This window comes from Cyclopterus lumpus, chromosome 6 (assembly GCF_009769545.1).
Source record: "Cyclopterus lumpus isolate fCycLum1 chromosome 6, fCycLum1.pri, whole genome shotgun sequence".
Lineage (NCBI taxonomy): Eukaryota > Metazoa > Chordata > Actinopteri > Perciformes > Cyclopteridae > Cyclopterus > Cyclopterus lumpus.
In genome coordinates, this window is record NC_046971.1 from 21,892,594 (window position 1) to 21,960,373 (window position 67,780).

At 43.9% G+C, this 67,780-nt stretch overlaps 7 protein-coding genes across 7 annotated transcripts; 3 read left to right on the forward strand and 4 right to left on the reverse strand.

Annotated features, from left to right (window-relative positions):
* The first annotated feature begins 1,745 nt into the window (after positions 1-1,745).
* On the forward strand, positions 1,746-12,412 carry LOC117732058 (oocyte zinc finger protein XlCOF6-like). Its single transcript, XM_034534669.1, has 4 exons — positions 1,746-2,469; positions 9,786-9,935; positions 10,185-11,328; positions 11,413-12,412. The coding sequence occupies exons 1-4, from the start codon at positions 2,103-2,105 to the stop codon at positions 11,801-11,803; spliced, it is 2,052 nt and encodes a 683-aa protein (XP_034390560.1). The 5' UTR covers positions 1,746-2,102; the 3' UTR covers positions 11,804-12,412.
* A 15,292-nt stretch (positions 12,413-27,704) lies between these two features.
* LOC117732394 (rho GTPase-activating protein gacV-like) lies at positions 27,705-45,893 on the forward strand. Its single transcript, XM_034535311.1, has 3 exons — positions 27,705-28,636; positions 31,116-31,270; positions 45,632-45,893. Exons 1-3 carry the CDS (start codon positions 28,444-28,446, stop codon positions 45,779-45,781), a joined length of 498 nt encoding a protein of 165 aa, XP_034391202.1. The 5' UTR covers positions 27,705-28,443; the 3' UTR covers positions 45,782-45,893.
* LOC117732393 (gastrula zinc finger protein XlCGF8.2DB-like) lies at positions 31,447-32,928 on the forward strand. Its single transcript, XM_034535310.1, has one exon. The coding sequence runs from the start codon at positions 31,658-31,660 to the stop codon at positions 32,768-32,770; it is 1,113 nt and encodes a 370-aa protein (XP_034391201.1). The 5' UTR covers positions 31,447-31,657; the 3' UTR covers positions 32,771-32,928.
* Positions 45,894-49,316: 3,423 nt separating the features above from the next.
* On the reverse strand, positions 49,317-50,796 carry LOC117732059 (NAD(P)H dehydrogenase [quinone] 1-like). The gene is made up of 6 exons (XM_034534670.1): positions 50,733-50,796; positions 50,411-50,578; positions 50,200-50,330; positions 50,011-50,124; positions 49,828-49,929; positions 49,317-49,640 (listed from the first exon to the last, which is right to left on the reverse strand). Exons 1-6 carry the CDS (start codon positions 50,734-50,736, stop codon positions 49,317-49,319), a joined length of 843 nt encoding a protein of 280 aa, XP_034390561.1. The 5' UTR covers positions 50,737-50,796.
* A 1,889-nt stretch (positions 50,797-52,685) lies between these two features.
* On the reverse strand, positions 52,686-54,233 carry LOC117732508 (NAD(P)H dehydrogenase [quinone] 1-like). Its single transcript, XM_034535499.1, has 6 exons — positions 54,128-54,233; positions 53,806-53,973; positions 53,595-53,725; positions 53,406-53,519; positions 53,223-53,324; positions 52,686-53,023 (listed from the first exon to the last, which is right to left on the reverse strand). Exons 1-6 carry the CDS (start codon positions 54,129-54,131, stop codon positions 52,724-52,726), a joined length of 819 nt encoding a protein of 272 aa, XP_034391390.1. The 5' UTR covers positions 54,132-54,233; the 3' UTR covers positions 52,686-52,723.
* A 1,838-nt stretch (positions 54,234-56,071) lies between these two features.
* Positions 56,072-57,618, reverse strand: LOC117732511 (NAD(P)H dehydrogenase [quinone] 1-like). The gene is made up of 6 exons (XM_034535502.1): positions 57,513-57,618; positions 57,191-57,358; positions 56,980-57,110; positions 56,791-56,904; positions 56,608-56,709; positions 56,072-56,409 (listed from the first exon to the last, which is right to left on the reverse strand). The coding sequence occupies exons 1-6, from the start codon at positions 57,514-57,516 to the stop codon at positions 56,110-56,112; spliced, it is 819 nt and encodes a 272-aa protein (XP_034391393.1). The 5' UTR covers positions 57,517-57,618; the 3' UTR covers positions 56,072-56,109.
* Positions 57,619-63,426: 5,808 nt separating this feature from the next.
* LOC117732060 (NAD(P)H dehydrogenase [quinone] 1-like) lies at positions 63,427-64,959 on the reverse strand. Its single transcript, XM_034534671.1, has 6 exons — positions 64,854-64,959; positions 64,532-64,699; positions 64,321-64,451; positions 64,132-64,245; positions 63,949-64,050; positions 63,427-63,750 (listed from the first exon to the last, which is right to left on the reverse strand). The coding sequence occupies exons 1-6, from the start codon at positions 64,855-64,857 to the stop codon at positions 63,427-63,429; spliced, it is 843 nt and encodes a 280-aa protein (XP_034390562.1). The 5' UTR covers positions 64,858-64,959.
* Between the last annotated feature and the right edge of the window lie 2,821 nt (positions 64,960-67,780).

Here is a 67,780-nt window from a genome sequence, read left to right on the forward strand (position 1 = left end):
AAAAGAAAAGGAGAAACAAATTGAGGAGCTAAAGCAGGATCTGTCCAGGCCGGCTCCCCGAGAGATGTTGGCGTTGATCCCCAAGCGCCAGTGGGTAAACAGAGAGCCGCGCAACTCCATCAAGGCGCTAACGGCCCAGGTCAGGATGTACCAAGCGAAAGATGAGGAGTACAAGAGCGAGAGAGAGACACTGGCTGACAGGGCGTTGGCAGCAAAAAGGTTGTACCTGGAGGAGAAAATGCTCAACAGTGAGTTGTGGGCAGTCATGGCGACCCAATCGGGCGGCATCCCGCTCCCCCGCAGCACTCATGTGTTGCAGAAGCAGGCCAGAGAAAACCAGCTCGACACCAAGAGGCCAACCCCCAAACCAATTGCTCCCTGCCTCCCGCCCAGCTCCAAAACGTCCCAGCCAACGAAGCCTTGCGTTAATTTGGGTCACACCCGGTCACCCACCGCCCCACAAACGGTTTCGTCTGACAAGAAATCAGACAGAACCGTAACCCAAAAGATCAATGATGAGTCTGCAGGCAAATCGAGGTACAGCGTTCTCCCACCCATCCCCGAGAAGTCTTCCCAGGTGCAGTCCACAGCGGGTCGGAAAAAAGTCTTCATGACTGAACAAGACCAACGCTTTGTGTGAATGTTTAGCGCTCCTGATGAGCAGGTGGCAATTGAAAAAATTAAAATAAATACCCTGTGTTCATGCATTAATTTTCCTGTTAAATATACCTATATATAATATTACCTCTGACTTATTTTTGATGACTCTTAATTCTTTCACCGAGGATAGAGAGTCTGTGATCTCCAAATAAGGTAACTTTCCACGACTGTGTAATATCCTGGTGTTGGTCAGATATAAATATTGTTGTGATGTTTGATTCAACCGTGTCTTTAAATCGGTACATCAAAATATCTCCAAAATCGTATTCTTTCACCGAGGGGCGTCATTAGGCCTATTTTTGGGGGGCTTCATAATAATTTGGTATTATTGGCTTTAAAAGTTGTTGTTTTTGTGATGCCATTAAAATAAACTATTGTTTCTCACATTGACACGTTATTTATAACTCTAACATGCTACATATGTGCGTGTGTTCTGATTTCTCCCCCTTCAAATTACAATCCAATAGCCTATCATCATACTTTAAGAGCCACCTCTGAAGAGCTCCTTCCTCTCTGTTAACCACGTTTTACAATCAAAGGCAATAGATCCATCGCCATGGAAATGTGTTGGCAGCAGCAAGCAATTATACAAGTAAACATGCACATGTTAATGATGAAAAAATGCACAATATATAAAATAGCAGAGCAGGACATAATACATTTAAGACGATTAAATGATAAAGAAAAAATGAAGCTGAACAGTGAAGCTGTGCATGGGTTATTGATGATTCAATTGGAACAGGATCTGGCCAGAGGTGATTTACTATAAAGTAATATTGCAGTGGCAATGTTCTCCTGTATCTGTTGGAGAACGTGCTCCGCTGTCCCTCCAGTAGAGGGGGGTCGGGGTTATCCAATATCGACAATTTCTTCAGTGTCCTCCTCTCCACCACCTGTTCTCAAACGGCAGACAGCCTATCAGGGGGTCTCATCCCACATATCTCAGATGATTGTTCTTCAATACTGTATTCAAACTGTTGAGAATCAATGAACCTGAAGTGGTTATTTAGGTTCTAGAGGACGACTGGACCGGGGGAGAATACATCCTGAAGGGGGCAGTAATGCAACATCGAGGTTGCCAACTGCCGTAAAACCAAAGAAGAAGTCGTCGTACCAGAACCCGTCCACCAAAGACATGCGCAGTCCGCTGGAGTTTCAGTCCAACTCTTTTAGCCACACAGTTCGTCAGATACAACCGGAAGCACCCACCAGAGTCCGGATGTGTGGACACATCACCACCCACCAGAGTCCGGATGTGTGGACACACTTGTTGAAGTGGACTTTGTACAAAGTTAAACCTCAGACTCACGAAGCTAGCGTCGCGTGCTAGGAGGAAGTAGCCGGAGACGGAACTCGGCCACACAGCGCGAGTCGCAGTGACTCTTCATAGAGACTAAACGGTGTGTTTCATCGACCCACAATGTCCACGTGAACCTGTCTGAATGGACTCTGTGTTGTTCCGCTTCATTGAAAACGTCCGGATTGTCTCCTGGTGTCCTGTGGAGCTCATGACGTCAGCGTTTCAGCAGGAGGAAGACGGACCCGAGCGATACCGAGCAGGGCCGAGTGAGCGACGCGTTTTTAACGGAGTTGTCTGGAGGAAACGTTTTCTGAAGATGTCTAAAGTCCGACAGCTGAGATGTTTAGTCAACCAGCGACTAACTGCGGCTGCTGAAGAGATATTTGATCTGTTTGAAAGAACGATAGCAGAATACGAGGAGGAACTTTCTAGTTCAAAAGAGGAGAACGAGCGACACCGGAAACTACTGGACGCTGTGTTCAACCCGGAAGTCCGGATACAAAGAGCAGGTTGGTTCTCTTTGGGTGCGTCCCAAGTCTCTTAATTGCATCCCTGTTTCCCTTACTTGCGCCCCCCCCCCCCCCCCCCCCCCCCCCCCCGGCCAGATTTTAGCTCACATTCGAATAAAATGTCACTTAAAATATTGATTAAAATGATCGCATCACGTTTTCAGCTGATTTAATGGTGTTAAACTAAGCTTTAACTTCTTACCTTTCGAGCTAAATATCGTTTTAATTATTTGAGTTAGCTTTGCCTTTACTAGAGCCAGTAAAAGGACGCTAATGCCGGTAAATTAGCCGTGCGCTGCGCTTGGCCTGATCCGCCATAACTTCTATCGTCGTAGTAAACACACGGCGCTTCTGGTTTTTCGGGGATATTAACATGTTACAGGGTCACCAAAATGCTGTCAACATATCCAGAATCGTTGTTCTGTCCTTCACAATAAGATATCACGCTTAAACAACTCCAAACTATGCAATAAAAGCTCCGTAGTTTCCATTTGAGTCTATACCACCACCTGCTGGATGTTTTGTTAAACTCTTTTCATGTCAGTCAGTTGAAAAACACCAGCTCATGCATGACATTTAACAATTATGCACACACACACATCTTGTATATAACAATTACTATCAACACAGTGCAGAGTAAGAGTTATATTACAACTAAAAGCACAAGTATTCATGATTGAAAAGCTACATTGTTAAAGCAAAAGACAAATGACTTGTGCAAATCTTTGAAAAGATGATATATATTTATTTAAATAACAGACAAAAACAAAATACAAAAGAGACACAAACTAAATTAATCAGGGAACAAATAACATTCAAAATAATCTTCCTCATCCAGCTACTCATCCCAGCCCACACAGGTGGTGTGATACCAGGGTCACACTGGACCCACGACACCAGTCCCCCGGAGCTCTCGGGAGGGTCGGCTTCCCTGCACCGGCCACACTCCCAAACTGTCTCCATGTCTTCAGGAGTGTGACCTATTCACAGAATTAAAAAAAACTTTTAATTAAAGAAAATCATCAGATTTTGGCATACAAAGAAAGTTAACATTAAGTACACTACCGGTGGATGTCGTGGGTCCAGCAGACGAGGACCTGGATGATGACGGTCTCGTCTCTGCAGGTTGGGACGCTGTATGAATAACAGAAAAAGCATAACCATGTTTTGTTTAGTCTTCATCATGACTAATGTCACCATCATGTTATAATAATTTTTTCAGGTTACATAAAGCATTTACAGTGAGAGGAAGAGGAAGGTCTTTCGAGGCCACATCCCAATGCCGATCTTGAAGGCTCTAAAATAATAATCATATTTTATTATAACAATACTAAAATACATACTGCATTCAGATTTATGTGTGAATCCAAATCCAAAATAAGTGTGCGCTGACCAGGAGAGGGGGGAAGGTGGCGGTGTTCCTCAGCAGGCAGGCTCGGGAGCGATGATGTGCTGGCAGGCAGCCGGGGACCGTGGGAGGCACAAGAGGGGACCTCGCAGCTCGGTCCTCCGCTTCCTCAATCACATCAGACATCTCCTGGGCTGTCAGTAACCTGGCCTTGGTGACGTTCCTCCTGACCTTACCGGTGTGGTGGTTATAATTGATTTCGGCCAGGAGGTGGGCCAGGTTAATTGAAATCCGGCCTGATGTCACCAGGGGATGGGTGGTGTAAGGATTGGAAGGGGGAGGAGGAGAGGTAGGTGGAGGTTGGTTCTGGGGATGGGGTATAGGGGGTGGATTCAAAAGATGGGGGAACGGGGATGTTGGGAGGGAAGGGCGACATCAGGCCCAGCCCAGGAAGATGCTTATGGGGGTTGGCGGAGGAGGTGAGGAGGGCACACGCCGTGGCCCGGACGGCATGACCCGTGACCAGTCAATGGCCATTGGGTCCAGAGGGTAGAGGCCACATCTCCTGAACCCAGCCACCACCACTCTCCGATCCTTCACCCTCTGGTAGGAGTCTCTTAGGACCCTTGAAAACTCCTCTTAGAAACCAAGAAGGAGTGGCTCACTGCCGACAGATCTCCTGTAACACCAGAGAAATCTGCCTTCAAGGGTCCAAAGAAACTCACATCCAAAGGCTGAAGGATGTGAGACGTATGTGGTGGCAGGCACAAAACAATGACCCCCTCCCTCTGTGCCGCCCAGACCAGCTCTGGATCCAGGTGAGACTGATGTCCATCCATTAAGAGCAGCAGCGGGCGCTCCGTCATTGCAAACTTCAAGAAGTGCCCAACAAACCACTTCCTAAACAGCTCACTGTCAATATCCCTTCTGGCGACTTCCCGTAGAGGGCATCGGGAACCCCTTCCTTGTTATAGGGGCCCCCTGGATATCCCCCCTTGTAGATGATAAAAGGGGGGACATCCTCCCCAGCCGCGTTGAGGCAGGCCTGGACAGTGATGTGGTCCCTGGTTCCCTGGGCCTGCCTGTAAGCATGTTTAGTCCCCCGGGGCACGATGACCTTCCTTCTGGAGGAGTCCAGCTGAAACGTCATCTCATCGCAGTTGTATATTTGACGGGGTTTCTCTCTCAACCCGTGCTCCTCCAGGGTGGTGGTGAGGAGCCTAAAGTACTCCTCTATTGGCCCCCTCTTGGCACAGGATGCCCTCCCACGGTCAATGGTGTCTGGGGTCCGAGCGGTAAGGCGATGGTGGTGCCGCTCCCGGAAGTTAATCCACCACGTCTGGCCAAGCACGGTCCTGGGTGCTGCCTGATGGCGCTCCATTATAAATGGCCAGAGCGTGGGCCAGGACCTGAGGCTTCGTCAGTGGAAACCTATAACTGGCAGAGTACAAGCAGTACTCCACCAGGGAATTCTCATCTTCAGGGGTGAGGAGGGTCCTCTGACCCAGGACACAGTCGGAGGACACCCTTCCACTGACTTGGTCACTCAGGCTGGACTTCAGGACCCCAAACTGCTAGGCTGCCATAGAGTGAGCCTGCCTGCTTTCACCTCCTGTAGGGCCTGCATTATGGCCTTCTGGGACCACTTCCTTGTCTTCCTCTCCCTCTTCCTCTTCTGGATTTGCCAGATGTTTGTCATCTTCAAAAAAACATTAATTTTGGCAGTCAGAAATTAAATTCAGAATTAGTTTTACATGTCTTAATAAGGTTGATTAATTCTATAAATTGCCAGTTCACCATGTATAGACACATGCATATTTACCACATGCATATACATATATGTATATATATTTACTTTAAACTATTGCAGATTTACAAGATTTTTCTATATCCATCTTTTAATTTCTTGGTCCTCCTGTAAAGGAAAACACTCTCACAGACACACGTTACCTACCTTTCTTCTTACTATCTTTCTTTTCTGCTTCTTTCTACTCTTTTCTGCTTCTTTTCTCCTTGTTGCTTTCTTTTCTTCTTGTTGCGTTTCTGCTTCTTCCAATCTTTCTTTTCTGCTTCTTTCTACTCTTTTCGGCTTCTTCTTTTCTCTTCCTTCGCTCTGTCTTTTCAGGCGGGAACATTACATTACATTACATGTCATTTAGCTGACGCTTTTATCCAAAGCGACTTACAATAAGTGCATAAAACCGTGAGTCCAAACTCAGAACAACAAGAATCAAGCAAGTACAATTTCTTCAATAAAGTTAAACTACAAAGTACTATCCGTAAGTGCCATTTAAGTGCTACTAAAGTGCTATCGGTAAGGGACATTTAAGTGCTACTACGGCATTTAAGTGCTACCTATTCAAGGTATAGTCGAAAAAGATGTGTTTTTAGTTTGCGCCGGAAGATGTAGAGACTTTCTGCTGTCCTGATGTCAATGGGAAGCTCGTTCCACCAATGAGGAGCCAGCACAGCAAACAGTCGTGATTTAGCTCGAAGTGAAGGAGCTACAAGCAGATTGGCAGAAGCCGAGCGAAGTGAACGGGCTGGGGTGTACGGTTTGACCATGTCCTGGATGTAGACCGGACCCGATCTGTTCGCAGCACGGTACGCAGGTACCAATGTTTTGAAGCGGATGCGGGCGGCCACCGGTAACCAGTGAAGGTCGTGGAGTAGTGTGGGTAAATTTCGGTCGGTTGAAGACCAGTCGAGCAGCTGCATTCTGGATGAGCTGTAGAGGTCGAATGGCATTAGCAGGTAGACCTGCCAAGAGGGAGTTGCAATAGTCCAGCCGTGAGATGACCAGAGCCTGGAGCAGAACCTGTGCCGCCTTCTGAGTGACAAGGGGTCGTATTCTCCTGATGTTGTACAGCATGTACCTACAGGAGCGTGTTATTGCGGCAATGTTGGCAGTCAGGGAGAGTTGACTGTCGAGCGTCAGTCCGAGGTTCCTGGCAGTCGGAGTCGGAGCCAGCACTGAGTTGTTGAAGTTAATAGTTAGGTCGTGGTTGGGAGAGCCTTTTCCTGGAAGGAGGAGAAGTTCAGTCTTGTCCGGGTTAATTTTCAGGTGGTGTGCGGACATCCACTGAGAGATGTCGGTCAGACAGGCAGAGATTCGTGCTGCTACCCGTGTTTCAGATTGGGGAAACGAGAGGATCAGTTGGGTGTCGTCAGCATAGCTGTGGTAGGAGAAGCCATGCGAGCCAAGAGAGTTGGTGTACAGAGAGACGAGAAGAGGACCAAGGACTGAACCCCGAGGGACCCCAGTAGTCAGAGGCCAAGGCTCAGACACAGATCCTCTCCAGGTTACCCGGTAAGAGCGGTCGGTGAGGTAGGATGAGAAGAGTGAGAGCGCGGTGCCTGAGATACCCAGGTCCTGGAGGGAGGACAAGAGGATCTGGTGGTTCACTGTGTCAAAGGCAGCGGAAAGGTCTAGAAGGATGAGGACAGAGGAGAGAGAGGCTGCTCTAGCAGTGTGAAGCTGCTCAGAGACAGCAAGGAGGGCACTCTCTGTTGAGTGGCCTGTCTTGAATCCAGACTAGTGGGGGTCTAGAAGGTTGTTACAGTGAAGAAAGGAGGAGACTTGGTTAAAGATAGCTCGCTCTAGAGTTTTGGAGAGGAAGGGAAGGAGAGAGACAGGTCTGTAGTTGTTGACTTCAGATGGGTCGAGAGTGGGTTTCTTCAGGAGAGGGTTGACTCTTGCCTCCTTCAGAGAGTTAGGGAAACAGCCGGTTGAGAGGGAGGTGTTAATAAGATGGGTGAGAAAGGGAAGAAGGTCCGGAGCAATGGACTGGAGAAGGTGAGAAGGGATGGGGTCAAGGGGGCAGGTGGTTGGGCCGGCAGAGGTTACCAAGGTAAGAACTTGATTGGGAGACAGGGGGATAAAAGAGGAAAACAAGGGGGAAGAAGGTGAAGTTACTGGAGGTGTAGTTGAGGAACATGAACCACACAAGAGAGAAATGTACTCAACAATATTACATTTTATGAACTTTATATACAACCTAGCACTGTATTATATTGGAGGTTTATCTACACAGACAACATTTCTAATCATAAGAGCCACTGCTGACTTTTAACAAATGTACAGACCGTCTCTCTCACTCTCAAACACACACACACACACACCAACATTATTTGCATAATTTAATAGTAAGATCATTTTGCATGAATATACTTGATGTAGCCTGGCTTATGAAAAACAAGGAAAAACATGTTATTATGTCTGCCTTTATGTTTTCAGAGCTTTAAACAAACAGCTGCCTCCCTTTTTATAGTGCTGCGATTATGTGTTCGTTTTTTTTTTTCATCCGTCAAACATTTCTGCCAGCCCCCTCCCTCCCCTCGACAACAGTCTACATCACACATGATGGCATATTTTCATTGGCTAGTGTAAAGCTAGTGACAAAATGGATTCACATGCTAGCTCATATTAGCAGTACGTTGAAAATACAGAAATACTTTTAAGAGTCAAAATCGTTGCCCGAGTGTTCTTACTGCTTTCCCTTATCAACGTAACTTTCCTGTATTATTTAGACATGTAAACGTCCATATATCTTAATGAAATTTGACACGTAGATTCTTTGATATGTATAAAATAATTCCACTTACACTTTAATTGTGATCGCCCAAGAAAAATGCCGGGAAAAAGACCGGAAACTGCGTCACGTCGGTTTAGATCGGATCAGGCCAATCATAGCTTTTGCTGTCCAGGTCAGGCCACCGTTACGCTACATCTCTCGGGTACATATTTTACTTTTTACTGTACATCTCAGAGGTACATCTTATACTTTTTACTGTACTACACCGTAGGGCTGCACGATTATGGCCAAAATCATAATCACGATTGTTTTGATCAATATTGATATCACGATTATTCATTAATTTTTGTATTGTGCTTTCACATTTAAATGAACAAGAACGCTGCTTCCACTTCCATTGTTGCTACATTCTGGCTAATATACAAATCTTTGATTGACACCTCCCATCTCGTTGTCCCCCTGGTGGTTGGCTGACTGTTAGTTGAGGAACCGCTTGATTTGATGTGTAGCAGAGCCCAGATTTTAAACGTCAATATTGCTGAAATAATGCTCATTTAAATATGGCAGCCAAAAACGTGATTAAAATTTGATGAATTGTGCAGCCCTAATACACCTCCAGGGGTACATATTGTACTTTTTACTGCAGTACATCTCTCGGGTACATATTGTACTTTTTACTGTACATCTTAGAGTTACATATTGTACTTTTTACTGCAGTACATCTCTCGGGTACATATTGTACTTTTTACTGTACATCTTAGAGTTACATATTGTACTTTTTACTGTACTACATCTCAGAAGTACACATTGTCCCTTTTTGTAAGGTGCATGCGTGTGATCCAGTTTATTGTTCACGGTACTTGTTGTCTTGTACTACATCTCAGGTACTTGTTGTATTTTTCAAATGACAGTTTTTCTTCTTTATGTGTTCTTGTCATTTCAAATCATGACTTATTGATTTCACTGAGTATTCACACCATGTACTGAAGTAGAGTTACAGGTACTGTACTGCAGTATTCAAACATGTTCATACGTTTTACTACGATACATCACAGAGGTACATATTGTACTGTTTGTAAAGTGATGAGTGTGGTCCAGTTTATTGTTCAAGTGAACACCCAGGTACTTTTTACTGCACTACATCTCAGGTACTTGTTGTACTTTTCAAATGACAGTTTTTCTTATTTATGTATTCTTGTCATTTCAAATCATGACTTATTGATTTCACTTCAGACTTTGTTCCTCCTCTCCCTCAAAACCCTGTCCTCACACTCCAATAGTCCCGGCTTGCTCTTGGATTTGTGCTCAAACTGTATTCATGTGCTTCTCTCATTCACAACTAATTCATAATAATGCTTTTTTATTGACGAACCTCTTGAATAATAAACAGTTTAATGTGAGATTTCTAAGACGTATTTTATTATTCTCCACAGATGTCCAGCAACTGTTCGTGGTTCAAGAAGAAGTTCCCCCTGATCGGCAGGTCTGGAGCTCCAGTCTGGACCCAGAGCCCCCACTAATTAAAGAGGAACAGGAGGACCCAGAGCCCCCACACAATAAAGAGGAACAGGAGGACCCAGAGCCCCCACACAATAAAGAGGAACAGGAGGACCCAGAGCCCCCACGCAATAAAGAGGAACAGGAGGACCCAGAGCCCCCACGCAATAAAGAGGAACAGGAGGACCCAGAGCCCCCACACAATAAAGAGGAACAGGAGGACCCAGAGCCCCCACGCAATAAAGAGGAACAGGAGGACCCAGAGCCCCCACGCAATAAAGAGGAACAGGAGGACCCAGAGCCCCCACGCAATAAAGAGGAACAGGAGGACCCAGAGCCCCCACGCAATAAAGAGGAACAGAAGGACCCAGAGCCCCCACACAATAAAGAGGAACAGGAGGACCCAGAGCCCCCACACAATAAAGAGGAACAGGATGAACTGTGGACCAGCCAGGAAGAAGAGCACCTTCAAGGGCTGGAGGAGGCTGGTCTCAAGTTCTCATTCACTCTTGTAATGAGTGAAGATGAGGAAGAGGAAGCTCATTCCTCACAGCTTCATCAAAGAGAAACTGGACATATGGAAACAGATGCTGATGGAGCCGATTGTGGAGGACCAGAACCAGACAGGAACTCAGATCCTGATGAGAAGACTGGAGACTCTTCTGAACCAGATACGGATGATTGGAAGGAGACCAGAGAACCTCAATCATGTCTGAACTCTCTGAATAATGATGACGTTTATGTCAGTGATTCAAAATGTAGTTCTCGTGAGAAACCATTAAGCTGCTCTGAATGTGGGGAAATATTTCACCTCAAGGGAGATTTGAAGAAACACATGAGAATCCACACAAGAGAGAAAATGTTCAATTGCTCAGTTTGTAATAACGGCTTTAAGCTGAAGTCAACTCTGAAGAGTCACATGTTGACTCACACAGGAAAGAAACCTTTCAGCTGCTCAGTCTGTAAAAAATCTTTTCCACGTGGAGGAACTTTAAAGGTTCACATGTTAACTCACACAGGAAAGAAACCTTTTAGCTGCTCAGAGTGTAAGAAATCTTTTTTACATCGTGGAGATTTGAAGAGACACATGATGTCTCACACAGGAGAGAAACCTTTCAGCTGCTCAGAGTGTAAGAAATCTTTTCCACAAAGTGGAGATTTGAAGAGACACATGATGACTCACACAGGAGAGAAACCTTTCAGCTGCTTAGAGTGTAAAAAATCTTTTACACATAGTGGAACTTTAAAGGGTCACATGTTTATTCACAGAGGAGAAAAACCTTTCAGCTGCTCAGCCTGTAAAATATCTTTTACACAGAAAGGTAATTTAAAGAGACACATGTTAACTCACACAGGAGAGAAACCTTTCAGCTACTCAGAGTGTAAGACATCTTTTACACATAGTGGAACTTTAAAGGGTCACATTCACACAGGAGAGAAACCTTTTAGCTGCTCAGTCTGTAAAACATTTTTTACAAGGAAGGACTCTTTAAAGGTTCACATGCTAACTCACACAGTAGAGAAACCTTTTGGCTGCTCAGTCTGTAAAACATTTTTTAAAAGGAAGGACTCTTTAAAGGTTCACATGCTAACTCACACAGGAGAGAAACCTTTCAGCTGCTCAGAGTGTAAGAAATCTTTTACACTTATTGAAACTTTAAATACTCACATGTTAACTCACACAGGAGAGAAACCTTTTAGCTGCTCGGTCTGTAAAACATTTTTTAAAAGGAAGGACTCTTTAAAGTTTCACATGCGAACTCACACAGGAGAGACACCCTTTAGCTGCTCAGTCTGTAAAACATCTTTTAAAAGGAGGGACACTTTAAAGATGCACATGCTAACTCACACAGGAGAGAAACCTTTCAGCTGCTCAGAATGTAAGAAAACCTTTACACATCTTTCATCTTTGCAGAGACACATGAGACGTCACACAGCAGAGAACTCCCTTTAGTTCTAGTTTTGGTAAAGTTTAAATCAATTTCACTTCTCAACAAGACCTTGAGATACTGGACCTCCCTCGCTTGGGGCAGTGACTCACTTCCAACTGAGAGGACTCTATCCACCGATCTCCTTCAGAGAACCATGGCCTCAGACTCTAGGTACTGACTCATACTGACCCCTGCCTTTAAATGACTCTGAAAACGTTCCATTAATATGTTGACTAGTTCCTGCACAAATTTATTTGTAAGTGCCTTTGCATGTTTTTTTGGTCCTTTTTATTTTTAAGTTCTTCCGGTGAGACTGGAAATAGATGTACCTGTCGCAACTTGACATTGCAAAAAGTCTGTGAGTTTTACGGTTTACTGAAGGAGAAGGAGTTAATGATTGTTTACTCTTCAATCCACTTTACGGACTGCTAAGCTCCTAGCTGGAACGGGAAAAAGGTACTTTGTGTTTATTTAGGCTTTAATTACATGTTTAGTGACTTTATTTTAATTAATTTGTGCATTGGTAAGAGCTCATTTCTGTTGTATTTGTTCCATAGCTCTTACGGTGATTTCCGGATCTTTATGGAAAAAGGAACATTTGTGTTAAAAAATAAAAGATTTCTGAAACATCAGTACGCTTCACCATTGTCCGGCTGGGGTCAGCTACACTGCCCACTGGGCTGACAGAGCTATTAGGCTATTATCTGGGCAGAGAGGTCACCTTGTTTGTTTAAGTTTAACTATACTGTTAACTTGTCATTGGGTATTTTACTGACCGCCGAGTCCCGTTCAGTTCTGTGTAACATAACCGTTGTTCTTGTAGCTGCTGTAATAGCGTGCCACGCTGCTGAGCTTTGTTGAGTTTAAATCCTCCGCCAAGAATATGTCAGCAGACTGTATTTCATCAGTCCAGCGGTCCACTGCCGCGGCTTTTGTGTGATACAATTACAGTTACTGTACTTTACTGCTGCGGTGAGGATCTGCCTTGTTTTGAGTGCTTTCGTCGTATTCTGTTTCTTCTTTTTCAAACTAACACACACACCCCGTTATTGCTTAGGGAGTATGCCATATGATACATTTTGTGTAGATCTATAACATTATTGAATTGTATGACTATTGTTACGGTAAATAAACCCTGTTATAGTTTTAAATTTGTTGTGATGATAGCTGGTTGTTATCGTCAGAGCTCAGATTCAAACCTGCCCCTGTGGCTCTCAGCTCCCTAACAGTACAAACTGGCCAACATGGACTCAGCGGACTCCGGTTCCCTCCTTTAGGCTTTCGCCTCACAAAGCGTTCTCGTAGGTTACCACGACTAACTTCTCTGGGACATGATGAAGTCCCTCCGAGCCCTTTCTGCGGACGTGAACCAGCTTGGACAACAGCTCACGCCGGTTCCCGCTGCCGCCTCCGTGCCACGGCCCATGCCGGTTCATTAACACGTAAGTCACTTTTGCTAGTCAGCATATCTATGAAAGAACCAGCTTCTTGCAAACCTTCATCTATTTGTTTACAAAGACTGCTTTATGACATGTCAGATCCGAGATCAGAGATGGTAAATGGACCTGTACTTGTATAGCGCTTTTCCAGTCTTCCGACCACTCAAAGTGCTTCAACACTACATGACATCATTCACCCATCCACACACATACATCCGCTAAGGTTCAGCAGTAACTTAAGATTCACACACATTCATACACCGTAGTCACAGCTACAGGAGCAATTTGGGGTTAAGTGTCTTGCCCAAGGACACATCAACATGGGCTAGCGGAGCTGGGCATCGAACTGCCAATATTTATCTCTATCCAATGCATGTGTGTCTGGATGGTTGTAGTCAGGATGAGGTGGAGTTTCGCATCCCTTGGTTGGTTGCTATATCTCTCATCTCAGAAAGTGTAGCCTGTCTAGCTCCAACCCCTTTGGTGTCTGTGGTCAGAAGGTAGGGATGGGCGGATGAAGCCTTGTGAAGCATTGAGGCTTTCTTCCTATTTGTACGGAAAAGGTTTCAAAGCTTCGGGCCTTCACTTTGAAGAACAGCGACATCTGGTGGCAGACTGAAATCAAAGCAGCCGTTTGACAGTGTGTTGAAGCACTAGCACAACAATGTTTCAATCTCACATTTCTGCAGTAAAAGTTATTTAAAGCTGCGTGTTCATTCACAGATTTGATGTTGTATACAACCGTTATCGATGTTGTTTTCATTGCAATAAAACTAAATGCCGGTAAATCATATGAGATGACGTGTTCGTGATGGGATTTGATCTCCCCCGCCCTCAGAACGGAAGAGGTTATCATGCGCATGTGTTACCCACTAGACTATAGAGGAACACTTGCAATATGGAAATTTTTTCTATATTATTAAGGCCGTAAAGGTTTATGCCAACAAATACTGGTGAACGCAGTTTTCCTCCAATACTCGCCATAACTCACAATTCTCTTTATCAATCTCCTCTTTTAAACCCCACATTGTTGATTGACACTCAGTATGGAGCAGAGTTATATTCGCAACGCTTTTGGTGCGAACACAGCATTCGGCACCGAAAAGTTCAAGCTGTCAAACGTGTCAAACCAATGAAACGCTTCGTGAAGCACCAGTGACGTTCAAAGCTTCGGACGTCATCAGTCACGTGACCGTTTTCATTTGATACAAGCTCCGACACTTGGGAGTCGACACACCGCGGGTCGGTAGACTGACTCAAGCTTCGCAGCTCTGGTATCGTTTGCCCATCTCTACCAGCAGGTCACTGAGCATGTCTTGAATGCACTTATTGTAAGTCGCTTTGGATAAAAGCGTCAGCTAAATGACATGTAATGTAATGTAATGTCTTGGAGGAGGAGAAGTTGGGACATGCCTCAATCTTCCAGGACTAACAACTTATGCAGGTGAAAACAAGAGCCCAACCACACCAGCACTGTTCAATAGGCGGTCCAACGTTGACTCAACAACAGGAAGCGTGAAACAAGCGTCACTTCTGTTGCCCCATGGGATGAACTACACACTGACGACAACCAACAATGGAGCAACCACGCTCAGGGCAACCATTTCCTCAGTTAGGATGATGTGGCCTCAGAAGAACAATGTGTTGTTTAATATTTCTATCCTGCATCAAACCAATTGTGTTTATGACAATACAACTTGAATCAATGTGAATTGTTGAATACAACTTGAAAGCTGATTATGTTGATCAAGAGTATTATCAAAAGGGAGGAATGTAATGGACATGTTATATTCTTAGTTGTATTTTATTATTCTATTACAATTACAACATATTACTTGAACAGCTGTTACAACACTAGTGAATTTAAAGAGAGAATGTTTGGTCAACAAAAGGTAAAATATTCACATCTTAAAACAAAGGAAACCCCTAAATCTCAAAGATCTACTGATCTCCTGATCAGTAGAGGATGATGTTGAAGAAGAAAGAAGACAGACAATTAACCACAATTCTTTTCTCAATTCAGTCATTCTTCAGTTATGGAACAAAATGGCAGTTTCTACAGTAAAACTAAATCAAGGAAGTATTGAGTTTAAACTGAAGAGAAAACATTGCTGAAGAGAAAGAAGGTTACAAATTCTCCTCAGTCTCATCACCTATGATAATTCAGCTCAAACCACAGTGCTGCATAGAGGACATGAAATACTTTGACTATGTAAAACAATTTAAATTCATATATACATGACAATACATAACACATGAAATATAGGACAATACCAGAGAAACTCACACCAAATAATTTAAATTGATGTGTAGCTTAATCTTAGCTGAATACACTAATGTTGAAGTCTGTATCAGCCTGACAGTTTTAAAGTGTTTAACCACGTTTATTTCAGAGACTCTCCTAAATACATTTGAGAAGCTTGTTGAGCAAACTCCACGACTAATTAGTTTCTCTAGTGTGGACAATTACATGTTGTTTCAGATGCTTTAGTGTAAATGCTTTACTACACACTGAACAACTAAATGGTTTCTCTCCTGTGTGGAAAAACATGTGTTTCTTTAGATACTTATTGAACCCAAATCTTTTGTCACAAAGCGAGCATTGAAATAGTTTCACTCCGGTTTTGGAGCTAGTGGGTTTCTCCAGATGTCCCTTGTGGTCAAAGCTTCCAGCATATTCAGGCAAGTTGATTGATGTATTTCCAGTACTACAGTTCACATCACTTACAGGTATTTCTTTGTTTTGCAGAGGGTTCAAATCTGACTGAGGTTCCTGAGTCTCCTCACTATCATCACTGTCCTCAGTCTCATCAGTATCTGGTCCTGGATGTCTTTCTGGATCTAACTTCCTGTCTGGTTCTGATCCTCCACAATCCGCTCCATCAGTTTGTTTCCATCTGTTCAGTTGGTCTTTGATAAAGCTGAAAGGACTGCGCTTCCTCTTCATCATCTTCACTCTTTACAGCAGTGAATGAGAACTTGAGACCAGCCTCCTCCAGCCCTTGTAGCTGCTCTCCCTCCTGACTGGTCCAGAGTTCATCTTGGTCCTCTTTAATGTGTGTGGGCTCTGGGTCCTTCTGGTCCTCTTTAATGTGTGGTGGCTCTGGGTCCTCCTGGTCCAGACTGGAGCTCCAGAACTGATGTAGTACAAAAAGTACTTGAGATGGAGTACAGTAAAAAGTACCTGGGTGTTCACTTGAACAATAAACTGGATCAGACTCATGCACCTTACATAAAGGGACAATGTGTACCTCCGAGATGTAGTACAATAAAAGGAACCAAATTTACCTCTAAGACGTACAGTATGAAGTACAATATGCACCTCTAAGATGTAGACTAAAAGTACAATATGTAGTATAGTAAAAGTGTAAGTGTACTACAGCTGGATCAGTGTCCAGTCATCAGAAACCGATTTTGGTTCACGTGACGCTTTCGAGGAAAGGACGTCTCATTTCTCTCAAAACATATTTCCTCGTTTGCTCTCTCCTCGCATGGTTTCCTTGCGTCTCTCCATGCATCCCTGGGAGTAGGGATGGGTATCGTTTGGTTTTTTTCCAATACCGGTGCTAAACCGATACTTTTAAAACGATATCGGTGCCTAAACTGATGCTTCTTTTTTTTTTAAAACACAAAACAACGATTGTTGACGTTAAAGAAAGGCTTTTCTTTTATTGCCAAGGCACATTTTCTTCTTCAACCTGAACAATATATTAACTGTTTAAAAGTATACTATAAATATAAATAATACAAAATACGTGGCTTCAAACTACAGCTTAAAACTTTTTAACTTTGAACAATAACAACAGTTTACAGTATACTTAAATACATATAAAGAAAACAAACATGCTTCAAAAGAAATGCATTAATTTGAATAAATAAAATACATTGGAGGATATTTATTAGTTTTTTTGACGAATTGTATTAATGGAACAGATCTTATACAAATGTTGTCACTGTTGAAGCTGGAGAGCCAAAAATATAAACACAAATAATGTTAAATATGTACACGCAAGAGAAGCATCACTGCACATGCCATCGCTAGTTTCATTAACATTACACTGACTTGCAGGTAGCTGTTTGCTAGTAGCTAGCAAGCTACGGTAGGCTAGCTAGCTTAAACATGGTTATAATGCCTAATTTATCATGTGTTATTAGGCTTACTTTTATAAATGCAAAACTTGCTATCAACGTTACGGTGCTAACCCGGGTTAAGGCTGCTGTTGTCATCGTCGGTCTCTACGTTTTCAGGGGGACCGGTCCCATTGCAGTGAGCTCCTAGACTGCCCGTGATGTGCTCGGCACAGGCTCACGCTCCCGGTCGAACACGGTGCATGCTTCTGCTTTCAAGTGGATGTTATGCGTTGCCAGATGTTTCATTAACTGTCATCTGAAATGTACAAGTACCTGAGATGTAGTACAGTACAAAGTACAACAAGTACCTGTTCAATAAACTGGATCATACTCACCACTTACAATATGTACCTCTCAGATCTAGTACAGTAAAAAGTGGGGAAACAGAAACACGTCTTAACCATTCTTAACAGCGGTATTATATTTGTAAAACATACACTTTGTCGCTGTTAAATGTACGAACCACTGGGCTCATAGCGGAAATATACTGGAAGATACTTTTAAAAGCCAACACTGTAATTTTCGCATTTATTTTTTGTAAAAAAATTCATCTAACCAACAAACAATACAAAACAATAAATTATAGTTGCAAACTCTTCTTCTCATTCAAAGCAGTGGAGGTAACCGTGCATATGGTGGTGCTCCGTACATAAATTCTCCTTGTTTTGCATACTTTTTTTGCAGAGCATAAAATGCATCTCACACCATCCCCCACCCCTCTGTTGATCTCTGTTGGTCAGTATTTTGTAACATTACAGGTACTTCGGCTTGCAGGTGCAGATGTCCATGAAACTTAACGACCAAGAGGTGCCAAATTCATTGTCACTACTGTCATATTCTATTCATACACATGACATGTACAGTTTCACCGTTTAAGATTCCTTCAAACCACACTTTCTCTTGATTTGACCGACCGACATACAGAGAAAGACAGTGAGAGAGACAGTCAAACAGATAGAGAGACAGATTGACAGAGAGAGAGAAACAAGAGAGACAATCAAACAGACACACAGACAGACACACAGACAGAGACAGACGGAGAGACAAGCACAAACGAACACTACGTGTTTTGAATCACCTACAGTCAAATTCTCAAGACACCCTCCATTTTAAAGCCCTCCAAAGCCAAGAGTTGAACCCAGAAAAGAGTCCAGAGGAAAGTACAAACCCTTGTGTGGTGGCGAGGCGTGGTTAGGCTCAGCTGCTCATTCACCCTCTGTTCGGACCACGCTCCGCTCCAGTGGCTCCATCGCATGAAGGATACTAACGCCTGGATCACTTGGTGCTATCTGGCTTTGAAGCCTTTTAATTTCAAAGTGATCCATAGGCCGGGGATGCAGATGGTTGTGGCCGACTTCCTCTCCCGCTCTCACGGGGAGGGGGGGGGAAGTAGGTTAGGCCGGATGGCACCCTGGCCTAAGTCGGGCGGTAGAGGTATGTGGTGGCGGGGCGTGGTTAGGCTCAGCTGCAGAGGGGAATTGGGGGAGTGCACTCATGGAACGGTACCAGGTGGAGGCCTAATGGGCCTCAGCTGGCTCTAATGATTTGCTCTCTATAAAATGGCAGTAGGACGGAAGGAGAGGGGAGATGGACGTTGCCGTGACGGGAGCAGAAAGACGGTCACAGGAGGGCGCTCAGGGGCAAGGCCGAGAGCACGACTGTCTCCCAGCTAATAAAGATCCTTAAACTAGTTTGAGTCTCCTGTGTCTCTGTGCTAGGGGGGGGGAAGGGTAACACGGACCCGTTACACCTCGGTACCAGCGATTGTAATGGGGAACGTGAAGTCTTCGGCGAATAAGACGGGCGAACTTGGCGCGCTGGTAAAGACTGAGAGGGACTTCCGGAGACATGGCTGCAGACAGTCTTTCCGGATCACAGTGCGTCCATGCCTGGCTTCAGGACTGTTTGGGCTGACAGAGACGCTATACAGAGGGGTAAGAGGAGAGTTGGCGAGGTTGCAGTGTATGCGAACGAGAGGTGGTGGAATCCCAACCGTGTGTGTGTGAAGGAGCGCTTCTGTAGTCCGAACATTGAACTGTTAGCCGTGGGGATGCATCCGTATTATTTGCCTAGGGAGTTCATGTCTGCCATTATTGTCGCTGTTTACGTGCCACCATCAACCTCTACAACCTGAGCCTGAGACGGGAGGAAGTCCCAGTGCTGTGGAAGACGTTGTGCCTGGTCCCTGTTCCAAAGAAGTCAACTCCATCTGACTTCAAGGACTTCTGATCAGTTGCCCTCACATCCCATGTGATGTAAGTTCTTGGCTCACCTTCGACCACAGGTGAAATTGCAGTTTGCTTACCAGCCTTGTGTGGGAGTGGACGACGCCATCACCTACCTGCTGCAACGAGCTCAGTCGCACCTGGATGGAACCGGTGGCTCTGTGAGAATCACTTTCTTTTACTTCTCCAGTGCATTCAACACCATCCAACCAGTGAAAAGCTGCGGGTGGTGGGGGTCAACGCGTCCACCGTATCCTGGATCTCTGACTACCTCACAGGCAGACCACAGTATGTCCGACTGGGCCGTGTGCTGTCTGGGACGGTGGTCAGTGATGTTGGAGCCCCACAGGGAACTGTTCTGTCTCCCTTCCTGTTCACCCTGTACACCACTGACTTCCAGTACAACTTGGGGTCATGCCATCTGCAGAAGTTATCTGATGACTCTGAAGTGGTTGGGTATATTAAGGATGGACAGGAGGAGGAGTACAGGGCAGTAGCGGATGACTTTTGGGAGTGGGCCGGTAGAAATCACCTGCTTCTGAACATGGTCGAGACCAGAGAGATGGTGGTAGACTTCTTGAGGAAGACGACGGCCGCTGAGAATTCCCGGAGAGGATGTGGATATGGTGGAGGAGGTCTCCATCAACAACAGACTGAACTGGAAGGCCAACATCAACACTGTGTACAAGAAGGGGAAGAGTTGACTCTTTTTCTTGAGGAAACTTGGATCCTTCGATGTGTGCAGCAAGATGTTGGAGATGTTCTACCAGTCTGTTGGACCAGTGCTCTATACTTCTCCGTAGTCTGCTTGGGGAGCAGCATTGGAGCCGGAGACACCAACCAACTCACTAAACTGGTGAGGAATTCCGGCTCCATCATTGGTTGCAAACAGGACTATAAGGAACAGGTGGTGGAGAGGAGGACACTGAAGAAATTATTGTCCATATTGGATAACCCGGACCACGCTATCCTTCCCTCCATCGCTGTCCCTGCAGTAGAGGTTAGAGAGGGTGGTCCGGGTTAGTCCTGTTTGCAATATGGACAATAATTTCTACAGGCTCACCAAGTGATCCTGTAGCACTATCGACAAGATGATCAATCTGGGACGGACTAAAGTTAGCACAGGATTCCTCTGTTATATTGAGGATGGACTAAAGTTAGCACAGGACTCCTCTGTTCTATTGAGGATGGACACAAGTTAGCACAGGAGTCCTCTGTTATATTGAGAATGGACTAAAGTTAGCACATGAGTCCTCTGTCACATTGAGACATGGTTTTGAAATGCAGAAGGAATCACTTCTTTAAATTTAGCTACAGCGCTGTGAGTTAGACATCTGGTGTAGAAACTTTTGTCTAATGGCGTACACTCTGTTATTAGATTAGATATTACTTTATTCATCCTGTAGAGTTGTAGTGAATTTTATATATACTTCCACATGTAAATAAGAACGTTTGTTTTAAATTAATACATAAACAAAGATATGATAATTAATAAGTGATATTATGAAGAATATTCTGGAGGAATGTATTGTAAAGCATAATAGATGATCACTGTTTTATTATTGTAACTGTTTGTTTGATGACACATTAAAGAATTAACTACGATGCGTGAGAATGAATGATTTTGTTTTGTTTTTATTGTTTAGAGATGATAGCCGATTAAAACCTGAGAAGTTACTTTTATTCTGAAGGCAAGATAATAAGTTTTGTTCTGGACGGAACTTCCTGTCCTTGACCGGAAGTGTGACGTTTGACCCCCACAACACATAGTCCACTCAGACAGGTTCACGTAGACATTGTGGGTCGATGAAACACACCGTTTAGTCTCTATGAAGAGTCACTGCGACTCGCGCTGTGTGGCCGAGTTCCGTCTCTGGCTACTTCCTCCTAGCACGTGACGCTAGCTTCGTGTGCGTCTGAGGTTAAACTTTGTACAAAGTCCACTTCAACAAGTGTGTCCACTAGAGATGGGCAAACGATACCAGAGTTCCGAAGCTTGAGTCAGTCTACAGAACCGCCGTGTGTCGACTCCAAGTGTCGGAGCTTGTATCAAATGACAACGGTCACGTGACTGATGACGTCCGACGCTTCGAACGTCACTGGTGCTTCACGAAGCGTTTCATTGGTTTGACACGTTTGACAACGTGAAGGTTTCGGTGCCGAATGCTGCGTTCGCACCAAAAGCGTTGCGAATATAACTCTGCTCCATACCTTTTCCGGCAGCCAGGGATTCTTTAGCTAAAATCCCTAAACCAGCCTCCAATGCATTCTCTATGGCCGTGCCTAAACTCGCCGATGTAATATATCACCGTTAGTCAAAAGTTTCTACACCAGATGTCTAACTGACAGTGCTGTAGCTAAATTTAAAGAAGTGATTCCTTCTGCATTTGATTCAATACCATGTCTCAATGTGACGGAGGACTCCTGTGCTAACTTTAGTCCGTCCCAGATTGATCATATTGTCGATAGTGCTACAGGCTCACTGAGAATGACACTAGACTCGATAGCCCCACTGAAGAAAAAGACAGTGAGGCAAAGGAGGTTTGCTCCCTGGTATAACCCTCAGACCCGCGACCTAAAGCAACGAAAGCTCGAAAGTATATAGCGTTCCACCAATCTGGAAGAATCACGCTTAGTTTGGCGAGACAGCCTTAAATATAAAAAGGCTCTCCGTAATGCCAGAGCAGCCTATTACTCATGAGTAATAGAGAAAAATAAGAACAACCCCAGGGTTCTCTTTAGCACTATAGCCAGGCTGACAGAGAGTCACAGCTCTGTGGAGCCGTGTATTCCTATAGACCTCAGTAGTAATGACTTCATGAACTTCTTTAATGAAAAGATTTTAACTATTAGAGGCAAGATTGATGATCTCTTGCCCTCAACCACTGCCGATCTGTCCTCAAGTGGAGTGGCCTTGGAAACGGCTGTATGCCCTGGTGTATATTTGGATAGCTTTTCTCCCATTAACCTAGACCAATTGACCTCAACGGTTTCTACATCTAAACCGTCTACCTGTCTCTTAGACCCCATCCCAACGAGGCTGCTTAAAGACGTGTTGCCTTTAATTGGCACCTCTCTGTTGTATATTGTTAATGTGTCTTTGCTAACAGGCCATGTTCCACATTCCTTCAAAGTAGCTGTAATTAAACCTCTCCTGAAAAAGCCCACTCTTAATCCAGAGGTGTTGGCTAACTACACCTCAGAGATCAATTATCTGGTGATGTGGTTTCTGTAGATGGCATTGCCCTGGCATCCAACACCACTGTAAAGAATCTCGGCGTTATCTTTGACCAGGGCTTGTCCTTTAACTCCCACGTTAAGCAAATCTCAAGGATTGCATTTTTTCATCTACGTAACATTTCAAAAATCAGGCACATCTTGTCTCAAAAAGATGCAGAAAAGCTGGTTCACGCGTTTGTTACTTCCAGACTAGATTACTGCAACTCCTTATTATCAGGCTGTCTAATAAGTCTCTTAAATCCCTCCAGTTGATCCAGAATGCTGCAGCTTGTGTACTCACAGAAACTAAGAAAAGAGATCACATTACTCTTGTATTAGCTGCTCTGCACTGGCTCCCTGTAAAATCAAGAATCACATTTAAAATTCTTCTCCTCACCTACAAAGCCTTGATTGGTGATGCACCATCATATCTTAAGGAGCTTGTAGTAACATATTGCCCCACTAGAGAGCTGCGCTCACTAAATGCGGGGCTACTTGTGGTTCCTAGAGTCCTAAAAAGTAGGATGGGAGCAAGAGCCTTCAGTTATCAAGCTCCTCTTTTATGGAACCAGCTTCCACTTTCAGTCCGGGAGGCAGACACAGTCACCTCATTCAAGAATAGAATTAAGACTTTCCTGTTTGATAGTGCTTATAGTTAGGGCTGAACCAGATTTGCCCTGGTCGAGCTCCTTGATATGCTGCTATAGGCTTATAGGCTGCTGGGGGATGTTTTAGGATACACTGAGCACCTATCTCCTCTTCTCTCTCTCCTTATGGATGAATTTACATCTCTCCATTGCACCTTATTAACTCTGCTTCCTCCCCGGAGTCGTTGTGACTTCACGTCTCATAGGGCCTCCCGCGTTGGCCCTGCTGATGCGCACCGCCCCCCCTCCTCTCTACCTCCTTCTGTTTCATGGATTGGAGTTCCATTCATACATTGTCATATTCATGTAATGTGTTTATGTAACTTTGTAAATGCTGTTCATTCTGTACACATGACATCTATTGCATCTGTCCATCCGGGGAGAGGGATCCTCCTCTATTGCTCTCCTGAAGGTTTCTTCCCTTTTTTCCCTGTGAAAGGTTATTTTGGGGGAGTTTTTCCTAATTCGATGTGAGGTCCTGGGACAGGGATGTCGTATGTGTACAGATTGTAAAGCCCTCTGAGGCAAATTTGTAATTTGTGATATTGGGCTATACAAAATAAACTGAATTGAATTGAATTGAATATCTTAAGGAGCTTGTAGTACCATATTGCCCCACTAGAGAGCTGTGCTCACTAAATGCGGGGCTACTTGTGGTTCCTAGAGTCCTAAAAAGTAGGATGGGAGCAAGAGCCTTCAGTTATCAAGCTCCTCTTTTATGGAACCAGCTTCCACTTTCAATCCGGGAGGCAGACAAAGTAACCTCATTCAAGAATAGACTTAAGACTTTCCTGTTTGATAGTGCTTATAGTTACGGCTGAATCAGGTTTGCCCTGATCGAGCAAAATAAACTGAATTGAATTGAATAGAAGCGGTCAGAGATAGAACGGCAGGTGGCTGGTCTACTAGCTGATGGGCTAGTGGAGGAGAGCTGCAGCCCCTGGGCGTCACCAGTGGTGCTTGTTAAAAAGAAAGGGGGACAATGGAGGTTTTGCATTGACTATCGGCGCTTTAATTCTGTGACAATCAAGGATTCCCACCCACTTCCCCGGGTGGATGACAGCCTGGACGCCCTGGCTGACTCGACTTGGTTCAGAACACTTGACTTTTCGAATGGTTACTGGCAAGTGGAAATGTCCGAGGAGGATCGTGAAAAAACGGCCTTCACAACAGGCAGGGGCTTGTATCAGTCGCGCGCCATGCCTATGGGTCTGACCAACTCTCCTGCCACCTTTCAACGCATGATGGAACTAATCCTGCGGGGTCTGCCTTGGCACATCTGCATGGTGTATTTGGATGATATACTGATTTACAGTCGTACCTTTGAAGACCACCTGGCCCACCTGGGGAGGTCCTATCCAGGATACAAAGTGCGAGCCTGAAACTAAATCACAGAAAATGCCATGTGGCCCGGGACCATGTGGTGTTCTTAGGCCACGTTGTCTCCAGACAGGGGCTCCAGCCTGACCCCCGCAAAACACTGAGAAGGTGTGAAACTGGCCAATTCCATGCAACCCATCTGAGGTCAGAGCCTTTGTGGGCCTGTGCTCTCACTACAGGAGGTTTGTGAGAAATTTCTCCCAGTATGCTGCACCGCTGAATTACCTGGCGGGCAAAAACGTGCCTTTCAAATGGGATGCAGAGTGTGAAACAGCCTTCATGTTTTTCAAGCAGGTGCTAACCTCCGCTCCTGTGGTGACATTACTCAACTTTGCACGCCCATTCAAGATATACACGGATGCCTCCAAAGACGCGGTTGGTACAGTACTGGCTCAACAGGTGGAAGGGCCCGAACGAGTTGTAGCTTATGCCAGCCAGGCTCTTACGCACACACAGAAAAGATGGTCCACCTTCGACAGGGAGCTCTAGGCCATAGTATGGGCTGTGCGTGAATTCAAACACTATGTGGGTCTCTCTGCATTCACCATCATCTCGGATCATCGCCCGCTGCTGGGGCTCAGGAAAATGGCCATTGACCACGATCCTACAGGACGAAGGGGCCGTTGGATTTTGGAGCTCGACCCATTCAACTGGACCATTATCCACAAAGATGGTTCACGCCACAAAAACGCGGATGCCTTGTCTCGCCGACCCGCGTCTCCAGAGGCCAGGGACCAGGCAGACTCCCTGTCGGATGTGTTTGCCGCAGGATCTGTGGTCGAATCAGTGCTGCCAGGGGATGAGGAGGCGCTCATGGAACAAAGGCCGGCATATTCTCTCTGCCACAGTGACTCTGAGCTACAGCGGTTGCAACGCGAGGATCCGGAAATTGGGGCGGTGTTAGGTTGGTTGGTGCGAAACGCAGTGAGACCACCTTGCAGACAGTTGAGGGGGTCCTCCCTCTGCCTCAGGAAACTATGGACTGAGTTCAACCATCTGTCAGTCATTGATGGTTTGTTATGCAGGACTATACTCTCTCGAGCAGGGGAGAGGCACGTTCAGGTGGTGATCCCCTCATCTCTGGTTCTCGAGCTTCAGCTGGACCCCCATGCAGCTGCTGGACACTTTTCCGCAGAGCGAGTTTGGGAGAAGGCCAGACAGACCTACTATTGGCCTTTCATGTTGAGAGACATTAGACAATGGTGTGAGCAGTGCAGAGCCTGCCAAACCCACAGGTCACCAGTTCCCAGGCAGAGGGCTCCCATGGGAGGGTCTGAGGTTAGTCGTCCTCTACAGCGGGTGGCTGCAGATATCCTCGAGCTGCCTGTAACTTCACGGGGGAACCGATATATATTGGTGGTGGAGGACTATTTCACAAAATTTGTTAACCTTTTTACCGCTGCCCAACCAGACTGGCTCGCTGCCTATTCGATGACTATGTGCTAGTGCATGGGATCCCTGAGGTCTTGCACAGCGACCAAGGCCGACAATTTGAGGCAGAGGTGATTCAGAGTCTCTGCAAGTGGTTAGGTATCAAAAAGACACGCACTACTGCCTACAACCCCAAATCAGACGGTATGGTGGAGCGTTATACCGGACTCTGATTGATTAGCTGGCAAAGATGCTGCTTTCGCATGGAGGTGAATGGGATGATTATGTGAAGCAGGTGGCATTTGCCTACAACACATCCAGACATGCCAGCCCGCGTTTTACCCCTTTCTTCCTCATGCACGGACGTGAGGCACGAGTTCCAGCTGATGTTCTTATTCCTAACTGGATTGATATTTCTCAGGGCTCTGGAGTCCTGCCGGAGTATGTGCCATCTCTGGTGGGGAGACTGGACAGAGCCTTCAGTGCAGCGAGGCTTCATGCTACAGAAGCTCATGAGAGACAGAAGCTGTATCATGATGAGGATGGTTGCCATCGTCCTTATGGAGAGGGTGCGTTAGTGTGGCTTAACAACCCAACGGAGAGTCGCACCAAACTGGCACCTCATTGGAAGGGCCCCTACAGGGTCGAGCAAGCGCTGGCTTCAGGCGGTGAGGCAGCCCTGACATACCGGATTGTCAACCCACTTGACCCGCTAGACCGGGCCCAGTTGGTTCACCATGATAGATTGAAGCGGTACACTCTGCCTCTACCATAACTGGCTGTCGCTGACACATCACCCTCCCTCCCGTCTTCTCCTGAAATGGGGGCTTCTCTGCCTCCCTCGGCGGGGAAGCAGCGTGTGCTGGGACAGTCAGACACTGGCCTTGGGGGTGGGGTGGCAGAGCCGCCTGACCCTGTACGGTCCCACGGGGGTCGTGTGGTGCGTTTCCCATCGCACCTTCAACAATATGTTCTGTTTTGACTGTTGGGTTGCCATCCGGGATGTAAGTCCTTGTGTAAGCTGTTATATTTGTTCTGAAACGTACAGTGTCATATTTCGTTGTTTACCTTGCTATTTCAGGTGCCATTTATTGTTTGGTTTATCCGGTTGGCTATGTTCATTTGTTGCCTTCTCTCGATTTGTGTTAATTTCTTTGCGGTTGCTGGTTAAGAAACGGGGACGTTTCTAATTGAGGGGGGGACATATGTAACCGACTGTCTCATGTGTGTTGGTGTTGGAGATGATATGTCCCTGCGGGGTTGCCGTAGAGAGGAAAAGTAGCTGAACTGTGGGGGTACAAAAAATTTGAAGTTGAGAGTGAAGCTGTTTGGCTGAACGACATGTCCGATCTCCCGACTCCGTTTATTAACCGGTTATAAGTGAGCCTCACACAAACCAAGAACGCTCGGTTACATTAATAATTTAAATTAAAGCAGTCAAACGGCTGCTTTAATTTCAGTCTGCCACCAGATGTCGCTGTTCTTCTTCAAAGTGACTCATGTGTTACCAAAACACATGAGAGCCTGTTACAAGAGCAACATTTCCACAGTGCTCTTTCCTCTTTCTTGCTGGTTCCATCGCAAAAAAAGAAGCTTGAATACTTTGCAAAACAAATGCGCAATAAAGTCCCAAGTCCACACAATGTGATTGGGGAATCTGTTGCGTTTCGCTGCCCCTTTTTATTTCGAATCGCGCACCAAAAACGAACCATTTCCTGAATCAGTCATGTGGTACGGCCGGCTCGCGAGGCTTCGAACGGCATCACATACGTCATCGATACAAGCCTCGATAGGCGCTTCACAAAGATCTTCCTGGATTACTCGACAAACGTTCGAAGGCTCGACACGAAAGGACACATCACCACCCACCAGAGTCCGGATGTGTGGACACACTTGTTGAAGTGGACTTTGTACAAAGTTAAACCTCAGACTCACGAAGCTAGCGTCGCGTGCTAGGAGGAAGTAGCCGGAGAGGAACTCGGCCACACAGCGCGAGTCGCAGTGACTCTTCATAGAGACTAAACGGTGTGTTTCATCGACCCACAATGTCCACGTGAACCTGTCTGAATGGACTCTGTGTTGTTCCGCTTCATTGAAAACGTCCGGATTGTCTCCTGGTGTCCTGTGGAGCTCATGACGTCAGCGTTTCAGCAGGAGGAAGACGGACCCGAACGGACCCGAGCGATACCGAACAGGGCCGAGTGAGCGACGCGTTTTTAACGGAGTTGTCTGGAGGAAACGTTTTCTGAAAATGTCTAAAGTCCGACAGCTGAGATGTTTAGTCAACCAGCGACTAACTGCGGCTGCTGAAGAGATATTTGATCTGTTTGAAAGAACGATAGCAGAATATGAGGAGGAACTTTCTAGTTCAAAAGAGGAGAACGAGCGACACCGGAAACTACTGGACGCTGTGTTCAACCCGGAATTCCGCATACAAAGAGCAGGTTGGTTCTCTTTGTTTCTTTATCACTTTAAACTGATGGAACCAGTTATGGAGGAAGTATTCACACCATGTACTGAGGTAGAGTTACAGGTACTGTACTGCAGTATTTAAACACGTCCATACGTTTTACTACGATACATAGCAGAGGTACATATTGTACTTTTTGTGAAGTGATGAGTGTGATCCAGTTTATTGTTCAAGTGAACACCCAGGTACTTGTTGTAATTTGTACTGTACTACATCTCAGGTACTTATTGTACTTTATACTGCACTACATATCAGGTACTTGTTGTACTTTGTAGGGTTGCAACTAACGATTATTTTAATAATCGATTAATCTGTTGATTATTTGTTCGATTAATCGATTAATCGATGAATCGGATAATAAAACAAAAAACAAAAAAGCATTAATTTCCAACCCTTTATTCAACAGAACTGTGCCAGAAAATGCACAGGTAACAGGTACTGTAAATTCAGGACTATAGAGCGCACCCATCTATAGGCCGCACCTGCTAATTTTTAAAAGAAAAAAGAAATTGTACATAAATAAGACTCACTTAAAAGGGGGCGTGGCTTGTCTTGTCTCCGTGGCCTGTCTCCATAAAAACTGTTTATTTCCACCGTTCACCACGGAATAAATAACCACTAGTTCGGCTTTATACTTGTTGTGGACATCCCATAAACGTCGGAACATCTAACGCCCTGGTGTTTGGGTTCATAACGGCCATTTCTCAATATGCGTTCTTGTCCGTACTTGTGGACTTGTGAAACGTCATCAGTCGCGGCCCAAGTACTGTTCCAATTCAAAAGTTCACTTCTCGCAAAGCATGGTAAAAATCCCCGGATGTGACTTGATCCGCCCAGTTTCCAAAGGATGCATCAGAGGAGACTTGTGCGTACTTTGGATAGCCAATATCCCACAATGCATTTCGCACCAGCGATGGGGAACAATGGGGAAGGAGAAAATACTCAACTGAAAGTTGACCGTTTCTAAATACTGTTGTTGAGTCACGGAATGTAATTTTAGGACGTTTTCAGGCGAGAAGTTATTAGTTTAAGCATCAAATCTGTGGTCGGTTTGTCGAGATTCAGCCGATAAAAAATATGCGCCGACGGTTTCGGAGATTTGAGTTCCGGCTCGCGGGACCTGTGAGCCGCAGCGCCGGGCAGTCAGCACTCAGTGTGGCCGCCGAGAACAGCCTGATGTCGGTAGGACTTTTTCAAATGATCCGCTGGCGTCTCTGGTGTCTCCGTAGCGGTTACACATGAAATATCATTCGGGTTTGGAGGATCTAACGAGCACAAAAGAGTTTATTATTAATTCACAGGTTAAATCAGTTTAACTGAGGGTTGCAATTACAATATATATATATATATATATATATATATATATATATATATATATATATATATATATATATAATTTACAGTGAATAATTGGAGTAAACTCATGAGCAAGAACAGCAGACGTGGTGACGTCATCAAGTTTGCTGCTGTTCCAATTGCAGAAAGAGCATCCTGCGTCCTCCCGTCCTCTGGGGTCTGGACTCCAGAGTCCAAAAGAACACAAGTCTGTACTCAGCGTACTTTGGATTGAGAAACGGCCAACATCATCCCTAGGCTCACACAGCTCGGAGTTTCACCGACTCCGTCTCGATAACTTCCGCTTCCAGCGCTGCCGGAGCAGCAGCAGCAGTAGGCGGGCAGGAAGGGAAGGGGCCGTGGTTTGTCTCCGTAGAAACAGCCGTTCACCACCGGGGAAATAAGTTAGTTCTCGCACAACGTTATGGGTCTTTGCTCTACCGGCTATTTTTTGTTGCTCCGCTCCGCGCGCAACTTAATTTTTGTTTGTTATACTTATACATCTCCGCGTCTTATTGGGTGGCGTAATAATCGCGCGACACAACGAATCGATAATGCAATTCGTTGCCTACTATTTTAATCGGTTTTAATCGATTTTATCGATTCGTTGTTGCAGCCCTAGTACTTTGTACTGCACTACATCTCAGGTACTTGTTGTACTTTTCAGATGACAGTTTTTCTTCTTTCCGTGTTCTTGTCATTTCAAATCATGACTTATTGATTTCACTTCAGAGTTTTTTCCTCCTCTGCCTCAAAACCCTGTCCTCACACTCCAATAGTCTCGGCTTGCTCTTGGATTTGTGCTCAAACTGTATTCATGTACCAGATTTAGTTTTGCTTGCTCAGATCTTCTGCTCTCCAGCTTCAAGGTGCGTTTGCTTCACTGGAACGTCCCTGATGGGAGGACTGGTTCCTCCTCTTCTGCAGTCCAAGGCTTTATTATATTACTTTATTTGTAAATAAAAGGACAATTAATCACAGCCGCATTTTTATTTAGAGGTCATACTTCTCTTATTCACAACTAATTAACTGTTTTTTCAGTGATTAACCTCTTGAATAATTAACTGTTTAATATGAGATTTCTAAGACGTATTAATGTATTTTATTATTCTCCACAGACGTCCAGCAGCTGTTGGTGCTTCAACAAGAGGTTCCCTCTGAGCAACAGGTGTGGAGCTCCAGTCTGGACCAGGAGGACCCAAAGCCCCCACACATTAAAGAGGAACAGGAGAACCAGGAGAATCCACACATTAAAGAGGAACAGGAGGACCAGGAGAACCCACACATTAAAGAGGAACAGGAGGACCAGGAGAACCCACACATTAAAGAGGAACAGGAGGACCAGGAGAACCCACACATTAAAGAGGAACAGGAGAACCCAGAGCCCCCACACATTAAAGAGGAACAGGAGGACCCAGAACCCTCACACATTAAAGAGGAACAGGAGAACCCAGAGCCCCCACACATTAAAGAGGAACAGGAGAACCAAGAACCCCCACACATTAAAGAAGACCAGGAAGAACTCTGGACCAGTCAGGAGGGAGAGCAGCTTCCAGGGCTAGAGGAGGCTGGGTTCACGTTCTCATTCACTCCTGTGAAGAGTGAAGATGAGGAAGAGGAAGCTCATTCCTCACAGCTTTATCAAAGGCAAACTGGAAATATGGAAACAGATGCTGATGGAGCAGATTGTGGAGGACCAGAACCAGACAGGAACTCAGATACTGATGACTGTGATGATTGGAAGGAGATCAGAGAACCTCAATCGGGTTTTAACTCTCTGAATAATGATGAAGTTTATGTCAGTGATTCAAAATGTAGTGCTGGTGAAAAAACATTAAGCTGCTCTGAATTTGGGAAAAGAGTTTTGAATAAACACATGAGAAGCCAAACAAGTGAGAAAACATTCAATTGCTCAGTTTGTGATCAAAGCTTTAAGCGCAAGTCAAGTCTGAAGAGACACATGTTAACTCACACAGGAGAGAAACCTTTCAGCTGCTCAGTCTGTAAAGCAGCTTTTACACATAGTGGAAGTTTAAAGGCTCACATGTGTACTCACACAGGAGAGAAACCGTTCAGCTGCTCAGTCTGTAAAACATCTTTTACACAGAGTGGAACTTTAAAGGGTCACATGTTGATTCACACAGGAGAGAAACCTTTCAGCTGCTCAGTCTGTAAAACATCTTTTACACAGAGTGGAACTTTAAAGGGTCACATGTTGATTCACACAGGAGAGAAACCTTTCAGCTGCTCAGAGTGTAAGCAATCTTTTAAACGGAGGGGAGCTTTAAATCGACACATGTTGATTCACACAGGAGAGAAACCTTTCAGCTGCTCAGAGTGTAAATCATCTTTTGCACATAGGAGAACTTTAAATATTCACATGTTAACCCACACAGGAGAGAAACCTTTCAGCTGCTCAGTCTGTAAAACATCTTTTTCACAGAGTGGAACTTTAAATACTCACATGTTAATTCACACAGGAGAGAAACCTTTCAGCTGCTCAGAGTGTAAAACATCTTTTACACATAAGAGAAGTTTAAATACTCACATGTTAACTCACACAGGAGAGAAACCTTTCAGCTGCTCAGTCTGTAAAATGTCTTTTACACATAAGAGAAGTTTAAATACTCACATGTTAACTCACACAGGAGAGAAACCTTTCAGCTGCTCAGTCTGTAAAATGTCTTTTACACAGAGAGATCATTTAAATAGACACATGTTACATAGCTGCAAACTTGTCGCTCTTCAACCAAGTTTCTTCATTTCTAACTAACACACACACACACACACCCACACCCCTCGCCCCGTTATTGCTTGATGTTGTTAGGGAGTATACTTGTAATTGTGTAATACAGTTGTTGAAGTGTTGATCTAAAATATTATTGAATATTATGAGTATTTTTAAGGTAAATAAACTGTTATAGTTTTAGAGATCAGTTTCTGTGATGATTTTCGACATTTGTTGTGATGATAGCTGGTTGTTATCGTCAGAGCTCAGATTATCACATTATCCAGTTTGCACATTAAAATCTTTCTTATGAATTGATTAGATTTCTAATGAAACATATGTAGAGTTGATTTGGGTTTTCTTTTAGGACCTGCAGTGCTGAAGTAGCCCTGGTGGCAGAGCTCTTGTGGAGAGTTATGGGAACACTCTCCTGACTGAGTTACTTACACATCTGGTTTTAACGCGCTCTTTCTTTCTGGAATATACTATTTCAGAAGGTAAGAAATAAATATACTTACTTATACAGGCCGATTATCATTATATAAAATGATGTGTTAACATCAAGTGTGAAGTGATATGTGTCATTGAAGCTGGTGGCTATAAGCTAGCTAATGCTAGTTTAGGTTAACATGTGTGACGTCAAATTTGACCGTACCCGGTGTTGAGTCCTTTTAAGATAAAATAAAGAATATCATAATACCAGAACTTGTCTTTAAGATCTTTTATTCTCTGCATTCTCAGAGTCACTGAGTCAGTGTAAGGATACACTGAAGAGACCATTCACGAGGCAAATATCCACAGAGAGGAAAGGTGGGGGTTGCAAAGGGACATGTGGTCTTAGACTGAAGCAAACAAAGGGACTGGGTCAGACTGGGAGTCAAAACATCCAGAGGCCTTCGCCCTGCCCTTAATGTATGACCTGTCCTCACAAGTTATTGATTAGTATGCCATTTGCTTCATAATCCCCCAGCCCCCCACTGCAGGAGAAGATAGTATACACATAGATTTATAAACCAGTTCACTTAAATAGAATAATGAAGCTGTTCAAGTAATCTGTTGTAATTGTAATAGAATAATAAAATACAACTAAGAATATAACATGTCCATTACATTCCTCTCTTTTGATAATACTCTTGATCAACATAATCAGTTTTCAAGTTATATTCAACAATTCACATTGACACATCAACACAATTGGTTTGATGCAGGATAGAAATATTAAACAACACATTGTTCTTCTGAGGCCACATCATCCTAACTGAGGAAATGGTTGCCCTGAGCGTGGTTGCTCCATTGTTGGTTGTCGTCAGTGTGTAGTTCATCCCATGGGGCAACAGAAGTGACGCTTGTTTCACGCTTCCTGTTGTTGAGTCAACGTTGGACCGCCTATTGAACAGTGCTGGTGTGGTTGGGCTCTTGTTTTCACCTACATAAGTTGTTAGTCCTGGAAGATTGAGGCATGTCCCAACTTCTCCTCCTCCAAGACATGCTCAGTGACCTGCTGGCCACAGACACCAAAGGGGTTGGAGCTATACAGGCTACACCTTCTGAGATGAGAGATATAGCAACTAACCAAGTGATGCGAAACTCCACCTCATCCTGACTACAACCATCCAGTTTCAGTATTCGGAAGACTAGATAGAACATTTTAGAATTTACCATCTCTGATCTCGGATCTGACATGTCATACAGCAGTCTTTGTAAACAAATAGATGAAGGTTTGCAAGAAGCTGGTTCTTTCATAGATGTGCTGATAAGCAAAAGTGACATAAGTGTTAATGAGCTAAAACGCTTTCTTTGTGCACACATCAGGGTTAAAAATAGTATTGAGCTGTTTCAAGAGTTATAACGCTAAACAGCAAGATGAAGTCCACATCAGTTTTTATACAAAATGATGGGTTTAAAGCAGCAAGTGTTTTTTGAGTCACAACAGCCTGGTGCAGAGTTTAGCTATGCCCTAAACTGTGGCAGTGGTTCTCCACTGGTCTGGCTGGGACCCCCATCACCCCTGAATGACAAGCCACAACCCAAATCAAGAAACATGTTCATCTTCTCAAATGTATTTAATGAATAGATGGTGCAGTTCGAACCTGAGATAGTAAAGAATATCACAGTGTGCACAACACAACTAGTTAGGAATATTCCCTTTTACAGACAATTAAAAAACAAAAAGTGCACTGTAAGGACACAATGTAATACAACATGCATAACAATTCATTAATTTCAGACTTTTTAAATACTCAACAGTGCTTTCATTCACAAACATGAAACCAATGCTGCACTACAAGTCAGCTGCAATTCAAAAAGCTTCATGTATACAACATTGACTTTTCTTCTGATTAGTAAGTAATAAAGGTATTTACCTTATTAGTATGTAAATACTGAAAAACATGAAGCAGCAGTCACTTCAACCTTAGTGTACCGCTGACATAGACCTGATGGAGGAATTCATAATGGGAGAACTGGTGATGTTTTTTAATACCGTATGGATGTGATTAACGCGTCATTTCCGTCGGGCGCGTGAATGACGCGAGCCAAAAACTGCGCCTCAGTCGCGCAAGCTGAATTTTTTAACTCAGACGAAAAAAGCGTGTGAGGCTGTGACGTTACAGCCAATCAGCAGTGAGATGCTCCGTCTGACATCACTGACGTCACGCTGTTGTTGAATCAGAAACTATGGAGGATAAGTTGATCGTCTGAAAGCGGCCGTCATCCAGACGCAGTTCCTGGAGAAGCTGTGTTCGGAGAATATTGTAACAGACTGTCTCATGTGTTTTGGTGTTGGAGATGATATGTCTTTGGTGTCAGCGGTGTTTCTTATGCACCGACTACGGACAGCTACAAATATTTTACACGTCGGCGACTGTGAGTGTGCAGGTAACTCCGCGGCACTTCATAGGCACGCCGCTCGTTCAAGTACAAGATGTGGATTGGAGATGAAGACCCGTTAAAGCCCAGCTCAGGGTTCGGCAGACGGTCAGCCAGCAGGGATATTCAGGTGAACCTGCCGGCTCCTTTTTCTGGCGACGGTGGCCAACGTTTTCTCGGCTGGGTGAGACAGCTGGAGGTTGCCGTCAGAGCGTCAGTGGGGAGCAGCGGCGATTACGAAGATGAGCTGGTGAGACTTCTGCCCACCCGCCTGAGCAAGTCGGCTTTTCTACTGTGGGACAGCCTTCCGGACGCAGTGAAGTCGGATTATGCTGCTGTTAAAGAGAGACTCGGCGTGGCATTTGGACAGAGACAGTTTATGGACCGCTTCAGAGGCAGCCTGGCGGCTCGTGTGCGTCCTCCGGGCGAGAGCTTGGAGGTATATGCCGCCGACGTGAGCCGACTGGTCTTGGAGGCGTTCCCGGACTATGGGATTGTAGCGCAGCGGGAGGAGAAGTTTCAACGCTTCCTTGCCGGTTTGGATGCTGCTTAGAGATCCAAATGCCCGGAGCAGGGCGCCACTGATCTGGAAAAGACTGCGGTCAAGCCAGCCTCCACTTCGAAAAACACAGTCAAGTCAGCCCGCACGGTTTTTTTCAGTACACGTATATACTAGGCATTACGGTACGAGCGTGTAAAACTGACTTCAAAATAAGAGCAAACTTCCGGTGAACGTGATACGATGAAATACGCCTTTAAATACAGATACAGTAATAGATTAAACTAATCATGAATTTTATGAATGATGAATAGAAAACAATAGGAAGGTAACTCTTCCAATATTGGGACATTTTGATTTTGAATTTCAAAATAAAAGATATAGAAAATCCCATTCATGAGCAAACGTATCTCTAATTTCGGACTAGATTTAGAAGTAAATGGTGCATAGTTAAAAACTAATTTCACTTCTGATTCATAGTAAACCATCTCAGGATGTCCCTCAGAGACAATCAGGACATTCTGATGTTTCATTTTAAAATGAGAGCCTGTCAAAATCTCCTTTCTGAGCTGACTTCAAATAAATTCACGAAGCAAGTTATGTCTAATTTCAGATTGAGATTTAAAGAAAACAGCACATTGATAATTGAAAACAATTGAATTGAATATAAATATTACTATTTAATCGAATAAAATAATATGCATATACTATGCATCAGAAGTGGAATGAGTTCATAACTATGGGTCATTCCTTTTTAAATATTATCTAAAGTTAGCCATAAATGGTCTCGTGAACTTATTTGAAGTCAGCTCAGAAAGGAGATTTTCACGAGACCATTTATGGCTAACTTTAGATAATATTTAAAAAGGAATGGCCCATAGTTATGAACTCATTCCACTTCTGATGCATAGTAGACCATCTCACGATGTCCCTCAGAGACAATCAGGACATTCTGATGTTTCATTTCAAGATGAGAGCCTGTCAAAATCTCCTTTCTGCGCTTACTTAAATTCAGTTCACGAGACCATTTATGGCTAACTTTAGATAATATTTAAAAAAGAATGACCCATAGTTATGAAATCATTCCACTTCTGATGCATAGTAGACCATCTCAGGATGTCCCTCAGAGACAATCAGGACATTCTGATGTTTCATTTCAAGATGAGAGCCTGTCAAAATCTCCTTTCTGAGCTGACTTCAAATAAGTTCACGAGACCATTTATGGCTAACTTTAGATAATATTTAAAAAGGAATGACCCATAGTTATGAACTCATTCCACTTCTGATGCATAGTATATGCATATTATTTTATTCGATTAAATAGTAATATTTATATTCAATTCAATTGTTTTCAATTATCAATGTGCTGTTTTCTTTAAATCTCAATCTGAAATTAGACATAACTTGCTTCGTGAATTTATTTGAAGTCAGCTCAGAAAGGAGATTTTGACAGGCTCTCATTTTAAAATGAAACATCAGAATGTCCTGATTGTCTCTGAGGGACATCCTGAGATGGTTTACTATGAATCAGAAGTGAAATTAGTTTTTAACTATGCACCATTTACTTCTAAATCTAGTCCGAAATTAGAGATACGTTTGCTCATGAATGGGATTTTCTATATCTTTTATTTTGAAATTCAAAATCAAAATGTCCCAATATTGGAAGAGTTACCTTCCTATTGTTTTCTATTCATCATTCATAAAATTCATGATTAGTTTAATCTATTACTGTATCTGTATTTAAAGGCGTATTTCATCGTATCACGTTCACCGGAAGTTTGCTCTTATTTTGAAGTCAGTTTTACACGCTCGTACCGTAATGCCTAGTATATACGTGTACTGAAAAAAAACGTGCGGGCTGACTTGACTGTGTTTTTCGAAGTGAAGGCTGGCTTGACCGCAGTTGGAAAAGGCTCTGATTATCGCGGAGCGGTGTGAAAATGCCAGGGAGTAACTATACGGCCACCCATAGACTGGGGGACGATCTGTCTGTGCAGTCAGTATCGACTGATAATACACGGCAGAAAGCAGTCGATAAATTGACAGAAGAGATGTCTTTTATGAGGAGAGGGATAAAGGATATCTATGAGGAGAATCAGAGGCTGAAGGCCTGTAGTTCAAACCAGAGGGGACAGGGGTCCCGCTCGCCCTCCGGAGGACGTTGTAGCTGCAGCTCAAAAGTGCCCCGGGGCCGCTCTCCTGACCGTGGGCCTGTCTGGCCTCAAGGAGACTATCAATCACGTAGCCGGCCTCAGGATGCAGGGTTGTCGCCCCCTCTCAGGCGGCCGGGAGGCAGGAACCCCAGTCCTGGGTGGCGGGCCTGGCAGAAGGAGGAGCCAAGGAGGCGTGGAGTGTGTTTCCTGCCACAGCAACAAGATCGTCAGGGAAACGGTCAGTAGCTGGTGTCGAGGCCCTGACAACCGCCACCCAACATGAGGGCTCCTTCCAGCCGCCGATATCTGAGAATATTGCTGGAATGGACAGTGTGGACCACCCTACCTCCTATGTTAGAGGGTTGGTTAAAGGCACTGAAGTGTCCATATTAGTAGACTCTGGAGCGACTGTGTCATTGATTAGTGCTGACTTTCGTATGTCAGTCCTTGCCCTGCGAAACCGGCCCCTGAAAAAGAACTATATTGACTCGCGTGCAGTTAATGGACAGATGTTGGATACTTTGGGCACTATAGTGGCGACTTTCCGCTTAGAGTCCTCATTACCCCTAAAACAAACAAGGTAAAGGAGACTATTGAAAAAGGTAGTTTGCAATTTTACAACATTTCTGTAAAAATGAGTGTGGCTTTAGGGTAAAATGAACATGAACAATTTGACCAGTGTCGCATTACAACAATTCAGTGTAGTAAATGTGTAAATAGTCAGTGTCTTACATCACACATCCGGATTATGTCGGAGGAATCCTCTGAAAGATAGCACGAGAGGCCAAGCAGGGCAGCTGTTCTTCGATCTTGATTTGAGTCCTACAAAAACAGGCAAGAGTAGATGAATGCGATACCAAAGCTATGATCATAATAGTACACATTAACAAGAAACTTTTTTTAAATACCTCCTTTTGCAGACACTGCAGAACACCGCTCAGACGCAATCTCTTGCTCGATGCAACATCTTTATACAGCTGTAGAAAGCTTGGCACCGAGGCATCTAGCCCATCCAGAAAAGAATTCAGCAGGTCCTTTGTGATGATCCTGCTGAACTCTGCACTTAGCTGAAACAGATGGATGACAAAACGCAGAGAAAAATGTATGAGTGAGGGAAAATAACAACAGCAAGGAGCTACAGGAAGAAAAAAAATCCCAAATATGATTATTGCAAAAGAGTACACGCTTTCTGACAATATCAATGTTCAAGTAACAAAATACAGGAATTCTATGCTATACTTAGTTGGCTGATTTACCTGTCTCTCAGTGAACAATGCAGGCCATCTGTCCATGACTGCCGAGATGAGTGGCTCATCACCAATTATTTCTTTTCTCCGTAGTGAGAATGTTGCATTCATGGCATCATCTAGGAGTGGGGTATCAGTCTTTTTTCTGCACTTCCAGCAGCATGGTCTCACGATCCTTCTCCGATTTATCAGCAGTTTGTCCCTCAGGTGGCTCTGGCAAGTAATGTATCCCTCCCTTTTTTGACTTCTTGACTGGCTTGCTCTTTCCCTCTCCTCTTTTTCTTTTATTAACAAGGACTTCCGGGCAACCAGCTGCCATCATTTGCTGACGGTAATTTCCCATTTTGAATCTCAAGCTGAATACCCAGCAATACCATCCCTGAGTAGACCCTGGCTCCCTGAGACAAGGATGCTTTGTAACAAGGGCTTTTGCTACACTTTCATAATTGTCTTTATTGGGATACGCAGTGATGTTGGATATGATATCAGCTAGTCTGTCCAGTATTTCACTCTTCACACCCTTTGAGAGGACAATTGCAGTTCCATCCTTAGCATAGGCTTCATTTGCCATTACCCTCAGCTTAAATTCTACATCATGGGGGAAAAATCAGGAATAAAAAAGAAATCCGGCCAGTCTGTAGAATTAAAGCTACTCGGAGAAGCAACGCTTACAGCGTCCAATGTGGAGTCCAAAACTGGTTGAGAAACTGTGAACACAACTTTCAGTGTGGCTCTTTCTGTAGGTAGGTCCTTAATGTCCATCAAATTACATAGCTCATTGCCAAATTCTGGATCTTCAAATTGTAAGATGAAGTCCCCTTTGAGACCCAGAGTGCTGCCTAGTACCGTACACAAGTCGTTGACTGACAGGGGGACATTCTCTAGGGTGACGCGCCTTATCTCCTGGGGTGAGACAATAACGCGAAGCAGCATTGTTGAAGAGGATCCAATAGCTGAAACAGAGAACAAAAAAGAAAACACTTCATATTAAAAACAGGAAATAAATTGTAAACAGCAGAGGCTAGGTTGCATGAAATTGTACAATAAAAGAAGAGCATGTTCTGCAGTAAAGTGTATGTGATTTCATTGGATAAGCAGCCATTATCCGGTGTATACATGTACGACAACCCTCTCAAACCAAATATTACCTTAATGTAACATGAATGTTCTTGGGGTGATGAGCAGCTTTCCTTCAACAGGGTATGCAGCAAGGGGGAGGTAGTGATTCAGATTGTCAGGATCAACAACCACAGTTACTGCAGGGTCTCTTTTGGCAAGCTGGTAACACCGGAGATGCTCCACATAGGCCGCTGTGAATAGTTCTATAATGAATGATATGCAACCATCCACTACACCGATCTCCAGTATTCTTCCAAAATCCGGCAGTCCACTTGTTTGTCCAACTGAAAGCATCATTCCTTTTGAATATTTAGTCCCATTCAAGTAAGCAATGGAGGTGAGGGAAATAGAGTCCAGACCTGTAAACCTATTCCATATAGCCTCTCTGATAGCAACATCTAAGATGCCTACGGACACAACTGAAACTCGCCCAGTCTCAATATTTGGCTTGAAAATAGTTGGCATTTCCAAATAATATGCCAACATCAGTTGATGTCTTGTGGCCAGAGTGTGCAGAATATTTTTGAAATTGCAAGCATCACGATTGACCCTTTTAAAGAAAGAATGTTTAGCCTCGAATCTTATTGTCCAGAAATCAATTACTGGACCAAATTTCTTGATTAGCACAGGATAATGTTCAAGATAATGATGTTTAGGGCGTAATTTAGTACCAGGAAATACTTCTAAAAGCAACTGTCGGTGGTCAGAGATTTTGGCTTGCAGGTAGCACATCCTCCAGCATCTGGACTCCCCAGGAACCTACGCCAGGATACTGTTCGTGGACTTCCGCTCTGCTTTCAACACTATCATCCCGTCCCTGCTGCAGGACAAGCTCTCCCAGCTGCACATGCCCGACTCCACCTGCAGGTGGATCACAGACTTCCTGACCGACAGGAAGCAGCACGTGAGACTGGGGAAACACGTCTCAGGTTCCCGGACCACCAGCACAGGTTCTCCCCAAGGCTGTGTTCTTTCCCCTCTGCTTTTCTCCCTTTATACCAACAGCTGCACCTCCAGTCACCAGTCCGTCAAGCTCCTGAAGTTCGCGGATGACACCACCCTCATTGGACTCATCTCTGGTGGGGATGAGTCCGCCTACAGGTGGGAGACTGACCACCTGGTGACCTGGTGCAGCCAGAACAACCTGGAGCTCAACGCTCTGAAGACAGTGGAGATGGTTGTGGATTACAGGAAGAATGCAGCCCCACCCGCCCCTCTCATCCTGTGTGACTCCCCTGTCGACGCTGTGGAGTCCTTCCGCTTCCTGGGCTCCATCATTACCCAGGACCTCAAGTGGGAGCTGAACATCAGCTCCATCACCAAGAAGGCCCAGCAGAGGATGTTCTTCCTGAGGCAGCTGTGGAAATTCAACATGCCAGGGAAAATGATGGTGCACTTCTACACTGCCATCGTTGAGTCCATCATCTGCTCCTCCATCACCGTCTGGCACCCTGCAGCCACGGCCAAAGACAAGTGCAGGCTGCAGCGCATCATCCGCTCGGCCGAGAGGGTTATTGGCTGCAATCTGCCATCCCTCCAGGTCCTGTTCACTTCTAGGTCACTGAAGTGGGCCAGAAAGATTGTCACTGACCCCTCCCACCCTGGACACAACCTGTTCGAGTCCCTCCCCTCTGGTAGGAGGCTGCGGTCCATCAGGACAAAGACCTCCTGCCACACCAAAAGTTTTTTTCCGTCGGCAGTCGGGCTCATCAATGGAGCCCGGGTCCCCCACTGACTGACTTTGTCACCCCCAGGACTACCTCCTCTTCTTCCTCCTTCCTCTTCCTCTTTCTCCTCCTCCTCCTCCTCCTCCTCTCTCCTCCTTCTTCTTCCCTCCTCAGGCTCCTCCTCCTTCCTCTCTCCTCCTCCTCCTCCTCCTCCACACACATGTCACTTTAACATGCACTTTAACTTAAACACACGTCACATGTAACATACACTTTAACTTAAACACACATGTCACTTGAAACACACACCTAAACACTTTAATGTTATTTGTTGTCCGAGCACTTTATCTTATCTTATACTTAATACACACATTGCACTGTTGCTGTTGCGTTGATTGTTGTTTGTCATGTCTAATGTTGCACCTTCCGCCAAAAAAAATTCCTTGTTTGTGTAAACATTCCTGGCAATAAACGGTTTCTGATTCTGGTTACGGTTTAACTGGCGACTTTTCACATATAGCGGTCCTCGTGAATGCCGCTTGGTTTAATTTTGTAATGAAGTATCAACCCCTCTCATATACATAATAATATATACTATACAAATTAAACAATGCGGCATTCACGAGGGCAGCTACATGTTCTCTTCCTATTTTCAACAGCTGTCTAACTACGACAACAACGGACGCGTTGGTTCAGAGTCGCCAGTTAACACGGTCGCTTCTTAAACCGTACCACCGGCCGTTCTCCGGAGGGGGTTTCGTGGACTGTCCGAAAATCGTGCGTGTGAGAAAAACGCGCGGGCCGCACTAACACTAAACTTTGATGTCAAGTAGGGGGCCACAAAATATCGACCCCTGCTGTAGAGCATATCATTTTCCATTGCCATAAATTCATAGTTGAGAGAGACAGGCTGAAGAGGAAGCTGTAAGTAGAGGAAATACAATTAAGAGATCAATTAACCTTGGGGTCAGGAAAGGTAAAATTTGAAAGAAACAGGTTTGAGTGGAAGGATATAGGTTAGGTTTAATTATATATTTTGTATATATATAACATTATAATAATAATAATAATTAAAAAAACTATATATATGTATTTCTATACATTAAAAAAAACTATGTATATATATATATTTTTAAATAGGGATAGTTTACTCTGGTCCACACCCCAATACAGTAGATGGCGGTAATGCACCTTTTGTTGGATGCCATCCGCCATAAAGCCTAAAATGAAGAAGAAAAACAACGGACCGGGGGAGAATACATCCTGAAGGGGGCAGTAATGCAACATCGAGGTTGCCAACTGCCGTAAAACCAAAGAAGAAGTCGTCGTACCGGAACCCGTCCACCAAAGACATGCGCAGTCCGCTGGAGTTTCAGTCCAACTCTTTTAGCCACACAGTTCGTCAGATACAACCGGAAGCACCCACCAGAGTCCGGATGTGTGGACACACTTGTTGAAGTGGACTTTGTACAAAGTTTAACCTCAGACTCGCGAAGCTAGCGTCACGTGCTAGGAGGAAGTAGCCGGAGACGGAATTCGGCCACACAGCGCGAGTCGCAGTGACTCGTCATAGAGACTAAACGGTGTGTTTCATCGACCCACAATGTCCACGTGAACCTGTCTGAGTGGACTCTGTGTTGTTCCGCTTCATTGAAAACGTCGGGATTGTCTCCTGGTGTCATGTGGAGCTCATGACGCCAGCGTTTCAGCAGGAGGAAGACGGACCCGAGCGATACCGAGCAGGGCCGAGTGAGCGAAGCGGTTTTAACGTTGCCTGGAGGAAACGTTTTCTGAAAATGTCTAAAGTCCAAAAGCTGAGATGTTTAGTCAACCAGCGACTAACTGCTGCTGCTGAAGAGATATTTGGTCTTTTGGAAAGAACGATAGCAGAATACGAGGAGGAACTTTCTAGTTCAAAAGAGGAGAACGAGCGACACCGGAAACTACTGGACGCTGTCCGGATACAAAGAGCAGGTTGGTTCTCTTTGTTTCTTTATCACTTTAAACTAATGGAACCAGTTATGGAGGAAGTATTCACACCATGTACTGAGGTAGAGTTACAGGTACTGTACTGCAGTATTTAAACACGTTCATACGTTTTACTATGATACATCACAGAGGTACATATTGTACTTTTTACTGTACTACATCTCAGAGGTACATATCTACTGTACAGTACCCTCCTCGGACCGAGGAAGCCCTTTGACCAAGTCCAGAGAGATGTCCGACCAGGTGTGTGACCGGTAGAGGGCGTAGGAGGCCGGGCGGAGGAAGTCGAGGAACCTTACACCGTGCACACACCTGCAGGCTGACACGTACTCCCCCACCTCCCTGTACAGGATTACAGCCGCAAACGGGGTAAAGTACACACAAGATATAGTAAAAATACAATAATTTAAATAATCGACAATAACTGAATATTATCTATACAGACAGAATCAATATAACTATTGAAAGAGGACCGCCTCCACCGTACCCAGTGGACACCAGCACACCGCTGGCCTTCTTTACCAGTTAGTTCAGTCTCTTCCTGTCAGCTGTGGAGATGCTGCTGCTCCAGCAGACCACTCCATAAAAGATGGCTGATGCCACCACAGAGTCAAAGAAGGTCCAAGAAATATTTCTCCTCAGCAGATGGTCTGCGCTGTCCCTCTTTGTAAAGTGATGAGTCTGATCCAGTTTATTGTTCAAGTGTACATCTCAGGTACTTGTTGTACTTTGTACTGTACTACATCTCAGGTACTTGTTGTACTTTTCAGATGACAGTTTTTCTTCTTTCTGTGTTCTTGTCATTTCAAATCATGACTTATTGATTTCACTTCAGAGTTTTTTCCTCCTCTGCCTCAAAACCCTGTCATCATACCCCAATAGTCCCGGCTTGATCTTGGATTTGTGCTCAAACTGTATTCATGTACTCAGATTTAGTTTTGCTTGCTCAGATCTTCTGCTCTCCAGCTTCAAGGTGTGTTTGTTTGCTTCACTGGAACGTCCCTGATGGGAGGACTGGTTGCTCCTTTTCTGCAGTCAAGGCTTTATTATATTGCTTTATGTATAAATAAAAGGACAGCAGCAGCATTTTTATTTAGAGGTCATGCTTCTCTCATTGACAACGAATTCACTGTTTTTTCAGTGATGAAACTCTTGAATAATAAACGGTTTAATATGAAATTTCTAAGACGTATTAATGTATTTTATTATTCTCCACAGACGTCCAGCAGCTGTTGGTGCTTCAACAAGAGGTTCCCTCTGAGCAACAGGTGTGGAGCTCCAGTCTGGACTAGGAGGACCCAAAGCCCCCACACATTAAAGAGGAACAGGAGGACCAGGAGAATCCACACATTAAAGAGGAACAGGAGGACCAGGAGGACCAGGAGGACCCAGAGCCCACACGCATTAAAGAAGACCAGGAAGAACTTTGGACCAGTCAGGAGGGAGAGCACCTTCCAGGGCTGGAGGAGGCTGGGTTCACGTTCTCATTCACTCCTGTGAAGAGTGAAGAGTGAAGATGAGGAAGAGGAAGCTCATTCCTCACAGCTTTATCAAAGACAAACTGGAAATATGGAAACAGATGCTGATGGAGCAGATTGTGGAGGACCAGAACCAGACAGGAACTCAGATACTGATCACTGTGATGATTGGAAGGAGATCAGAGAACCTCAATCAGGTTTTAACTCTCTGAATAATGATGAAGTTTATGTCAGTGATTCAAAATGTAGTTCTGGTGAGAAACCATTAAGCTGCTCTGAATGTGGGGAAATATTTCACCTCAAGGGAGATTTGAAGAAACGCATGAGAATCCACACAAGCGAGAAAACATTCAATTGCTCAGTGTGTGATCAAAGCTTTAAGCGCAAGTCAAATCTGAAGAGACACATGTTAACTCACACAGGAGAGAAACCGTTAAGCTGCTCAGTCTGTAAAGCATTCTTTGTAAACAAGGGAACTTTAAATAGTCACATGTTAACTTACACAGGAGAGAAACCATTCAGCTGCTCAGTCTGTAAAGCATCTTTTACACATACGGGAACTTTAAATAGACACATGTTAGCTCACACAGGACAGAAATATTTTAGCTGCTCAGAGTGTAATAAATCTTTTACACGGAGGGGAGCTTTAAATCGACACATGTTAATTCACACAAGAGAGAAACCTTTCAACTGCTCAGAGTGTAAAACATCTTTTGCACATAAGGAAACTTTAAATACTCACATGATGACTCATACAGGAGAGAAACCTTTCAGCTGCTCAGTCTGTAAAATATCTTTTACACGGAGAAGTCATTTAAATAGACACATGTTACATAGCTGCAAACATGTCGCTCTTCAACCAAATTCGGCGTTTTGATATCAAATTGTGTCATCCACGTGAATTGTATAGATGCAACCTCAGTTTCTGAGATTGAGCAGACTGTATTTCATCAGTTATCGGTCCAGTGCCGCGGTTTTTGTGATACAATTACAGTTACTGTACTTTACTGCTGCAGTGAGAATCTGCCTTGTTTTGAGTGCTTTCTTCTTATTCAGTTTCTTAATTTCTAACTAACACACACACCCCTCGCCCGGTTATTGCTTGATGTTGTTAGGGAGTATACTTGTGATTGTGTAATACATTTGTTGACGTCTTGATCTATAATCTTATTGAATTTCATGAGTATTGTTAAGGTAAATAAACCCTGTTACAGTTTTAAAAAGCCGTCTGTGATTATTTTCTGCATATGTGTTGTGATGATAGCTGGTTGTTATCGTCAGAGCTCAGATTCAAACCTTTACTGTTCACTCTAAATGTGGAATAGGAGTTTGACTATTGCCATTTTTAGGGAACACCAATTTTGAGACATTATCCAGTTTGCACAGTAACATCTTTCTTATGAATTGATTAGATTTCCAATGAAACATGTAGAGTTGATTTGGATTTTCTTTTAGCACCTGCAGTGCTGAAGTAGCCCTGGGGGCGGAGCTCTTGTGGCTACTTGACTGAGTTACTTACACATCCGGTTTTAACGCGCTCTTTCTTTCTGGAATATACTATTTCAGAAGGTAATAAATAAATATACTTACTTATACAGGCCGACTATCATGTGTGAAGTGATATGTGTCATTGAAGCTGGTGGCTATATTAAATTCAATTCAGTTTATTTTGTACATAAGCCTATAGCAGCATATCTAGGGGCTCGACCAGGACCTGATTCAGCCCTAACTATAAGCACTATTAAACAGGAAAGTCTTAAGTCTATTCTTGAATGAGGTGACTGTGTCTGCCTCCCGGACGGAAAGTGGAAGCTGGTTCCATAAAAGAGGAGCTTGATAACTGAAGGCTCCTGCTCCCATCCTACTTTTTAGGACTCTAGGAACCACAAGTAGCCCCGCATTTAGTGAGCGCAGCTCTCTAGTGGGGCAATATGGTACTACAAGCTCCTTAAGATATGATGGTGCATCACCAATCAAGGCTTTGTAGGTGAGGAGAAGAATTTTAAATGTGATTCTTGATTTTACATGGAGCCAGTGCAGAGCAGCTAATACAGGAGTAATGTGATCTCTTTTCTTAGTTTCTGTGAGTACACAAGCTGCAGCATTCTGGATCAACTGGAGGGATTTAAGAGACTTATTAGAGCAGCCTGATAATAAGGAGTTGCAGTAATCTAGTCTGGAAGTAACAAACGCGTGAACCAGCTTTTCTGCATCTTTTTGAGACAAGATGTGCCTGATTTTTTAAATGTTACGTAGATGAAAAAATGCAGTCCTTGAGATTTGCTTAACGTGGGAGTTAAAGGACAAGTCCCGGTCAAAGATAACGCAGAGATTCTTTACAGTGGTGTTGGATGCCAGGGCGATGCCATCTACAGAAACCATATCACCAGATAATTGATCTCTGAGGTGTTCAGGGCCCAGTAAAATAACTTCAGTTTTGTATGAGTTTAACATCAGGAAGTTGCATGTCATCTATGTTTTTATGTCTTTAAGACATTCTTGAATGTTAGTGAGTTGGTTCGTCTCCTCTGGTTTGATCGATAGATATAATATATATGCTAGCTAATGCTAGTTTAGGTTAACATGTGTGATGGCAAATTTGACCATACCCGGTGTTGAGTCCTTTTAAGTTGAAATAATGAATATCATAATACCAGAACTTGTCTTTAAGATCTTTTATTCTCTGCACAGAGAAGAGTCACCGAGTCTGTGTAAGGATACACTGAAGAGACCATTCACAGAGAGGAAAGGTGGGGGTTGCAAAGGTCCATGTGGTCTCAGACTGGAGCAAACAAGGGACTGGGTCAGACTGGGAGTCAAAACATCCAGAGGCCTTCGCCCTGCCCTAAATATATGACCTGTCCTCACAAGTTATTGATTAGTATGCCATTTGCTTCACAACCCCCCAGCCCCCCTCTGTAGGAGAAGATAGTACGCACATAAAAACTTAAATAGAATAAAATACAACTAAGAATATTAAAGCAGCGATGTGCGGGTCCTCGTTCCTCCTCGCAAGTCATCAGGGGTACTGGCTGGACGCCGGCTCAAGCGGCCCGGGAATGTCTGTGACAGTCGGAGTAAGCGTCTAAAAGAGATTGAAAGTTGAATATAAAATCTGCTACTGAAAAATGAAAAGAAAAATATATTTATTCAAAGAAAAAAAAACATAACTGAATATAAATTATATTTAAACCAACAACAATTTTCATAGTTATTTTTGTTCTAGACCAAAACTTGAATTTTCAGGTTCAAATCGTTTTTTCAAGCGAGCAAAACTATTGGCCTGGATTTGGCTCCATACAGACTGATCTCTAACCTTCCCTTCCTCTCTAAGATCCTTGAGAAAGTCTGTCTCTCTCCAGAACGGCATCCTGCACTACTGTGGCTTACAGGTTCGGGCCCCTCAAGTGCAGAATGCCAGTCTGGAGAGAGACAGCGTTGAAATATTGTGCTTTAGACCCCATTTATAGAGAAATCCTCTGGAGCAATTGCAATCATTACATTGTAGATGCAGAAAAAAAAACACAATCTCAAGCATGATGTAAATATTAAATTCAGCTTTTATTTTCCATCATACAATAAATACAGAAGCTCCACCGTCTTCAGCTTTCATCTGGTTGTTAGGCGGTAGGGCCTTTCCTAGGTGGATCCCAATAGTCAGTCCATACTCCTTGGCAGCGTGTTTCTCATGGACCTCAGGCTTCAGCTGGAAACCCTTCTCCCCATCAAAGCAGTCAGAGGGGGTGAAGGAAAGGGGTTTTTCTTCCAGGACTCCATGCAGTCGGGTACGCCAGCTCGTCAACATGGTGCTGCGAGCCTCAGAGGGAACGTGAGACGGAGCCCAGAAGATCTGAGGGGCCAGAACCTGGAAGCCACAGTAGTGCAGGATGCCGTTCTGGAGAGAGACAGCGTTTAAATGTTGTGCTTTAGACCCCATTTAAAGAGAAATCCTCTGGAGCAATCATTAAATTGCCGCAGGAACCTAGCAAACACTGAAGATTTCATTCCAAGGTTGTACATAGAAATAAATGCCATTAAACTCCCAAATCCTACATTCTGAATCTTTAAGGCTTATGCAGTACCTGTAGTGGCCACAGTGTGACATTCATGTCTCCATTAATACCATCTGCACTAAACATGGACTCCTGAGACCCAGTGGTGAATGACAGCATGGCTTTCTTGTCCTGTGCAGAAAGAAAGCAAATTAGAAAAGTAACAGAACAGCTTTAGACTAGTAATGCAAACTGCTTGATTTGAGTCTTTACTTTGAAGAGTCCCTGGCTGTATCTCTTCTCTGGAGTGTAAGCATAGCCCAGTGTGAGCACCCGGTCAATCCAGCCCTTCATGATTGCAGGAACAGTGAACCAGTACATGGGGAACTGAGAAGTAGGGCCGAGTGTTAGTATTGGGCATAGGGAGGCTTAACTAACACATTGCAGTCCCCAAGCAGCTACCTGAAAGATGATGAGGTCTGCCTGTGTGAGTTTGCGTTGTTCCTCAGTGATGTCAGCACACAGTTTTCCTTCCTCCCATGCCAGTTTGGTCTCCTCTGCATAACGGAAGTGATCGGCATTCTTGACGTCTCCTGCAGAGAGAACATTGCATTTAAATTCTGAAGTTCAAGAAAAAGCCACATTTATAAATGCCAGGGAGGTATTGGTATACCGGTGATGTCCTCAGCAGTTGCAGTGGCTTTAAACTTGATGGCGTACAGGTCCGATACTTCTACTGTGCAGCTCTGATCGGTTAAAACGTCCACAGCAGCGTCTTTGGCTGCAGCGTTGAATGAGCCAGAGCTCTGGTGGGCATACACTATCAACACTTTCGTCACAGCTAAAACAAGAATTAGAGAACAGAGATGAGCACGCATTTGATCAGAAAGTTAGCAAGTGAAGCACTAGTACAGTTTGAGATCCAACATTAAACAGAAAATACATATACTGCCAAATCTCTCAGCAAACACTAGAAAACATAGTAGATAATTCACCCATTCTGAATACTGCTGTCAACTGCAACTGCTGAGTTTTGCAGATAGCTAGTGTATTGAGTGAGAGAGCAGGTCCGTCTGGAGCAACATTCAAGATGTTGTTTTATACACAACAAGACTCAACACACAGCCTTCTCACATGTGCTGTCAAACAGCAATCAAGGTCATTAACCAATCACCTGGCCTCTCTCAGAACAGTCATCAACATATCTTTTATTGAGCCTGGACAGCATTTTTAAATGGGGAGTCGAATTCATGTACCACTTAGCCAAGAATATGTAGGTTTTGATCAGTTAAACCAGCTACATATTTAGCCTATGTCTAGATTTGTATACATGTTGCAAAAGTATGAAGATGCTTTGAAATTAAAATAATACATTGTTTATTGTAAAAGAGACAAGGACAACACTAATCTATTCGTGGAGGGATTACCAAACTGGCCTATCAGGGGCCTAAGGGGTCAAGAGGCGCGTATGCCAGGGCGTCCGTTGTGACTTTTGTTCACGTTCCATCTACTGTGGAGAGACAACGTCATCTTGACTGATGCTAAGCGCTCCATGCCAAATAGACCATCCTTTTCCTCTTTATTCTGCAGAACAGGTTTGCACGATGTGGAAGGTTGCCCCTCCTATGAAAACCTGAGAGGTTGTCGTCTTTACGGTGTGGGTGGAGGGACGACCGCCTCCAGACACGCACTCTGCGCTGTTCTTCTGGTAACTTAGACATCCTTGTCAAAGATGAAATGTGGATCCAGTTTGAAGGACCATAATAGAAAGGTTGGCTGACAGTGGCGTCTCTCAAAACTTAGGATCCAGAAATCACATCACACCACTGAAGTGACTGAACGAATCACAAATAGTCTTGTAGTTCCTGATAGACAACTTTGGCTTGACAATATGTACAGAAATACCTTTGTTGTATGCATTTGTAAGTAGGTGTTTGTGGTTTCTATAAAAACAAGGGAAAACTATTAAAGCCAAGCATTTTAAAGAACATGGCATGCATCGCTATGGTTAGCATGATCACAAGGTCAATGGGGACTACCTACACCAAATGATCCCATTATATGAATGGCTAACAGTTAACAGCAATGAACTAAAGACATTTAGGTATATATCCCAAAGGTAGGACACCAACACTACAGGCTGAATGACAAATACTAACCTGTGGCCATATCACCTGAATAAACCTAGTATGATTTTCAGCAACAGTGGGTTTAATAACAAGTATTGACCAAACAAATGGGCATTGAATGTAGTATCAAGCAAAGGCTCGACATAACTAGAAGCCAATAGACACTTCATTGCTCTCTAGTGAGTCCAATTAGCATGACCAGCAGTAAAGGAAACTGAACAGGAATCATTAACCGGGATGAATACTGTACATACACCACAGCACTATGTACCCAACGCATTTACAGGTCTACTGACAGTCATACAAAGCCCTTCACACCTTTGACAAGCTCCCACCCACAACCTCAGATCTGCCGACGCAACCTCCTTTCCCTCCATACTCTGGCCAAGCATTGGACTTTCTCCATAGCTGCCCCCTTAGCACCTCCACTTTCAAAACTATTTAAATCTGCATTTATCCTGTGATGGTAGCTCATTACGTTTTTTCCATTAGGTCAGCTCTCATTTCTATGGTTGCTTTTGTTTACCATGTAAAGTTTTGGAGTACCTTGTAAAGCTCTATACAAGTCAAAATGCCGTAATGCCCATTTTGGGTTTGAGGGACAAACTGCTGGAACGCAGCAAAAAGAACTTGTGGACTATGCAGAGACTGCGCATACCACCATGAGTTGGTATAGTCCAAGGGGTGTGGCCTTTGTAACATTTACATAACTTCTTGGCTCTGACACTTGAACCCAGTCCTTCATATTTCAATCATTACATTGTAGATGCAGAAAAAACACAATCTCAAGCATGATGTAAATATTAAATTCAGCTTTTATTTTCCATCATACAATAAATACAGAAGCTCCACCGTCTTTAGACTCCAGCTTTCATCTGGTTGTTAGGCGGTAGGGCCTTTCCTAGGTGGATCCCAACAGTCAGTCCATACTCCTTGGCAGCGTGTTTCTCATGGACCTCAGGCTTCAGCTGGAAACCCTTCTCCCCATCAAAGCAGTCAGAGGGGGTGAAGGAAAGGGGTTTTTCTTCCAGGACTCCATGCAGTCGGGTACGCCAGCTCGTCAACATGGTGCTGCGAGCCTCAGAGGGAACGTGAGACGGAGCCCAGAAGATCTGAGGGGCCAGAACCTGGAAGCCACAGTAGTGCAGGATGCCGTTCTGGAGAGAGACAGCGTTTAAATATTGTGCTTTAGACCCCATTTAAAAGAGAAATCCTCTGGAGCAATCATTAAATTGGCCTGTCTAGACCGCAGGAACCTAGCAAACACTGAAGATTTCATTCCAAGGTTGTACATAGAAATAAATGCCATTAAACTCCCACATCCTACATTCTGAATCTTTAAGGCTTATGCAGTACCTGTAGTGGCCACAGTGTGACATTCATGTCTCCATTAATACCATCTGCACTAAACATGGACTCCTGAGACCCAGTGGTGAATGACAGCATGGCTTTCTTGTCCTGTGCAGAAAGAAAGCAAATTAGAAAAGTAACAGAACAGCTTTAGACTAGTAATGCAAACTGCTTGATTTGAGTCTTTACTTTGAAGAGTCCCTGGCTGTATCTCTTCTCTGGAGTGTAAGCATAGCCCAGTGTGAGCACCCGGTCAATCCAGCCCTTCATGATTGCAGGAACAGTGAACCAGTACATGGGGAACTGAGAAGTAGGGCCGAGTGTTAGTATTGGGCATAGGGAGGCTTAACTAACACATTGCAGTCCCCAAGCAGCTACCTGAAAGATGATGAGGTCTGCCTGTGTGAGTTTGCGTTGTTCCTCAGTGATGTCAGCACACAGTTTTCCTTCCTCCCATGCCAGTTTGGTCTCCTCTGCATAACGGAAGTGATCGGCATTCTTGACGTCTCCTGCAGAGAGAACATTGCATTTAAATTCTGAAGTTCAAGAAAAAGCCACATTTATAAATGCCAGGGAGGTATTGGTATACCGGTGATGTCCTCAGCAGTTGCAGTGGCTTTAAACTTGATGGCGTACAGGTCCGATACTTCTACTGTGCAGCTCTGATCGGTTAAAACGTCCACAGCAGCGTCTTTGGCTGCAGCGTTGAATGAGCCAGAGCTCTGGTGGGCATACACTATCAACACTTTCGTCACAGCTAAAACAAGAATTAGAGAACAGAGATGAGCACGCATTTGATCAGAAAGTTAGCAAGTGAAGCACTAGTACAGTTTGAGATCCAACATTAAACAGAAAATACATATACTGCCAAATCTCTCAGCAAACACTAGAAAACATAGTAGATAATTCACCCATTCTGAATACTGCTGTCAACTGCTGAGTTTTGCAGATAGCTAGTGTATTGAGTGAGAGAGCAGGTCCGTCTGGAGCAACATTCAAGATGTTGTTTTATACACAACAAGACTCAACACACAGCCTTCTCACATGTGCTGTCAAACAGCAATCAAGGTCATTAACCAATCACCTGGCCTCTCTCAGAACAGTCATCAACATATCTTTTATTGAGCCTGGACAGCATTTTTAAATGGGGAGTCGAATTCATGTACCACTTAGCCAAGAATATGTAGGTTTTGATCAGTTAAACCAGCTACATATTTAGCCTATGTCTAGATTTGTATACATGTTGCAAAAGTATGAAGATGCTTTGAAATTAAAATACATTGTTTATTGTAAAAGAGACAAGGACAACACTAATCTATTCGTGGAGGGATTACCAAACTGGCCTATCAGGGGCCTAAGGGGTCAAGAGGCGCGTATGCCAGGGCGTCCGTTGTGACTTTTGTTCACGTTCCATCTACTGTGGAGAGACAACGTCATCTTGACTGATGCTAAGCGCTCCATGCCAAATAGACCATCCTTTTCCTCTTTATTCTGCAGAACAGGTTTGCACGATGTGGAAGGTTGCCCCTCCTATGAAAACCTGAGAGGTTGTCGTCTTTACGGTGTGGGTGGAGGGACGACCGCCTCCAGACACGCACTCTGCGCTGTTCTTCTGGTAACTTAGACATCCTTGTCAAAGATGAAATGTGGATCCAGTTTGAAGGACCATAATAGAAAGGTTGGCTGACAGTGGCGTCTCTCAAAACTTAGGATCCAGAAATCACATCACACCACTGAAGTGACTGAACGAATCACAAATAGTCTTGTAGTTCCTGATAGACAACTTTGGCTTGACAATATGTACAGAAATACCTTTGTTGTATGCATTTGTAAGTAGGTGTTTGTGGTTTCTATAAAAACAAGGGAAAACTATTAAAGCCAAGCATTTTAAAGAACATGGCATGCATCGCTATGGTTAGCATGATCACAAGGTCAATGGGGACTACCTACACCAAATGATCCCATTATATGAATGGCTAACAGTTAACAGCAATGAACTAAAGACATTTAGGTATATATCCCAAAGGTAGGACACCAACACTACAGGCTGAATGACAAATACTAACCTGTGGCCATATCACCTGAATAAACCTAGTATGATTTTCAGCAACAGTGGGTTTAATAACAAGTATTGACCAAACAAATGGGCATTGAATGTAGTATCAAGCAAAGGCTCGACATAACTAGAAGCCAATAGACACTTCATTGCTCTCTAGTGAGTCCAATTAGCATGACCAGCAGTAAAGGAAACTGAACAGGAATCATTAACCGGGATGAATACTGTACATACACCACAGCACTATGTACCCAACGCATTTACAGGTCTACTGACAGTCATACAAAGCCCTTCACACCTTTGACAAGCTCCCACCCACAACCTCAGATCTGCCGACGCAACCTCCTTTCCCTCCATACTCTGGCCAAGCATTGGACTTTCTCCATAGCTGCCCCCTTAGCACCTCCACTTTCAAAACTATTTAAATCTGCATTTATCCTGTGATGGTAGCTCATTACGTTTTTTCCATTAGGTCAGCTCTCATTTCTATGGTTGCTTTTGTTTACCATGTAAAGTTTTGGAGTACCTTGTAAAGCTCTATACAAGTCAAAATGCCGTAATGCCCATTTTGGGTTTGAGGGACAAACTGCTGGAACGCAGCAAAAAGAACTTGTGGACTATGCAGAGACTGCGCATACCACCATGAGTTGGTATAGTCCAAGGGGTGTGGCCTTTGTAACATTTACATAACTTCTTGGCTCTGCCACTTGAACCCAGTCCTTCATATTTCAATCATTACATTGTAGATGCAGAAAAAACACAATCTCAAGCATGATGTAAATATTAAATTCAGCTTTTATTTTCCATCATACAATAAATACAGAAGCTCCACCGTCTTTAGACTCCAGCTTTCATCTGGTTGTTAGGCGGTAGGGCCTTTCCTAGGTGGATCCCAACAGTCAGTCCATACTCCTTGGCAGCGTGTTTCTCATGGACCTCAGGCTTCAGCTGGAAACCCTTCTCCCCATCAAAGCAGTCAGAGGGGGTGAAGGAAAGGGGTTTTTCTTCCAGGACTCCATGCAGTCGGGTACGCCAGCTCGTCAACATGGTGCTGCGAGCCTCAGAGGGAACGTGAGACGGAGCCCAGAAGATCTGAGGGGCCAGAACCTGGAAGCCACAGTAGTGCAGGATGCCGTTCTGGAGAGAGACAGCGTTTAAATGTTGTGCTTTAGACCCCATTTAAAGAGAAATCCTCTGGAGCAATCATTAAATTGGCCTGTCTAGACCGCAGGAACCTAGCAAACACTGAAGATTTCATTCCAAGGTTGTACATAGAAATAAATGCCATTAAACTCCCAAATCCTACATTCTGAATCTTTAAGGCTTATGCAGTACCTGTAGTGGCCACAGTGTGACATTCATGTCTCCATTAATACCATCTGCACTAAACATGGACTCCTGAGACCCAGTGGTGAATGACAGCATGGCTTTCTTGTCCTGTGCAGAAAGAAAGCAAATTAGAAAAGTAACAGAACAGCTTTAGACTAGTAATGCAAACTGCTTGATTTGAGTCTTTACTTTGAAGAGTCCCTGGCTGTATCTCTTCTCTGGAGTGTAAGCATAGCCCAGTGTGAGCACCCGGTCAATCCAGCCCTTCATGATTGCAGGAACAGTGAACCAGTACATGGGGAACTGAGAAGTAGGGCCGAGTGTTAGTATTGGGCATAGGGAGGCTTAACTAACACATTGCAGTCCCCAAGCAGCTACCTGAAAGATGATGAGGTCTGCCTGTGTGAGTTTGCGTTGTTCCTCAGTGATGTCAGCACACAGTTTTCCTTCCTCCCATGCCAGTTTGGTCTCCTCTGCATAACGGAAGTGATCGGCATTCTTGACGTCTCCTGCAGAGAGAACATTGCATTTAAATTCTGAAGTTCAAGAAAAAGCCACATTTATAAATGCCAGGGAGGTATTGGTATACCGGTGATGTCCTCAGCAGTTGCAGTGGCTTTAAACTTGATGGCGTACAGGTCAGATACTTCTACTGTGCAGCTCTGATCGGTTAAAACGTCCACAGCAGCGTCTTTGGCTGCAGCGTTGAATGAGCCAGAGCTCTGGTGGGCATACACTATCAACACTTTCGTCACAGCTAAAACAAGAATTAGAGAACAGAGATGAGCACGCATTTGATCAGAAAGTTAGCAAGTGAAGCACTAGTACAGTTTGAGATCCAACATTAAACAGAAAATACATATACTGCCAAATCTCTCAGCAAACACTAGAAAACATAGTAGATAATTCACCCATTCTGAATACTGCTGTCAACTGCTGAGTTTTGCAGATAGCTAGTGTATTGAGTGAGAGAGCAGGTCCGTCTGGAGCAACATTCAAGATGTTGTTTTATACACAACAAGACTCAACACACAGCCTTCTCACATGTGCTGTCAAACAGCAATCAAGGTCATTAACCAATCACCTGGCCTCTCTCAGAACAGTCATCAACATATCTTTTATTGAGCCTGGACAGCATTTTTAAATGGGGAGTCGAATTCATGTACCACTTAGCCGAGAATATGTAGGTTTTGATCAGTTAAACCAGCTACATATTTAGCCTATGTCTAGATTTGTATACATGTTGCAAAAGTATGAAGATGCTTTGAAATTAAAATAATACATTGTTTATTGTAAAAGAGACAAGGACAACACTAATCTATTCGTGGAGGGATTACCAAACTGGCCTATCAGGGGCCTAAGGGGTCAAGAGGCGCATACGTTGGTCTGATCAATGACCCCATCATTGATCAGACCCAATCTGATCAATGATGACATGTATAGCCGCATGTCGTCGTTCAACCGCTGGTTGTCCAGGTGGTGCCCAGCAAACAATGTGGGCTACATAGATAACTGGCAGACTTTCTGGGGAAAGCCTGATCTGATGAGTCGAGACGGCATTCATCCCACTTGGGATGGAGCGCGTCTCATTTCTGCGAACATGGCGAAGTTGATTAGCGGACTTAATCCATGACCCAGAGTTCAGATCAGGAAGCAGAAGCAGAGTTGTAGTCTTCCACCCTTCTCTGCACTTCCATTCGAGCAGTTACCCACCCTTAACCTTAACTCTATAGAGACTGTGTCTGTCCCACGGCCACTTAAATTAATTAAATCAAAAGTAACCAGAAGAGGAGTCATACAAAATAACCTCATAAAGGTTAACATCACTACTGCCACAGTGCAACAAAAGAAGAGAATTAAATGTGGACTCCTAAATATTAGATCTCTGTCATCTAAAGCTGTATTAGTAAATGATTTAATATCAGACAATCACATTGATTTATTGTGTCTTACTGAAACCTGGCTGAGGCATGAAGAATATGTCAACCTAAATGAATCAACTCCTCCAAGTCATATTAATACTCACATTCCTCGAGGCACCGGCCGAGGAGGTGGAGTAGCAGCCATCTTTGACTCAAGCCTATTAATGAATCCTAAACCTAAACTAAACTACAACTCATTTGAAAGCCTTGTTCTTAGTCTTTCACATCCAACCTGTAAAACATTACAGCCAATTCTATTTGTTATACTGTACCGGCCACCAGGTCCATATTCAGAATTTATATCTGAATTTTCTGAGTGTTTATCAAGTTTAGTCCTTAAAACTGATAAGGTTATTATTGTAGGAGATTTTAATATTCATGCAGATATTGACAATGATTGCCTTAGTACTGCATTTATCTCATTGTTGGACTCGATTGGCTTCTGTCAGAGAGTACAGAAACCCACTCACTGCTTTGGCCACACCCTCGACCTTGTTCTTACATATGGCATTGACATTGAGCATTTGGAGGTCTTCCCACAGAACCCTCTTCTGTCAGACCATTACCTCATAACTTTTGAGTTTATACTCCCGGAGTATACACCGTTAGTCAAAAGTTTCTACACCAGATGTCTAACTGACAGTGCTGTAGCTAAATTTATAGAAGCGATTCCTTCTGCATTTGATTCAATACCACGTCTCAATGTGACGGAGGACTCCTGTGCTAACTTTAGTCCGTCCCAGATTGATCATATTGTCGATAGTGCTACAGACTCACTGAGAATGACACTAGACTTGATAGCCCCACTGAAGAAAAAGACAGTGAGGCAAAGGAGGTTTGCTCCCTGGTATAACCCTCAGACCCGCGACCTAAAGCAAACTTCACGAAAGCTTGAAAGCATATGGCGTTCCACCAATCTGGAAGAATCACGCTTAGTTTGGCGAGATAGTCTTAAAACATATAAAAAGGCTCTCCGTAATGCCAGAGCAGCCTATTACTCATCAGTAATAGAGAAAAATAAGAACAACCCCAGGGTTCTCTTTAGCACTGTAGCCAGGCTCTGTGGAGCCGTGTATTCCTATAGACCTCAGTAGTAATGACTTCATGAACTTCTTCAATGAAAAGATTTTAACTATTAGAGGCAAGATTGATGCTCTCTTGCCCTTAACTACTACCGATCTGTCATCAAGAGGAGTGGCCTTGGAAACGGCTGTATGCCCTGGTGTATATTTGGATAGCTTTTCTCCCATTAACCTAGACCAATTGTCCTCAATGGTTTCTACTTCTAAACCGTCTACCTGTCTCTTAGACCCCATCCCAACGAGGCTGCTTAAAGACGTGTTGACTTTAATTGGCACCTCTCTGCTGGATATTGTTAATGTGTCTTTGCTAACAGGCCATGTAACACATTCCTTCAAAGTAGCTGTAATTAAACCTCTCCTGAAAAAGCCCACTCTTAATCCAGAGGTGTTGGCTAACTACAGACCAATCTCTAACCTTCCCTTCCTCTCTAAGATCCTTGAGAAAGTAGTCGCAAATCAGTTGTGCGACTTCCTACATCAGAATAGTTTATTTGAGGAGTTTCAGTCAGGATTTAGAAAACACCACAGCACAGAGACAGCACTGGTGAAAATTACAAATGACCTCCTAATTGCATCAGATAAAGGACTCATCTCCTTACTGGTATTATTAGACCTTAGTGCTGCGTTCGACACCATTGATCATGACATCCTATTACAGAGACTGGATCAGTCGATTGGCATTTCAGGTACCGCACTAAGTTGGTTTAAATCCTATTTATCGGATCGATCTCAATTTGTATTTGTAAACGATGAAGCCTCAATGACCACCAACGTTAATCACGGAGTTCCACAAGGTTCTGTGCTTGGACCAATTTTATTTACCTTATATATGCTTCCTTTGGGCAATATTATCAGGAAACACTGCATAAACTTTCATTGCTATGCAGACGATACTCAATTATATCTATCGATCAAACCAGAGGAGACCAACCAGCTCGCTAAAATTCAAGAATGTCTTAAAGACATAAAAACATGGATGACCTGCAACTTCCTGATGTTAAACTCAGACAAAACTGAAGTTATTTTACTGGGCCCTGAACACCTCAGAGATCAATTATCTGGTGATGTGGTTTCTGTAGATGGCATTTCCCTCACATCCAACACCACTGTAAAGAATCTAGGCGTTATCTTTGACCGAGACTTGTCCTTTAACTCCCACGTTAAGCAAATCTCAAGGATTGCATTTTTTCATCTACGTAACATTTCAAAAATCAGGCACATCTTGTCTCAAAAAGATGCAGAAAAGCTGGTTCACGCGTTTGTTACTTCCAGACTAGATTACTGCAACTCCTTATTATCAGGCTGCCCTAATAAGTCTCTTAAATCCCTCCAGTTGATCCAGAATGCTGCAGCTCGTGTACTTACAAAAACTAAGAAAAGAGATCACATTACTCCTGTATTAGCTGCGCTGCACTGGCTCCCTGTAAAATCAAGAATCACATTTAAAATTCTTCTCCTCACCTACAAAGCCTTGATTGGTGATGCACCATCATATCTTAAGGAGCTTGTAGTACCATATTGCCCCACTAGAGAGCTGCGCTCACTAAATGCGGGGCTACTTGTGGTTCCTAGAGTCCTAAAAAGTAGGATGGGAGCAAGAGCCTTCAGTTATCAAGCTCCTCTTTTATGGAACCAGCTTCCACTTTCAGTCCGGAAGGCAGACACAGTCACCTCATTCAAGAATAGACTTAAGACTTTCCTGTTTGATAGTGCTTATAGTTAGGGCTGAATCAGGTTTGCCCTGGTCGAGCCCCTTGATATGCTGCTATAGGCTTATAGGCTGCTGGGGGATGTTTTAGGATACACTGAGCACCTCTCTCCTCTTCTCTCTCTCCTTATGGATACATTTACATCTCTCCATTGCACCTTATTAACTCTGCTTCCTCCCCGGAGTCGTTGTGACTTCACGTCTCATAGGGTCCATTGGACCTGGAGGTGTCTGATGCCTGGTGAGCCGGCCTCCCACCTTGGCCCTGCTGATGCCCCGCCCCCTCCTCTCTACCTCCTTCTGTTTCATGGATTGGAGTTCCATTCATACATTGTCATATTCATGTAATGTGTTTATGTAACTTTGTAAATGCTGTTCATTCTGTACACATGACATCTATTGCTTCTGTCCATCCGGGGAGAGGGATCCTCCTCTGTTGCTCTCCTGAAGGTTTCTTCCCTTTTTTCCCTGTGAATGGTTATTTTTGGGGAGTTTTTCCTGATTCGATGTGAGGTCCTGGGACAGGGATGTCGTATGTGTACAGATTGTAAAGCCCTCTGAGGCAAATTTGTAATTTGTGATATTGGGCTATACAAAATAAACTGAATTGAATTGAATTGAATTGTATGCCAGGGCGTCCGTTGTGACTCTTGTTCACGTTCCATCTACTGTGGAGAGACAACGTCATCTTGACTGATGCTAAGCGCTCCATGCCAAATAGACCATCCTTTTCCTCTTTATTCTGCAGAACAGGTTTGCACGATGTGGAAGGTTGCCCCTCCTATGAAAACCTGAGAGGTTGTCGTCTTTACGGTGTGGGTGGAGGGACGACCGCCTCCAGACACGCACTCTGCGCTGTTCTTCTGGTAACTTAGACATCCTTGTCAAAGATGAAATGTGGATCCAGTTTGAAGGACCATAATAGAAAGGTTGGCTGACAGTGGCGTCTCTCAAAACTTAGGATCCAGAAATCACATCACACCACTGAAGTGACTGAACTAATCACAAATAGTCTTGTAGTTCCTGATAGACAACTTTGGCTTGACAATATGTACAGAAATACCTTCGTTGTATGCATTTGTAAGTAGGTGTTTGTGGTTTCTATAAAAACAAGGGAAAACTATTAAAGCCAAGCATTTTAAAGAACATGGCATGCATCGCTATGGTTAGCATGATCACAAGGTCAATGGGGACTACCTACACCAAATGATCCCATTATATGAATGGCTAACAGTTAACAGCAATGAACTAAAGACATTTAGGTATATATCCCAAAGGTAGGACACCAACACTACAGGCTGAATGACAAATACTAACCTGTGGCCATATCACCTGAATAAACCTAGTATGATTTTCAGCAACAGTGGGTTTAATAACAAGTATTGACCAAACAAATGGGCATTGAATGTAGTATCAAGAAAAGGCTCGACATAACTAGAAGCCAATAGACACTTCATTGCTCTCTAGTGAGTCCAATTAGCATGACCAGCAGTAAAGGAAACTAAACAGGAATCATTAACCGGGATGAATACTGTACATACACCACAGCACTATGTACCCAACGCATTTACAGGTCTACTGACAGTCATACAAAGCCCTTCACACCTTTGACAAGCTCCCACCCACAACCTCAGATCTGCCGACGCAACCTCCTTTCCCTCCATACTCTGGCCAAGCATTGGACTTTCTCCATAGCTGCCCCCTTAGCACCTCCACTTTCAAAACTATTTAAATCTGCATTTATCCTGTGATGGTAGCTCATTACGTTTTTTCCATTAGGTCAGCTCTCATTTCTATGGTTGCTTTTGTTTACCATGTAAAGTTTTGGAGTACCTTGTAAAGCTCTATACAAGTCAAAATGCCGTAATGCCCATTTTGGGTTTGAGGGACAAACTGCTGGAACGCAGCAAAAAGAACTTGTGGACTATGCAGAGACTGCGCATACCACCATGAGTTGGTATAGTCCAAGGGGTGTGGCCTTTGTAACATTTACATAACTTCTTGGCTCTGCCACTTGAACCCAGTCCTTCATATTTCAATCATTACATTGTAGATGCAGAAAAAATACAATCTCAAGCATGATGTAAATATTAAATTCAGCTTTTATTTTCCATCATACAATAAATACAGAAGCTCCACCGTCTTCAGCTTTCATCTGGTTGTTAGGCGGTAGGGCCTTTCCTAGGTGGATCCCAACAGTCAGTCCATACTCCTTGGCAGCGTGTTTCTCATGGACCTCAGGCTTCAGCTGGAAACCCTTCTCCCCATCAAAGCAGTCAGAGGGGGTGAAGGAAAGGGGTTTTTCTTCCAGGACTCCATGCAGTCGGGTACGCCAGCTCGTCAACATGGTGCTGCGAGCCTCAGAGGGAACGTGAGACGGAGCCCAGAAGATCTGAGGGGCCAGAACCTGGAAGCCACAGTAGTGCAGGATGCCGTTCTGGAGAGAGACAGCGTTTAAATGTTGTGCTTTAGACCCCATTTAAAGAGAAATCCTCTGGAGCAATCATTAAATTGGCCTGTCTAGACCGCAGGAACCTAGCAAACACTGAAGATTTCATTCCAAGGTTGTACATAGAAATAAATGCCATTAAACTCCCACATCCTACATTCTGAATCTTTAAGGCTTATGCAGTACCTGTAGTGGCCACAGTGTGACATTCATGTCTCCATTAATACCATCTGCACTAAACATGGACTCCTGAGACCCAGTGGTGAATGACAGCATGGCTTTCTTGTCCTGTGCAGAAAGAAAGCAAATTAGAAACGTAACAGAACAGCTTTAGACTAGTAATGCAAACTGCTTGATTTGAGTCTTTACTTTGAAGAGTCCCTGGCTGTATCTCTTCTCTGGAGTGTAAGCATAGCCCAGTGTGAGCACCCGGTCAATCCAGCCCTTCATGATTGCAGGAACAGTGAACCAGTACATGGGGAACTGAGAAGTAGGGCCGAGTGTTAGTATTGGGCATAGGGAGGCTTAACTAACACATTGCAGTCCCCAAGCAGCTACCTGAAAGATGATGAGGTCTGCCTGTGTGAGTTTGCGTTGTTCCTCAGTGATGTCAGCACACAGTTTTCCTTCCTCCCATGCCAGTTTGGTCTCCTCTGCATAACGGAAGTGATCGGCATTCTTGACGTCTCCTGCAGAGAGAACATTGCATTTAAATTCTGAAGTTCAAGAAAAAGCCACATTTATAAATGCCAGGGAGGTATTGGTATACCGGTGATGTCCTCAGCAGTTGCAGTGGCTTTAAACTTGATGGCGTACAGGTCAGATACTTCTACTGTGCAGCTCTGATCGGTTAAAACGTCCACAGCAGCGTCTTTGGCTGCAGCGTTGAATGAGCCAGAGCTCTGGTGGGCATACACTATCAACACTTTCGTCACAGCTAAAACAAGAATTAGAGAACAGAGATGAGCACGCATTTGATCAGAAAGTTAGCAAGTGAAGCACTAGTACAGTTTGAGATCCAACATTAAACAGAAAATACATATACTGCCAAATCTCTCAGCAAACACTAGAAAACATAGTAGATAATTCACCCATTCTGAATACTGCTGTCAACTGCTGAGTTTTGCAGATAGCTAGTGTATTGAGTGAGAGAGCAGGTCCGTCTGGAGCAACATTCAAGATGTTGTTTTATACACAACAAGACTCAACACACAGCCTTCTCACATGTGCTGTCAAACAGCAATCAAGGTCATTAACCAATCACCTGGCCTCTCTCAGAACAGTCATCAACATATCTTTTATTGAGCCTGGACAGCATTTTTAAATGGGGAGTCGAATTCATGTACCACTTAGCCAAGAATATGTAGGTTTTGATCAGTTAAACCAGCTACATATTTAGCCTATGTCTAGATTTGTATACATGTTGCAAAAGTATGAAGATGCTTTGAAATTAAAATAATACATTGTTTATTGTAAAAGAGACAAGGACAACACTAATCTATTCGTGGAGGGATTACCAAACTGGCCTATCAGGGGCCTAAGGGGTCAAGAGGCGCATACGCTGGTCTGATCAATGACCCCATCATTGATCAGACCCAATCTGATCAATGATGACATGTATCGCCGCATGTCGTCGTTCAACCGCTGGTTTTCCAGGTGGTGCCCAGCAAACAATGTGGGCTACATAGATAACTGGCAGACTTTCTGGGGAAAGCCTGATCTGATGAGTCGAGACGGCATTCATCCCACTTGGGATGGAGCGCGTCTCATTTCTGCGAACATGGCGAAGTTGATTAGCGGACTTAATCCATGACCCAGAGTTCAGATCAGGAAGCAGAAGCAGAGTTGTAGTCTTCCACCCTTCTCTGCACTTCCATTCGAGCAGTTACCCACCCTTAACCTTAACTCTATAGAGACTGTGTCTGTCCTACGGCCACTTAAATTAATTAAATCAAAAGTAACCAGAAGAGGAGTCATACAAAATAACCTCATAAAGGTTAACATCACTACTGCCACAGTGCAACAAAAGAAGAGAATTAAATGTGGACTCCTAAATATTAGATCTCTGTCATCTAAAGCTGTATTAGTAAATGATTTAATATCAGACAATCACATTGATTTATTGTGTCTTACTGAAACCTGGCTGAGGCATGAAGAATATGTCAACCTAAATGAATCAACTCCTCCAAGTCATATTAATACTCACATTCCTCGAGGCACCGTCCGAGGAGGTGGAGTAGCAGCCATCTTTGACTCAAGCCTATTAATGAATCCTAAACCTAAACTAAACTACAACTCATTTGAAAGCCTTGTTCTTAGTCTTTCACATCCAACCTGTAAAACATTACAGCCAATTCTATTTGTTATACTGTACCGGCCACCAGGTCCATATTCAGAATTTATATCTGAATTTTCTGAGTGTTTATCAAGTTTAGTCCTTAAAACTGATAAGGTTATTATTGTAGGAGATTTTAATATTCATGCGGATATTGACAATGATTGCCTTAGTACTGCATTTATCTCATTGTTGGACTCGATTGGCTTCTGTCAGAGAGTACAGAAACCCACTCACTGCTTTGGCCACACCCTCGACCTTGTTCTTACATATGGCATTGACATTGAGCATTTGGAGGTCTTCCCACAGAACCCTCTTCTGTCAGACCATTACCTCATAACTTTTGAGTTTATACTCCCGGAGTATACACCGTTAGTCAAAAGTTTCTACACCAGATGTCTAACTGACAGTGCTGTAGCTAAATTTATAGAAGCGATTCCTTCTGCATTTGATTCAATACCACGTCTCAATGTGACGGAGGACTCCTGTGCTAACTTTAGTCCGTCCCAGATTGATCATATTGTCGATAGTGCTACAGGCTCACTGAGAATGACACTAGACTTGATAGCCCCACTGAAGAAAAAGACAGTGAGGCAAAGGAGGTTTGCTCCCTGGTATAACCCTCAGACCCGCGACCTAAAGCAAACTTCACGAAAGCTTGAAAGCATATGGCGTTCCACCAATCTGGAAGAATCACGCTTAGTTTGGCGAGATAGTCTTAAAACATATAAAAAGGCTCTCCGTAATGCCAGAGCAGCCTATTACTCATCAGTAATAGAGAAAAATAAGAACAACCCCAGGGTTCTCTTTAGCACTGTAGCCAGGCTGACAGAGAGTCACAGCTCTGTGGAGCCGTGTATTCCTATAGACCTCAGTAGTAATGACTTCATGAACTTCTTCAATGAAAAGATTTTAACTATTAGAGGCAAGATTGATGCTCTCTTGCCCTTAACTACTACCGATCTGTCATCAAGAGGAGTGGCCTTGGAAACGGCTGTATGCCCTGGTGTATATTTGGATAGCTTTTCTCCCATTAACCTAGACCAATTGTCCTCAATGGTTTCTACTTCTAAACCGTCTACCTGTCTCTTAGACCCCATCCCAACGAGGCTGCTTAAAGACGTGTTGCCTTTAATTGGCACCTCTCTGCTGGATATTGTTAATGTGTCTTTGCTAACAGGCCATGTAACACATTCCTTCAAAGTAGCTGTAATTAAACCTCTCCTGAAAAAGCCCACTCTTAATCCAGAGGTGTTGGCTAACTACAGACCAATCTCTAACCTTCCCTTCCTCTCTAAGATCCTTGAGAAAGTAGTCGCAAATCAGTTGTGCGACTTCCTACATCAGAATAGTTTATTTGAGGAGTTTCAGTCAGGATTTAGAAAACACCACAGCACAGAGACAGCACTGGTGAAAATTACAAATGACCTCCTAATTGCATCAGATAAAGGACTCATCTCCGTACTGGTATTATTAGACCTTAGTGCTGCGTTCGACACCATTGATCATGACATCCTATTACAGAGACTGGATCAGTCGATTGGCATTTCAGGTACCGCACTAAGTTGGTTTAAATCCTATTTATCAGATCGATCTCAATTTGTATTTGTAAACGATGAAGCCTCAATGACCACCAACGTTAATCACGGAGTTCCAGAAGGTTCTGTGCTTGGACCAATTTTA

What these genes read in the sequence shown, in the direction of transcription:
- LOC117732058 (XM_034534669.1), top strand. Translation starts at nt 2,103, where the DNA reads ATGGACTCTGTGTTGTTCCGCTTCATTGAAAACGTCCGGATTGTCTCC. An exon ending in AGTCCGGATACAAAGAGCAG is followed by an intron (nt 2,470 to 9,785) that starts GTTGGTTCTCTT and finishes TATTCTCCACAG; the next exon opens with ATGTCCAGCAACTGTTCGTG. An exon ending in TGTAAAACATTTTTTACAAG is followed by an intron (nt 11,329 to 11,412) that starts GAAGGACTCTTT and finishes ATTTTTTAAAAG; the next exon opens with GAAGGACTCTTTAAAGGTTC.
- LOC117732394 (XM_034535311.1), top strand. Translation starts at nt 28,444, where the DNA reads ATGTCTAAAGTCCGACAGCTGAGATGTTTAGTCAACCAGCGACTAACT. An exon ending in ATTCCGCATACAAAGAGCAG is followed by an intron (nt 28,637 to 31,115) that starts GTTGGTTCTCTT and finishes TATTCTCCACAG; the next exon opens with ACGTCCAGCAGCTGTTGGTG. An exon ending in AAGAGGAACAGGAGGACCAG is followed by an intron (nt 31,271 to 45,631) that starts GAGAACCCACAC and finishes AAAGAGGAACAG; the next exon opens with GAGGACCAGGAGGACCAGGA.
- LOC117732393 (XM_034535310.1), top strand. Translation starts at nt 31,658, where the DNA reads ATGGAAACAGATGCTGATGGAGCAGATTGTGGAGGACCAGAACCAGAC.
- LOC117732059 (XM_034534670.1), bottom strand. An exon ending in ACAGCCAGGGACTCTTCAAA is followed by an intron (nt 49,930 to 50,010) that starts GTAAAGACTCAA and finishes CTTTCTGCACAG; the next exon opens with GACAAGAAAGCCATGCTGTC. An exon ending in TCACACTGTGGCCACTACAG is followed by an intron (nt 49,641 to 49,827) that starts GTACTGCATAAG and finishes GTCTCTCTCCAG; the next exon opens with AACGGCATCCTGCACTACTG.
- LOC117732508 (XM_034535499.1), bottom strand. An exon ending in AACTGCTGAGGACATCACCG is followed by an intron (nt 53,726 to 53,805) that starts GTATACCAATAC and finishes TTCTCTCTGCAG; the next exon opens with GAGACGTCAAGAATGCCGAT. An exon ending in CAGACCTCATCATCTTTCAG is followed by an intron (nt 53,520 to 53,594) that starts GTAGCTGCTTGG and finishes CCTACTTCTCAG; the next exon opens with TTCCCCATGTACTGGTTCAC.
- LOC117732511 (XM_034535502.1), bottom strand. An exon ending in ACAGCCAGGGACTCTTCAAA is followed by an intron (nt 56,710 to 56,790) that starts GTAAAGACTCAA and finishes CTTTCTGCACAG; the next exon opens with GACAAGAAAGCCATGCTGTC. An exon ending in TCACACTGTGGCCACTACAG is followed by an intron (nt 56,410 to 56,607) that starts GTACTGCATAAG and finishes GTCTCTCTCCAG; the next exon opens with AACGGCATCCTGCACTACTG.
- LOC117732060 (XM_034534671.1), bottom strand. An exon ending in AACTGCTGAGGACATCACCG is followed by an intron (nt 64,452 to 64,531) that starts GTATACCAATAC and finishes TTCTCTCTGCAG; the next exon opens with GAGACGTCAAGAATGCCGAT. An exon ending in ACAGCCAGGGACTCTTCAAA is followed by an intron (nt 64,051 to 64,131) that starts GTAAAGACTCAA and finishes CTTTCTGCACAG; the next exon opens with GACAAGAAAGCCATGCTGTC.